Source organism: Balaenoptera acutorostrata, chromosome 2, assembly GCF_949987535.1.
Source record: "Balaenoptera acutorostrata chromosome 2, mBalAcu1.1, whole genome shotgun sequence".
Taxonomy (NCBI): domain Eukaryota; kingdom Metazoa; phylum Chordata; class Mammalia; order Artiodactyla; family Balaenopteridae; genus Balaenoptera; species Balaenoptera acutorostrata.
In genome coordinates this window covers 173295973-173367098 of record NC_080065.1, presented here as the reverse complement: position 1 = coordinate 173367098, position 71126 = coordinate 173295973, and the positions used below count along the sequence as shown (strand labels likewise).

The window sequence follows — 71126 nt, the reverse complement described above, 5'->3', positions numbered from 1 at the left end:
GATATCTCACATCCCACGGGCCTTCCCTAAGAGCCACCCGGGGAAGATCCAGGGGTGGCAGGAAGCCAGGCCCAAGCCCACTTCCTGCACTGGCTTCCTGGAAGGGCACGATAAGGAGGAAGGAGCCACGTGGAGAGGAGGTGGCTGCTCCAAGGAGGGTGGGCAGGCAGGCTGGGGTCCCAATGTGGCCAACCTGCAGCTCCTGCCCTCTCCTCTGGAATGCATCTGTGTGAGGCTGCCGGCTGCGGAGAGCTGGAGGCTCAGCCGCGCATGCGGGAGCCACACACCCAGGGGGTATTTTACAACGGAGAAGCCTCACGCTTTGCTGGGCAAGCCTGTTCTGTGTGTCCGCAGTGGGAATCTGGACCAGGGCGATGACACACCTAGGTCCTCCTCCCAGACCACCAGAGAGGGGACAGGGCCAGCTTCGCCCTGGAAGGCGAGAATGAAGATGGACTCAGTGCTGAGAGGTGGAGGGAGGGTCACAGCAGTACCCTCAAGGCCCCTCTAGATGAGGCACCAGCGGTAGAGCAGATGGGACCTGCCCAGGGACACGGAGCAAGATCCCGCTAAAGCCGGGGAAAGTAGGCTGATGCCTGTCAGCAGGGGACCCACAGACGTCCTTCAATGGCATACAGAGCCTCTATGCCGGTCCCTCTCAGGTTGCCACCCTGTCCCAGCTACTGGCGGCACAGCCCTGAAGGACCCACAGCCTCCTTAGCTGTTGCTGGCAGTGTGCCCTCAGAATACAGCCGCGACACAGATGGGTCCAGCACCTGCTCACAACCCTCGCCTGCGCAGCTGCTCCCTAGGCGGCCCACAGAGCCAGGCCTGACACAGCTCCAGCAAACTGGCCCACTCTGCTCCTCACACACCATGCCCGGTGCTGCTGGCCAAGCTTTGTTCCTCGGTTCCCTCTGCCTGGGGTGCCCTTCCCCAGGCTGGTGGCTGCTCCCTCAGCCAGGCCCTCACTATAACCCCATCGAGGGAACGAGGTTTCCACCTGGGCCACCCTCTGCGGTTTCTATTATAGGACGTAGCCAGTCTCTAATTAACTTGTTTATTTATTATGTCTCCCTGGCTAGACTGGAAGTGCCACAAGCCTCCTGCTAGACTGGAAAATTCAGAGGGTGTGGATTTTGTCCAGCACTGAACACCGGGCCAGGCACACGTGAAGGACTCAGTAAATATTTTCTGAACAAATAAGGCACACACCACCAAGGGAGGCACTTGGGGCAGGGGGGAATTCTTGCTCAAAGGAGAGGTGGCATTGGGGTAGCAATGCCAAGCAGAGGTCACATCTTGCCATCTTCTACGTCCTTGTCCCCAAACTGTGCTGGAGACAGAGGCGAAAGGAAGGGGAAGATCCCGGTGAACTTGAAAGCCAAGGGGAAGGGGTGGCGGTGGCAGGGGTGGGGGGATGGAAGACACTTGAAGGTGCCAGGGAGACAGGAAAGGGCCAAACACACAGTTCAGTGGGAGACAGGGTCATCTGGAGTCGGGAAAGTCATAAAAAAGCTTCAGGCATGAGAATTCCTTTTTCTGGCCTTTCTCAGAATGCCTGGGGTCTGACCCTCAGGCCTGGGCCAATCCAGGACTAGACCTAATGGTATCCTGAGGCTCCCAACTCAGGAAGCTGCTGCAGACCACCCACTCCCTCGCCCAGACCTCTGCTTCCGGCCCTGCCCTGACCACAGGGAACAGGCAGTGTGTCATGCCTTGTCCACTCCTGAACACTCCTCAGAAGGCGGGAACAGGCTGAATGAAGGAATCTGTACTTCGCACAGACACTGTTCTAGGCTCTGGGACTATATGAGGATAAAAAACAAAGATCCTGTCTCCATGGAACTTAAAAGATGCATTCTTCCAGTTCTGCCCAGTCCCTCAGATCAACTCCACCCTCCAGCTGAGAGGAACCTGCTTCCTTCTCTCCATCCCTACACTGACCAGGAGAATTTAGTGAATCCTCATGGTCGACTCTGAAAAATGTGCAGCCACCATCTCAGAGCAACGCAGGTGCTGATGGGCCAAGTACTCTCCCAAGAAGCTCCCAGCTCTCAATTCCTCTGTGTGGACCTCCGTTTCCCTGTCATACGCAGGGGGCACAGGCACTCTCTGGGTTAGATCTACAACTTCCACAACTTGTGAGCGCCATGGCCCTGGGGAGGCTTCCTGTCAGGGCCTCAATTTTTCTTTTTGTGAACTGGGAGGATGCAGTTAGTCCATCCTTAGCTCAAAATACCCCCTCTCTCCCTCTGAACAACATACTGTATGACACAGGAAGAAGCAAACCCTTCTCCGGGTCTGTTTGTCAGCCTGAAAAAGACAGGCACAGGAGGTTGTGCGGCTAGCATTCTAAGGGCCTTACAAGCCCTGAAATTCCTTAAATTGGTTTAATTTGAGAACGCACACCGGCCCCCTACTTCCTGACGCTCTAGCTTTACAATCTATGAGGTTAGACTGGGTCGGATGCACTCGGAGTCACTTCCCTGCCCGAAAAGTCACTCTGCTGCATTCACCGGGCCCTTCGGTGGGTCCCCTTCCTCTCCGGCCTGTTTCCCCACCTGAAAAATGGGAAGACTGCGGCCAGACCGCTATACTATGATTACACGTTCGTTCAGTCACAAGTTCCCCTGAGACCGACTTGCTGGGTGTCCTGAGAGAAGCCCCTGCCGTCCGCGGTCTCAGTTACCACCCCCTCGGGCCGGGGAGGGGGGGGAACTCGAGGCCCGGATGGTACGCTCGCTCCGCATCACCCCAGCCCCAGCACCCGCCCCGAGGGCCCTTGGCAGCCGGCTCCCCCGTCGCCTTGCCCTCACCATGGTGTCGGCGGGGACCGGGCTCCCCGGCCACTTCCGCCACCGCCGCCGCCGCTCACGTTCCCGCCGGTAGCAGCCCCGCTGCGCGCCACTAGGCTGAAATGGAGTGGCAGCGACGCGAGCCAGTCAGAGAGGGGCTCGTGGGAAGGACAACCAATCCACGCAGAGTAAGGCGAGGCCTACTAAGCACGAGGGCGGGGCGGGCCGTGTTCTCACAGGAGAAATAAGGGACAGACTCGTAAAGTGCCGCCGTGAGTGCTGCAAAAGGGGGGGGGCGGAGCAATATGCGCAGGCGCAGGAGGCCTTGTGGGTAAGGGCGCATGCGCAGGCGAAACCCTCGCGGATCTCGGCTCCACGCTGTGGGCGAAGGCGGTTATTACGTCCAGTTTCGAGACAGAGAAATGGAAGCTCTTTGGTTCTTATTGGGATGTGCTTAATGTCTCCTTTCGGGCCCCTCCTCTCCTGAGTCTCATTGTTGTAGTTGACCATTATCCAAGGCACGTCTTTTGGTAGGTTGGAATCCCGGCTGTGCCCTTTAAGCCTCAGTTTGCCTCCCTTTGAAATGGCCGTAATAATAGTGTCTGCGCTAGAAGATTGCAGTGAGGACGGAACGAGTTAAGCCACGGAAAAGCACGTAGAACAGAATGTGGCACATACTGAGCACTTGATACACGGGTGTGCAACATTGAGCACCTACTATGGACCCGCTCCTAGAAACACAGACGTGAATAAACCAGACAAAACTCCAGGCCCTCCTGAGGCTTAGGAGCCCACTGAGGAGACAGATGGTAAACAAATAGTTCGGAAAATGTATTAGTTTCCTTGGGCTACCGTAACAGAGTGATCAAACTGGGTGGCTTTAAACCATAAAACTTGACCCAGAAGTCTGAAATCAAGGTGTTGGCAGGGTTGGTTCCTTCTGAAGGATCTGAGGCACAATTCATCCCATGCCTCTCTCCCAGCAATCCTTGTAGTCTTTGGTTTATTTATTTCTTTTTATCTTTTATTTTTTATAAATTATATTTATTTTTGGCTGCGTTGGGTCTTCATTGCTGCGTGCAGGCTTTCTCTATTTGTGGTGAGCAGGGGCCACTCTTCACTGTGGTGTGTGGGCCTCTCACTGCGGTGGCTTCTCTTGTTCCGGAGCACACACGTAGGCTCAGTAGTTGTGGCACACGGGCTTAGTTGCTCCGTGGCATGTGGGATCTTCCCAGACCAGGGCTCGAACCCATGTCCCCTGCATTGGCAGACGGATTCTTAACCACTGTGCCACCAGGGAAGTCCCGTAGTCCATGGTTTATAAACACATTACTCCAGTCTCTGCCTCTGACATCACATGGCTTTTCTCTGTCTCAGATCTTCCTCTTCTTTTCTATGAGGACACTCCTTTCTCTTATTAGGCCCACCCTAAATCCAGGATAAATTTCATCTTGAAATCCTTAATTATATCTGCAAAGACTTTATTTCAAATAAGGTCATATTAACAGATATGGGGGTTAGAACTTATCTATGTTATCCAAGATATGCCAGGACATTTCTTTTTAGGGACAATACTCAACCCACTACATCAAGTATTAGCTATGATTCCTTTGAATATAGACATTTATTTGAATAGTTCATGTCTCCTAGGTGACCATGCATGTACTTTCACACACTCTGAGCATATCTGCAGCCTGAATTTCCAGGAAAGGTCCAGCTAGATGGCCATTGAGGGTTCCTTCCTCTGCCTTGACTTTCACAGATGCCTTGACCTTCAGGTCTGTAAACGAGACATAGATGTTCTCCTCCAGTGATTACCCTTCTCCAGCCCTCCTTAGTGTCAGCGCTGACCCGAGAGCTTTTTCTTTTCTTTTTAATTTTTTGACTGCACCACGTGGCTTGTGGAATCTTAGTTCCCTGACCAGGGATTGAACCCGCCCCGGCAGTGAAACTGACAAGTCCTAACCACTGGACGGCCAGGGAATTTCCGAGAGCTTTTTCGTACCAAGCCCAGAGCCAAGCCCAGAGCCAAGCTCTTCCAGCTGTAAAGTCCCTATTCCTCTCAGAGCCAGCTCAGGGACCCCCTGATGCTCAGCTTCTCAATAAAAGATTCCCCTGCATCAGGTCTCAGAGACCTGGGCAGAAGAGGATGGGACCTCACAGGCCCAGCCACCTCCCACTGGGCAGGTTTAGGGCACCAAAATCTCCCCTCCAGGACCTGGTGAGGGGAAAGGGGTCTGGGGACCGGCTTTGCTATGAAGGAACTGAGTGACTCAGGCATGTTTCTCCCTCTCCCTTCTCGTTAAAAACAGGAATACAGGGCTTCCTTGGTGGCGCAGTGGTTGAGAATCTGCCTGCCAATGCAGGGGACACGGGTTCGAGCCCTGGTCTGGGAAGATCCCACATGCTGCGGAGCAACTGGGCCCGTGAGCCACAACTATTGAGCCTGCGCATCTGGAGCCTGTGCTCCGCAACAAGAGAGGCCACGATAGTGAGAGGCCCGCGCACCGCGATGAAGAGTGGCCCCTGCTTGCCACAACTAGAGAAAGCCCTCGCACAGAAACGAAGACCCAACACAGCTAAAAATAAATAAATTTAAAAAAAAAACACCAAGAAAAACAGGAATACCGATCTTCCTGGACTTACGATGGGGTTACGTCCCAATAAACCCATCATACATTGAAAATATCATAAATTGAAAAGACATTTAATACACTTAGCCTACTAAACATCGTAGCTTAGCTTAGCTTAGCCTACGTTTAAACGTGCTCAGAACGCTCACATTAGCCTATAGTGGAGCAAAATCATCAAACACAAACCTATTTGATAAAATGTTGAATATCTTATGTAATGTGTTGAACACTGTACTGAAAGTAAAAAACAGAATAGTTTTAAGTGTATCAGTTGTTTACCATTGTAACCATATGACTGACTGGGAGCTGAGGCTCACTGCCAGCTGCCCAGCATCACGAGAGTGTATGTCTAGCCCGGGAAAAGATCAAAATTCAAAGTTCAGTTTCTACTGAATGATTGCTTTCGCACATAATGAAGTTGAAAAATCTGAAGTCAAACCATCATAAGTCGGGGACAGTCTGTGATCGTCTCTGCAAATCAGGGTTACTGTGTGGAGTGATCACATGTGAAACCCATATAGAGTACCAAGCACCTGGTAGCCCTGGACCCACAGTTGTCCTTCATGTCTTAGTTTGGGGTCTTCCCTCCCCCAGAAGCTGACCCTGAGATGAGGACTCAAGGACACATGGAGTATTCAGGGGGTGACCCCAGGAAGTCCCCACTAGGGATGGAGACCTGAGACAGGGAGGGAAGGATCCCTGCAGTGGATGCCAATGAGCAGGTGACAAAGTGGGCACCTGAGGGTTAGTCCAGCTGTGGACCTTAGGGAGACAGCATAAGAGCTTGTGTCTCAAAGTGGTCCCACCCAGGGTCAGGGAAGAGTTTATTTTCCCCTCTATCATTGGCTTGGGGATGCTCCCAGGGGTGCTGGTGAGGTCAGGGAAGTGTGCAGGATGCTAATAAGTGGCCAAAAGTGATATGCCGATTGGGCTAGAGGGATCAGTGTGACCAGCCGAGCCTTATTTGCCAAGGGTAAAGCCCGCTTTGATGTAAACAACAGAAAATGGGCTACATGAAGTGCTCCAGCGTCAACATGGTGGTGGAAGTAGGAAGAAAATTGCATGCTGGTTCACCTCGTTCTGACTTTTCTAGACTTTTCTATGTGCAGTCCTTCTCCTTTTGCACAACTGACAAACTCCTATTCATCCTTGAAAATTCTTCTTGGGTGACCCCGTGTGGCGGACTATGGTTACTGCAGATTTGGTCAGCTCTTTCAACACAGGGGAGGCCAATCGGAGTTCCCCGTCCACCTGGGCATAGTCGTTGGCTAAAGAGGAGCAAGTGACCAACCAAGGCCAATTAGACGCACCCTTGGGATGGATACTGAGGGCCAGAAGGGAGAAAAGTGCTTTCCATAGAGGTTTTTAAAAGTGCAGTAGTGAAAGCCCAGTGCCATCCCGATTGATCTTCTGGAAGAAGCTCTCTGCAGGTTGAATCTAACATAGAATTCCTCTGTGGAAAAGAGGCACAGTTTGAGCCCCTGGATCTAGCTATATCTGAAGTCATAAGGTGCGACTTTCCACTTATATGAGCCCAACAAGTTGTCTTTTATTGCTTAATCCACTTGGAGTTTGGACTCTGTCCCCAGGAATTGGCAGGCCCTCCACTGATGCATAGCTGCTCTGTGAATTCTTCAATGACTGCCCCCCCAAATCTAATCATTCCTTCTCTTATACTTTGAACTTCAGTACCTTGCATTGATTTTCATCATTACCTGGTTTGTAATTGTACCACGCTGTAATTGCTCGTTTGCACACTTAAGCCTTCTTGACCCTGACTTGTAGGAGCAACATGAGAGTTTGCATGGGCCGCTATTTTAGGCTGTCAGCACAGTTTTTCCTTCCCCCCATCATGGACACATGGCCCAGGCTCAACCAATCAGAGGTCTTCCCTGGAAGTCTCCTGGAATTGCAGAGCTGGAGTAATGTGAGTCCGGTACAGACATGGCCATCTTTTCACTTTAGAATCTTGGCCCTGTTTAATCCTGGATCCAGCTGTACCTGATGCTTCAGAAAATCATCATCCTTTCCTATCCCTTGAAAATACTCCTCTACTTTTTTCCAGTCCAGTTTAAATTGTATTTCTGACAGCGGAAACCTAAAGAGTGTGAACCAATGTGCCTATCAAATTTAAAAAGATACACTATCCTCCACTTAAAAAAAAAGGGGGGGGAGGGGGATCATAAAACTCAATGTTGGCAAGGTTGTCCTGAAACTGGTAGACATATATTTTCTTTTAAGTGGGGGAGAAATGGCATTATGTTTCAAAATCCATAAAAGTGTCACACCCTGCAACTCAGTAATTCATTTCTGAAATTTTATACTAAGGAGGTCTTGCAAATGAAGGGAACTGCTCCATACCAAGACCTTGCAACAATGTTGCCAATTCTAAAAGAGCAGAAAGAATATAAATGTCTAACAGCAGTGGACTGGTTGAGTAAGCTATGTTTCCTCCACTAGACAGAAAATTTTCCATTCATTAAAAAATTATATGTAAATCCTCCCCCACCCCCACCCCCGGGAGCGGGCAGTGGGCTGAGCTTAGTGGTTAGATTCTAAAAAAGAGAGAAAAGGGAAAATAGTAACTTGACAGTGGGGACATGGCACATACCACCCGTAGTGGGTTGAATGGTGGCCCCTCAAACACATGTCCAAGTCCTGACCCCAGTACCTGTGAATGTGACCTTATTTGAAAAGAGTCTTTTCAGATGTAATTAAGTTAAGGACCCTGGGATCACCTGGGATTCAGGATGGAGCCAGAACCCAATGACTGATGTCCTTCTAAGAGAAGGCAGAGGGAGATTTGAGACACAGACAGAGAAGACAGAGGCAGGGATTGGAGTGATGCAGCCAAAAGCCAAGGAACACCTGGAGCCCCCAGAAGCTGGGCAAGACAAAGAAGGATTCTTCCCTAGGGCCTCTAGAGGGAACGTGGCCCTGCTGACACCTTGATTTCAGACTTCTGGCTTCCTGAAGTGTGAGAGAATAAATTTGTGTTGTTTAAGCCACCGAGTTCGTGGTCAGTTGATACAGCAGCCACGAGAACCTCATACACCACTTTAACCAAGTGATCCAGATTACATCACTGTGATAAGTCATGTGGATAACAGCGATCCCTGATATGGTGAGATGAGAAGAGTGCCTCACCTCTGTGGTTTTCCCCAAATACCTATAACCCCATTCTAATCATGACAAGGACAACAGACAGACCCAGATCAGCGGCATCCAGCAGGACACCTGGCCAGTCCTCCCCAAGACTGCAAAGGTCATGAGCAACAAGGAAAGCTCAAGGAGCCATCCCACCCAGAGGAAACTGGGGAGATGTGATGACTTAACGTTAACAGGGTTCCCTGGCTGGGGTCCTGTATCAGAGAGAGGACATGAATGGAAGAGCTGTTGACATCTGAATAAGGTCAGATGGTTGGTTGATAGCAGTGCCCTGGTGTTGATTTCTTAGATGTACAAATACAGTAAGTCCCATACACACGAACCTTCAAGTTGCAAACTTTCAAAGATGCAAACGTGTGTTCCATCAGCGTCAGGTGTGAGTGAAACTGCAGCTTGCCCTCAGTCTCCTATTGCCGACGATCCCTCAGCTCTACCATCTCCCACCTCCTCTCCCTCCTCCAGTCAGTAACTCTTCTTGCCTGTTCCCTCGATGCCAGCCCCTGTATGCCAGCTGTTGTACTGTAGTACTGTACTTTTCAAGGTACTGTACTGTAAGATTTAAAGTGTTTTCTTTATTTTTTGTTTGTTTGTTTGTTTTTGTTTTTGTTTTAAGGAACAGGTTAAAAAGAAAATCCTAATGTGATTTATTTATAATGTGTGTGTTCTTTATCTTATCCTAGTGTCTAAAATCTTCTCCGTGGCTGGACCCCAAATAATATTCCTTTACGTGCTAAGTGGTATCTAGAGAGTGGGATAGGTTTAATAAATACCCTAACCCTAACGCGTACCCTAACCCTAACCCGTACCCTAATCCTAACCCGTACCCTAAACCTAGCCTTAACCCTAAAACTAACCCTAACCCTAACCCTAACCCACACCCTATGCCGTACCCTAAACCGTACCCTAAGCCATACCCTAACCCTAACCCTAACCCTAACCCTAACCCATACCCTAACCCTAACCCTAAACTACCCTTTACTGCTTCTGCCTCCAATAGATTTCCTAAGCACTAGTGTTTTTTTTTTAACATATTTAGATTTTATTTTATGTATTCTTAAATATTATTTTGAAGACTTCTTCATATATTCCTTAGATTTCTCACAACTTCTCATTTTGAAAAATGGAATAACATGAAGTAACACCCTCTACTCTTCACTAGATTCACCATTTTTACATTTATATACTTACACACATTTTATTTATTTGCTTACTTATTTATTTATTTAAGTATATATGAGTAGACTTGATATTTTAAAGTAGTTTTGGGTATACCAAAAAATTGAGCAGAGAGTTCCCATGTGCCCCTTACTTTCCCTATTATTAACATCTTGCATCAGTGTGGTACATTTGATGTGCATTGTACGTCCTACAGTTTTGATGAATATGTCATGGTATGTCTCAGCCATTACAGTACAGAACAGTTCTGCTCTCCTAAAGATCCCCTGTGTTCCACCTGTTCATCCCTCTTTCCCTCCAAACCCCTGGCATTTATTTTTTTCCCCTTTGGCTGTTGCTTCCCATACAGTGTTGAATAGAGCTGGTGAGTGGACATCTTGTTTTATTTCTGATCATAGAGTAGAAGCATTCACCATTAAGCATGAAGTTGTATGTGATTTTGATACATACCCTGAACAGGTTGAGGAATTTCTCTCTGGTTCTAGTTTTATGAGAATTTTTATTTTGAATGGATATTGCATCTTATTAAATGCTTTCAACATGTATTAAGATGATCATGTGGTTTATTAAGATGATCATATGTTTTTTCTCCCTTTTTCTGTTAATGTGGTGAATTACATCGATGCATTTTTTAATTGGTAAGCCACTATTTTAGTTCTGCTGAAACTCACGTGGTCCCAATGTATTATCCTTTTTTATAATGCTATATTTTATTTGGTAAATCTTTTGTTAAGCCTGTTTTTATGTAGATTAGTGATGAATATCAGTCTTTAGTTTTTTCTTCTTGAAATATCTTGATCTGGTTTTGGTATCATAATGCTTGCCCCATAAAATGAGTTTAGGTATGTTCCTTCTTTGTTGTTTTTCTAAAATATTTAGTGAAGGATTGATATTTTTTCTTCATTAAATGTCTGATGGATTTGACCAATGATGCCTTCTGGGCCCAGAATGTTCTTTGTGGAAAGGTTTTAAATTACAAATTCAAAGGCCTTAATGGATACAGGGCTATTAAGATTTAATAAGTCTTCTAGCATCATTTTAAATGTGTCTCCTTATGCTGATGATCCTTCAGCTCTACCATCTCCCACCTCCTCTCCCTCCTCCAGTCAGTAACTCTTCTTGCCTGTTCACTTGATGCCAGCCCTGTATGCCAGCTGTTGTACTGTACTACTGTACTTTTCAAGGTACTGTACTGTAAGATTTAAAGTGTTTTCTTTATTTTTTGTTTGTTTTTTATGTATCATTTGTGTGAAAAGTATTATAAACCTATTACAGTACAGTACTATATAGCCGATGGTGTTAGTTGGGTACCTAGGCTAACTTTGTTGGACTTACGAAGAAATTGGACTTACCAACACACTCTTGGAATGGAACTCGTTTGTATGTAGGGGACTTACTGTAATACAACTGATAATGTAAGATGTTCACATTTGGCGAATATGGGTGAAGGGATGGGGACTCTCTGTATTGTCTTTGCAACTTTTCTATAGATCTGAACTTACTCCAATATAAAAAGCTTATTTTAAAAAATCACATGACCAAGACATGGAAGCAACCTAAATGTCCATCAACAGATGAATGGATAAAGAAGATGTGAGATATATATATATATAAATATATATATATATATATGACAAATATATATAAATAAAATAGAATATTACTCAGCCATGAAAAAGAATGAAATAATGCCATTTGCAGCAACATGGATGGACCTAGAGATTATCATATTAAGTGAAGTAAGCCAGACAGAGAAAGACAAATATCGTATGATATCACTTATATGTGGGATCTAAAAGAAATTATAAAAGTGAACTTATTGGGCTTCCCTGGTGGCGCAGTGGTTAAGAACCCACCTGCCAACGCAGGGGACAGGGGTTCGAGCCCTGGTCCGGGAAGGTCCCACATGCCACAGAGCAACTAAGCCCATGAGCCACAACTACTGAGCCTGCGCTCTAGAGCCTGCGAGCCACAACTACTGAAGCCTGCATGCCTAGAGCCCATGCTCCGCAACAAGAGAAGCCACCACAATGAGAAGCCCACACACCACAAAGAAGAGTAGCCCCCGCTCACCGCAACTAGAGAAAGCCCGCGCACAGCAACCGACCCAATGCAACCAAAAATAAATAATAAATAAATTAATTAATTTTAAAAAAATGAACTTATTTACAAAACAGAAATAGACTCACAGACATAGAAAACAACTTATGGTTACCAAAGGGGATAGTGGGGGTGGGGAGAAGAGATAAATTAGGAGTTTGGGATTAACATATACACCCTACTATATATAAAACAGGAAAACAACAAGGACCTACTGTATAGCACAGGGAACTATACTCAATATCTTGTAATAACCTACAATGGAAAAGAATCTGAAAAAGAATATGTGTATATTATATATATAACTGAATCACTTCACTGTATACCTGAAACTAACACAACATTGTAAATTACTATACTTCAATAAAAATAAAATCACACGTGACACACATGCTATGTGTAGGACAGGTTATGATGTTATGTTGAGATGCATTGTACAAAGTTAATTGTGATCAAGAAGAGGAGGACGACAAGGACAAGGAGGATGAGGTGGAGGTTGGGGCTGCTTGTGCAGGCTAAGGACTCAGTTCCCCCTTGAATCCCAACATCCGACCCGTGAGGTATTTCCAGGGTTTTCCTCCACGTGACAGGTGGGGAAACTGAGGCACCACACGTGCATTCCCCATCAGTACCAGTCTCTGAGTTTCAAGTGCTCCTGGGGCACAAGCACCACCAGGGGAAACATCGAGGGCTGTGTTGGGTTATTAGAGCGTTAAGTTGTGTCTTCCTTGGGACTTCCGTGTTGGTCCAGTGGTTAAGAATCTGCCTTCCAATGCAGGGGACGTGGGTTCCATCCTTGGTTGGGGAACTAAGATCCCACATGCTGCGGGGCAACTAAGCCCGCACGCCCTAGAGCCTGCACCACAACTAGAGAGCCGGCGTGCCACAACGAAGATCCAATGCAGCCAAATAAATAAATAAACAAATATTTTTTAAAAATGTAAGTTCTTTAACAAAAAAAAGATTTATCTTCCTTAATTTTGTTTTCTTCTGTTTTAAGTTGCAGGTGGAAACTGCTTCCCCCACCTCCCCCTCCTGCCACGACGTTCACAGCTTCTGAGGATTACCAGAACCCACTTCGCAAAAGGAGTACAGGAAAAAAAGAAAATTGCTAGAAAACTATATGCATCTTCTCTTTTTTTCTTATTCTTTCTTTTTTTTTTTTTAAATTTTGGCCACGTGGTTTGAAGGATCTTAGTTCCCTGACCAGGGATCAGACCTGCGCCCTCAGCAGTGAAAGCACAGAGTCCTAACTACTGGACCGCCAGGGATCAGCACAAGCTGATCACATACCCTGCGACCCACCTCCCTCACTTGGCCTTTAAAAATGCTTCGCTGAAACCTTTCTGGGTGTTTGGGGTTTCTGAGCACAAGCCACCAGAGCCACCCTTCTCCTTGTATGGCATCTTACAATAAACCCTGCCCTTTCCTTCACCACAACCTGGTGTCAGTAGATTGGCTTTACTGCACGTGGGTGAGCAGACCCAAGTTTGGTTCAGTAACAAAAGCACCCCCTCCATCTTCTAGTCTGAGCCCCCGAAAGGACTCACACATCTCAAGACCACCTGGAGAAAAAGGGGCATTCACCCTTTTAAACGCGCACGTCTACCCAGATGTCACTCTGCCTAACTCGGCCAAAAGGCCCATCCAGTCCCTACACTGGCAGAGCCAAAAGGAAGGAGCCCCAAGAAGGCGCCATGGGGTCCCACGGGCTTCCACTCTCTCCCGCCTCCCCCAAGGCCACACCCAGCAGGAGCTGGCAATGTGAAGAGTCTTGGAGATCCCAGGGGTGGGATCTGAACCCAGCTCCAGTCCTAGCCTCCCCCACCTGGCTCTCTGTGGCTGTGAGCCCCTAATCTCCCAGTGCTGTCAGGGTGGGAGCCCACAGAGAAATGCAGCTTCTTTCCCAAGCCAACCTCCAGCATGGTGGGTTCTGCTCTACTTAGCATATTTATTGAGTACCGATGCGTGCTGGCCCCTGTGCGCAGCGGTGACCAAGTCAGATCAGGTCCCTGCCCTCCCAGGCTCACAGTCCAGAGGGAGACAGTCGGCAGCTGCACAACTGTATGAATAAAAGTGAAATTACAGCAGTGACACGTGTTAGGAGCGATTGGAGATGGCATGGAGAGAGAGCATGTGGAAGAAACTGGATAGACTGTGGGTTTGTTGATTGACTAAGCAATACATCACACTCATCTTTCTATATGCAAACAGTGCATTCTATTTAAAAAATACTGTATAGTGCAGGTAATATATTCAATATCCTGTGATAAACCATAATGGAAAAGAATATGAAAAAGAATGTATATATATGTATAACTGAATCACTTTGCTGTACAGTAGAAATTAACACATCATTGTCAATCAACTATACATCAATAAAAAAAAAAAGATGCTCCATGAAGACATTCTGTGTGACCACATTGTTATCCATGCTAATACTCCTATTATATACTTTACCTTCCTTCCCAGGACTCACTGGGGCCCCAGTACTCTTTGATTCCCATTTTACAGATGAGGAAACTGAGGTTTGGAATGGGAAAATAACTCATCTGAGAGCAGGCACCACGTGAGGAGCCAGGCAGAATTTGAACCCAGGCAAGCTGGCTCTAACCACCATACTTGCTGCCCTCCATTCTCTCCCTAAGAAAATTGCATAGAAATTTTAAGAGGAAAAATTCTTCACAAATGAAACGTTTTTGTTTGTTTTGTTCTGTTTCTTTGTTTGTTTGTTTTTACAACTCTGGGAAATAAGGTGTGGTACCTGAGTCCATTACATCGTACCGTCAATTTCCTGGTTTTTTTAAAATTAATTAATTAATTAATTAATTTTTTGGCTGCGTGGGGTCTTCGTTGCTGCACCCGGGCTTTCTCTAGTTGCAGCGAGCAGGGGCTACTCTTCGTTGCAGTGCACAGGCTTCTCATTGCGTTGGCTTCTCTTGTTGCAGAGCATGGACTCTAGGCGCGTGGGCTTCAGTAGTTGTGGCACGCGTGCTTAGTAGTTGTGGCTCGCGGGCTCTAGAGTGCAGGCTCAGTAGTTGTGGCACACGGGCTTAGTTGCTCTACCTCGTGTGGGATCTTCCCGGACCAGGGCTTGAACCTGTGTCACCTGCATTGGCAGGAAGATTCTTAACCACTGTGCCACCAGGGAAGCCCCAATTTCCTGGTTTTGACAATGGTTTAGTTAAGTGTCCATGGAGTGGGAACTATTTTTGCAACTTTGTCAGTCTTAAAATATTTCCAAATAGGAAGTTAGAAAAGTTGAATGGTCTGAAGAATTGAAAGCAGGATCTCAAAAAGATACTTGTGTATCCATGTTCACAGCAGCATTACTCACAATGGCCAAAAAGTGGAAGCAACCCAAGTGTCCATTGATGGATAGATGTATAAACAAAATGTGGCCCATTCATACAGTGGAATATTATTCAGCCTTAAAAAGGAAGGACATTCTGACACATGCTACTACGTGGATGAACCTTGAGGACATTATGCTAAGTGAAATAAGCCAGTCACAAAAGGACAAATACTGTATGATTCCACTCATATGAGATCCCTAGAAGTAGTGAAATTCACAGCGAAAGAAAGTAGAATGGTGGGTGCCGGGGGCTGCGGTGGGGGGGAATGGAGAGTTGTTTCATGGGTACAGTTTCAGTTTCGCAAGATGGAAAGAGTTCTGAAGGTTGGTTGCACAACAATGTGAAGAATGTACTTTTAACATTGCTGAACTGTACACTTGAAAATGGTCAATTTTATGGTTTTACCACAATTTTAAAAAATCGAGTGGTGTTTTTTAAAAAAGAGAGTGTATCATCTTTATTTCTTTTTTAAAAAAATTTATTATTTATTTTTGTCTGTGTTGGTTCTTCGTTGCTGTGTGCAGGCTTTCTCTATTTGCGGCGAGCAGGGGCTACTCTTTGCTTTGTTGCGCGGGCTTCTCATTGCGGTGGCTTCTCTTGTTGCGGAGCATGGACTCTAGGCATGCGGGCTTCAGTAGTTGTGGCTCGCGAGCTCTAGAGCGCAGGCTCAGTACTTGTGGCTCATGGGCTTAGTTGCTCCGCGGCATGTGGAATCTTCCTGGAACCCGTGTACCCTGCATTGGCAGGTGGATTCTTTTTTTTTTTTTTTTTTTTTTTATTATTATTATTTTTTTGACTGTGTTGGGTCTTCGTTTCTGTGCGAGGGCTTTCTCTAGTTGTGGCAAGCGGGGGCCACTTTTCATCGCGATGCGCGGGCCTCTCACTATCGCGGCCTCTCTTGTTGCGGAGCACAGGCTCCAGACGCGCAGGCTCAGTAATTGTGGCTTACGGGCCTAGTTGCTCCGCGGCATGTGGGATCTTCCCAGACCAGGGCTCGAACCCATGTCCCCTGCATCGGCAGGCAGACTCTCAACCTCTGCGCCGCCAGGGAAGCCCCGGCAGGTGGATTCTTAACCACTGCACCACCAGGGAAGCCCTCATCTTTTATTTCTGAGTAGTCCACGTACGTACACAGTGGAAGAAATACTGAGGGTGTCTCCCCTCCACCCCCACTTTCACCTCCCCCGTATCCCGGTTCCCTCCCCAAAGCCCCCACTGTTATCAATTTCTTACTCTTCCTTCCTCAGATATTTTCTGCATTTGCAAACACATTTTTCTTACTCTGATATTTGTTTTTCATTCCATCAATGCTTCCACGCTGTTTTTTTTTTTTAATCATTGTGATAAAATACACATAACACTTACCACTTCAACCATTTTAAAGTGTATGATCCAGGGACTTCCCTGGTGGCGCGGTGGTTAAGAGTCTGCCTGCCAATGCAGGGGACACGGGTTCGAGCCCTGGTCTGGGAAGATGCCACATGCTGCGGAGCAACTAAGCCCACGCGCCACAACTACTGAGCCTGCACTTTACAGCCAGCAAACCACAACTACTGAAGCCCGTACTCCTAGAGCCCGTGCTCCACAACAAGAGAAGCCACTGCAATGAGAAGCCCGCGCACCGCAATGAAGAGTAGCCCCCCGTTCGCCACAACTAGAGAAAGTCCGCATGCAGCAATGAAAACCCAACGCAGCCAATAAATAAATAAAAAATAATAAAAAAATAAAGTATATGATCCAGTGGCATTAACTACATTCACCATGCTGTGCAACCATTGCCTCTTATCTAGTTTCAGAACACTTCCATCACCCCCAAAAGAAACCCTGTCCCCATTAGCAGTCACTTCCCATCTCCCCTCCTGCAGCCCCTGGCAGCCACTAATCTGCTTTCTGTCTCTATGAATTTGCCTGTTCTGGACATTTCATATCAATGGAATCATACAGTATGTGGCCTTATGAGTCTGGCTTCTTTCACTCAGCCTGGTGTTTTAAGGTTCATCCACGCAGTAGCATATGTCAGGGCTTCATTCCTCTTCACTGTTGAGTAATATTCCATTGTATGAATGGACCACGGTTTGTTTCTTTATTTGTTGATGAACATTTGTTTTCTTTTGGTGATTGTGAATAGTGCTGTCATGAACTTTCACCTATAATATTTGAACACCTATTTAATTATTTTGACTTTATCCCTAGGAGTGGAATTTCTGGGGCCTATGGTAACCATGTTTAACTTCTTGAGGAACTGCCAAACTTTTCCACAGTAGCTGCACCACTTTACTGCACTTGGCTTTCCAATGTAATCATCTTGGTTTTTTAAATAAAGAGCTCTCCATCCCTTTCCCTCCCTTCACCTAACCCCTCACAGGCACTGAGCTGCTCGTTACACTGTTGCAAAGCCAGACTGTGAACACACAACTTGGCCCCTCTAGCCAGCTTTCTTTGGCCCTGCTTGTCCTTCCTTAAGGACTTTGGTCCTGCTTTCCTTCCCTAAGGACTCACCCACTTATTTCTGATCCAAATCCCAGCCCCTTCCATGTGTGACCTGGGACGAGTGGCTTAGCTGCTCTGGGTCCCTTTTCCTTACTTGCAAAATGGGATAAGAATAGTTCCTCCTTCCAAAGATTTGTGATATCAAAAAAGAGAACATCAGTGATGTGCTTAAACAGGGCCCGCATCCAGTGAATGCTAACTTTTACCCCCGTCACTCTCGGCAGTAGCATGTGACGCAGTTTTTCTGATCACCGCTAACTCGGTGTCATCAATTTCCTCTTTTTTTTTTTTTTCCCAGTGCGATGGGGGGGAAAATGAAACCCTCTGTGGTTTCCCTCTCTTCACATACCCAGCTTCTAGCAATACATGCACTTTGTACCAGACACTTATTACATGTTTGAGTTATAAAACCAGATTCTTGGTGAGATTTTTCTTCTGTTCTTTTCTTCCACTTGGCTGAGGTCTTGCTCCCACAGCTGGCCCAGGCTGGATTTCAGATTTTCTGAATTCTACCTGAAACTGCCAGAGACCAAAATAGCCACTGAGTGTGTGACCTCTGGTCTGAGCTTGCAAACAAGGCTCCTGGGCAGTTCAGAGAACACTGCCTTGGATATTCTGAGGCTTGGGCCAGAGGCAGACGGTCTTTGGTCAGCACCCTGACTAATCTGGGCCAAGGCTGCTTGAAATGAGATGTCAGTGACCCACGTCCAAGGTCCAGTCCTGTTTCTAAGGATGTGGCCAGAAACTCAGCTGTATTTTTTGGCTATTTTAGGAAGAATGCTGGCCTCTGCTGAATGTGGGTTGGGGACCTACTGTGTGCCAGGCACAAGGCTCTAATGGAGACATAACCCTGCTCTGGAAGTCAGGGCAGGAAATGGGAAATAAACCAGAAAAGCAGTGTCGGGCTTCCCTGGTGGCGCAGCGGTTAAGAATCTGCCTGCCAACGCAGGGGACGCGGGTTCGAGCCCTGGTCTGGGAAGAACCCACATGCTGGGGAGCAACTAAGCCCGCGAGCCACAACTACTGAGCCCGCGTGCCGCGACTACTGAAGCCCGCGTGCCTAGAGCCCGTGCTCCGCAACAAGAGAAGCCACCGCAATGAGAAGCCCGCACACCACAATGAAGAGTAGCCCCCACTCACCGCAACTAGAGAAAAGCCCACACGGAGCCAAAAATAAATAAATAAATAAAATTAAAAAAAAAAAAAGCAGTGCCTATAAAGAAATGATTTCTGAATGTGATTGCTGCTCGGAAGAGGATGAAACAAGGAAATGAGATGGACCTACTGGGGTGGTGGTGAGTTGGGGTGGGGAATTTCAGCCAGGGTGAGGAGGACCCCTAGGAGGAGGTGATGTTCCAGCTGAGCCCTGAAGAAGCAACTAGTTTTGCAGGAACCTGTAGGGCATGTTCCAGGCAGCAGAAACAGCAAGTGCAAAGGCCCTAAGGTGGGACTGTGTTGGGTGGGCCCTTGGAGGACTGCTGGGTCTAGAGCAGCTGTGTATTGGGGAGAAGGAGGGAGGGAAGGCCCAGGTCTCTGGGGCCACATCAGCCTCCTTAGCAACACAGGAGCCTGCTTTGGGCACCACCCAGCTGTGGGTGCCCGGTTTTCACTTTATTTCATCCCCGCCTCAAACTCCTGGCTTGAATGCCGCATCTGTAACCCCAGGAGGCTTTAGGTGAATGGCCTTCCGAACTATGCCTCAGTTTCCTCATCTGTAAAAGGGGCCGACTAATGGAGCCTTGCTCACAGGGAGGTGGGGGGCACCGATATAACTCACAGCAAGCGATCGGTGAACACTGTGGAATGAATAACCGTCTCCGTCCCCAGCGCGTGACTCGAGTTCAAGCGGCCACAGCCTGTAGGACGAACTGTCCCTATCCTACGGGTGGAGAAACTAAGGCTGGGGAGTGGGGGCAACCACGCACTACTGGGGGGAGAGTTCGGGATGAGGCGTGCACTCTGCGTCTTGGTCGCGGGGACGCGCACGCCCAGCGGCCCGGCCGGGGGCGGGGCCAGGGCGGGGCGGGGCTGGGCTTTGGGGCGGGGCGGCGCGGTGGCCGAGCGGCGGCAGCGGCGGCAGAGGTCTCGCCAGTCCGGACAGGAGTGGGTCAAAGGCGCAGCCTGAGCCCGCCATGGAGCAGCCCAGGAAGGCGGTGGTGGTGACGGGTACGCGGGTAGTGCGCTGATGGCGGCCGCGGCAGCGGCGGCCCGTGGCTGGGGCGGGTCGGGCGGCTCCGGAGGCAGCGGGGCCGGAAGAAGCGCGGTGGCCCGGGTGGGGCAGGTGCTAGAAGTCGTCCCAGGTTTGGAAGATGTCATCGCCCACGGGAGCCCAGCTCAGTCCGCGCGACAGAGAAAGTGGAGAAGGGGGCGCCCCTGTGGTCCCACTGTCAGGAGTCGGGGCAGGCAAGGACGTGGGGGTCCTGCCAAGTGCCCCACACGGAGCAAGCCCCTCTGGCCTCCTTCTTTCCCCAGTCGGGGACAGGGACCCTCCGGGCACCTGTTTGTTGTGTCTACCCGGCCGGCAGGCTGGACTGGACTCCTCCCTGCCCCTCCCGAGGTCGGGTTTGTCACCACCCTCGGTCCCAGGGGACAAAGGCCGATTTGCGGGCAGGAAGTGCCCCGTGACAAGTTAATCTCTTGCCAGCCACTGCTCCCCGAGTCTTGCGCTAATGGGGGGCTGCTCCCCCGAGGCAGGGGCAGGTGAAGTTCGGGGAACCTCGGGTGCCCGGCCGTTCTTCCGCTTGTCCCAAGGATTGTCTTGGTCAAAATCTTTCCTGCCCGGGCTGTTTCTGGGTGATCCCGGACCCCCGCCCCACTGTCACCGACTCCCCAAAACTAACTGCTTCTCCTCTAGGAGACTCCACCTCGGAGCCTCGTGTGCGGTCAATTTCTGCCAGGCCTCTGGTCGGGGTGGGGGGTGGGGGGGGTGCGGTATTTTGACCCTGTCAGGAGGGGTCAGAGTGAGAAATCCAGCTAAGGTTCGAGTAGGTATATTGTGGTCCAGGGAGGTTTGGGCTGGTCCTCGAATTTCCAGGAATATGGAAGAAGCCACTTATCTGACAAACAGGTGTGTCAAGTTGCCAGAGGGTCACTTTCCCCTGCAGCCCTCCTATATCTGCTTATTTATTACTTTAGTCCTGACTCAGCAGGCAGCCATGGGACTGGGCATTTTTCTTGCATTAGCTCATTAAATCTTTACAGTCTCCTTTTTGCAGAGGGGGAAACTGAGGCTCACAGAGGTCACCTTGTTTGTAAGTGGCTGAGCTGGGACTCATACTTGGTCCATGCAGGAGGAGGAAAGGGGTGGAGAGGTTCTGACCCTACTTGGGGGCCCCCTGCTGTTCCAGGGAACAGTATCCCTCCCAGGGCCGTGATACCACTTGGGACACTTGGCCCAGCTGGAGTGACCCATGGTTCAATGACAGGCTTTCTTAGAGAGGTTTATTTTTTAGGTGGTGTGTTGGGGCGATTAGAAGAGGGAGGCCACAGACTCTCCTGGGTCTGTGTTTGAATCCGTGCTCTTACATCTTCTTGCTGTGAGACCTTGGGCAGCTGGCTTCACCTCTCTGTACCTCAGTCCTGGCTCCTCTAAAATGGGCCCAGGAAACACCCTTGCCTGAAAGGGAGGCACAGGGAGGCTGAATGCCACAGGGCATGCAGAGCACTTAGCACATCCTCAGGTGAGAATCTGGTTTGTAAATGGGGCCTGGAGTTTGAGTGAGTAGGGAGGAGGGTGGTGGGATGACGTCTGGACAGCCTGACCTGGGAGATACCCACTTGCATCCCTTAAGGGCCGTTCCTTATCAGGCGATGATTCACAGACCGCCTATGGCCCTGAAGTTCCAGAGTCCAGGGAAGACGCACAAAGACAATGATAAAATTATATTTGGGGGTCAAGGATAGGGGAAGAAATTGGGAAGGGAACAAGGCCAGCCTTTTCTGGGGCAAAAGGAGGGCACTGGCTTGTTGCTGGGCGTGAAGGTCAGGTGAAAGTGAGGACGACAAAGGACTCACAGCTTCTGTTAAGAGCAGACAAGTTTGTGTGGTGGAGGGCTCTGAAGGGACACTGGGTGCAACCCAGAACTTGGGACCAGGCCCCCGACATTGTCCCAGGTGGCAGCTGCTCCCGAAGCTCCCTGCTCCATTCTCCTGGATGAAAGCAGCAGCCTGGCCCTGGGCAGGCCAGGAGGGGCTGCTGGGTGGTGACATGCTGCTTTTCTTATTTTTTTCAGGGTTCGGCCCTTTTGGGGAACACACTGTGAATGCCAGCTGGATTGCAGTCCAGGTAACTGGATCCAGAGGGGAGGAATCAGGCTTGGGGCTGGGCTTACCCTGGAAATACTTGACACCAAAGAAAGGAAGGAACCTACGAAGAGACCGTCTCCCGTGAAGCTTCCTGAGAGATATTTAAGTCTGATATACACTTCCTCTAAGATAGTTACCACTGTAGCTTGCGTTTGTTGAGTGCTTGCTGTGCGCCAAGCGTTTTTTGCTGCCCAGCTTGCTGAATTCTCCCAACAACCCTTAGGTGCAGTTATTCTTGTGCCCACTTTATGGATGAGGAAACTGAGACACAGAGAGAGTTATCTGAGGTCATCCAGCTCAGAAACCAGAGTGGCATTTCTTCGGAAGTATCCCATGCCACAGCCAGGTTTTGGGGGACCAGGCAGGGATATTGGGGGATGTATTAACCTTGTAGAGGGGGTGCAGTGACCCTCAGTGTTGCTTCCTGGCAGCTGGAGGAAGCAAAGGCTGCATACTGGGGGGGAGGAGGTCTTTCCCACTGTCCTGAGCCTTCCAGTTTCTTTGTCAGCTGGGACATTTGGAGGGACAGACTGGGGAACAATGGGCAGAGAGAAAGAGAGAAAAGTTTTCTCCTTATATAAATCAGATCTGCACGGACCAGAGCCAAACTGGTGTTAATCCTAGCCCATTAGCTGCTTGATTTAAAGCATCCCCTGCTTTCCACTCCAGAGCCCTGAAGTCGGAGAAAAATCCAAGCTGAAACCTCAGTGTGTCTATTCCCAGTTGAGGTGCCCCACCTTTTTTGTTACCCTTCTTCCAGACCTCAAAATCTTGGCCACATTCCTCTCCCTTTTTAAAAATTTTCACCCCACTTTACTAGCAGAACAGAGGGACAGGATCCCCGGGACTCCGCAGATGGGAGCATGTCTGAGGCCCTGCTCGTCGCACCCGCTCCCTGGAGCCCCAGACAAAAAAGAAACAGCGTGTTTCTGAAGACGTGTGTGTCTGGCTTTGTGCGAGTTTCAGACAGGAGTCTTCACGGGGCTGAGTGGACACAAAGCCGTGTGTCTGAATTCCTGGGCCCCAGACACTATGATCTGCATCTAAATAGGAGAAAAATCAATTAAACAATCTTTGGAAATCCCTCCTAGCTTTGGGACTCGGATGGTGGAAGATGGCAGCTTTTCATCCTGCTGCCGGTGGGGAAATACCCCTTATATTTCAGTCACCCATCTCTCCAGGCCTCACCTCTAGAAGACTTTCAGTTTTCTTCCCAACTTTATGAGACAAGAAGAGAGAATTCTCCACCATTCCCCAGCTAAAAAAATGCCAACCTTCCCAGATCCAATTGTTTCCCTTAAAAAAACAACAACAGGGCTTCCCTGGTGGCGCAGTGGTTGAGAATCTGCCTGCCAATGCAGGGGACATGGGTTCGAGCCCTGGTCTGGGAAGATCCCACATGCCACGGAGCAACTAGGCCCGTGAGCCACAATTACTGAGCCTGCGCATCTGGAGCCTGTGCTCCGCAACAAGAGAGGCCGCGATAGTGAGAGGCCCGCGCACCGCGATGAAGAGTGGCCCCCACTTGCCGCAGCTAGAGAAAGCCCTCGCACAGAAACGAAGACCCAACACAGCCATAAATAAATAAAAAAAAAAAAAAAAAAAAAAAAAAACAACAACAACAACAAAAAAAAAACTGGAGTTGCGCGTACGTACCCTGAGTGTGCACAGCGGTGTTCATCCATGAAATTTTACACGTCTGTACCTCCGCAGCACCTGAGTCCAGATCAAGACCTAGAACATTCTCAGCCCCTTCTCTGTTCGTCCCCATTGCAGAAGCCCCTTGTGTCCTTTCCCAGCTACTCCCCCTGCACCCGCCAACCCCACTTCCAGGTGTAAACCTCTCTGCTGACTTTGTGGCCTCTGTAGGTGCGTTTTACCTGTTCTAGAGCTTGGTGTCAATGGAATTGCACTTGGGTCCCATGCCTTCTGCACAGCAGAGCATCTGCCGGATCCACGCATGGGGTGGCTAGGAGCCTCTGGTGGTGCTTTTCAGTTTCTCTGGATAAAACAGATTTGCCTGTGGAAAGGGTGTAGTCATTGGATGGGTCAAATCCATCCCTCAAGAAGATATGCCTCAGAGTGTTCTTGGTGTGATCCAGACATGAGTTGCGGGCAACCATTGATGTCTGTCACCTCAAGCTGAAGATGGGTGTTTGGTGAGGCGGGGTGAGCAGCCGTTACTTACTGTCCCGACTGATTTTTCTGAAGCTCAAGTTGCCACCTGTGGAAGGAACTCCTTCTCCTCTGCCAGGGACCAACTAACTCACTTCTCTCTGTCTGTCTCTCCCCTTCTCTCTGTCTCTCTCTGTTTCTCTGTCACTCTCAGTCTCTCTCTGGGTGTCTCTCTCTGTCTCTCTCTCTCTCTGGGTCTCTGTCTCTCCCCTTCTCTCTTCATGTCTCTTTCCATGTATCTTTCTCCCCCACTGTCTCTCTCTCTTTGAGTTTCTCTTGGCCTCTCTGGGTCTCTGTCTCTTCCTGTCTCTGTCTCTCACTCTCCCAGTCTGTGTCTCTCTCCATGTCTGTCTTTTGCTCCCTCCTCTCTCTCTCCCTCCCCCCACCTCCTTCTCTCTCTCTCTCTTTCTTTCTGTCTCTCTCCTCTCTCTCTTATCTGACCTTCCTTCTTCATGCCCTGGGTGAACTGGCACCCCAGCAGAGAGTGAACTGTTTCCCACCAGCCACATTCGGGAGGTGGGAGTTCTGGGGACAGAGGGGCACCCCTCCTTTCGTCTTTCCCAGGAAAAAATGCCGCTGCCCCTAGCACCCCACACAGGAGGGACTGCATTTTTCGAGTGTCCTGTCTCTCCGCAGGTCTTGGGTGGTGGGAGTGGGATGCTGGCTGCGGGTCTTTCTTGCCCTAGGAGGCTCAGGTGGGTGTTGAAGGCTTGGACCCCCTTGGCTTGGGGCCATCTGTAGCCTTCTCTGCTCAAGTGGGGCAAGGAGGAGTCGGGTCACAGGTCCTGGTGACTTCACAGGACAATTACTGCCACAGTGAGTCTAGACAGACCTGCTAAGGATATTAACCAGGGAACAAAGGGGGTCTTTGTTATGGGGTCAAGGGAATCGGTCAGACGCAGCCGCACGGCGGGGTCTTGTCAGGTAGATGGGGTGTAGACAATGTGTTGTCTGGGGCGCACAAGCCCCGTTACTTTCACAGTCTGTGCTTGGCGGATGTGCTCCCTGCAGATTGTCGTGGGACTTGGGGTGCGCTGCTACCCTCCCCCCAGGAGAACTGTCCAGCCCTTTTGGAGCAGAAAGTGGTCAGAGGCCAAGAATTTAGCTTGATTACAGGCCACCCACTTCTCTTAACTTCAGATGAATGGGATAGCTGCTCCTCCCCCACCATGGCCCTTATTAAAATTGGGGAATCATTTGTATAAAAACATGTACAGATCTTCAGTGCCCCCATGACTTTGGTGAAAAGTATTTATGCCCATGTCACCAATACTTCGATCAAGGTGGTTGATTCCCATCAACCCAGAACATTCTTTCCTACTACCCCTCCCACACCCCCCACCCCCGCTCCCCATCACTCCTCAGCTGCCTCCTGAGCTCCGTCACCACAGATGAGTTTTGCCTGGTCTCAGGCTGCAAACAAATGAATGGGATGGCGCAGCCTCTGTGTCCCTCTGACGCCGGCTGCTTTTGCTTAGCCTGTATTGGTGTGTGTGTGTGTGTGTGGCGGGGGGACAACTGTCTCCTTTCCCGACCCACCCCTCCTCCCATTGGCACTGACACTGGGGGCTTCAGGGTTTGCTCCCCAAGAATAAAGCAACAAGGATGCTCCTCTCAGGGTCTCTGGCGAGCATGTGGACGCCTCTCTGTGGGGATGCTGGCTATGGGGTGTGTGTATTTCTTTGATGGTGGGTTTCTTAGTTTATTTTTTCCCCCAGATGGGGAGGGGGGAGGTGGGGACCCAGAGGACATGAGGAGGAAAGGTTAGGACAAGAAGGTGACTCACTCCATGGCTCCCCGGTGGCACCAGGTCATTTCCTACCATCAAAAGTCGATGTGGGCGATTCTTCCCACTGATGCTTGGTAAACATCACCCAGTGGGAGAGACCCTTGAGTTACTCTGGGCGGGCAGTGGTGCTCAGCACGTAGCGCCTGTTCTGCTGGGTGAAGGGAGAGGGGCAGAGACAGGATCCATGAGGCGGGGCTGCTGCCCTGAGCTGGGGGTCCGACCTTGGCGTATCACATGGCATGGTGGCCACCGGGAGGCTTACTGCGCCGTATAGAGGGTTCCTTGGCTTGGTCACTAACCGAGTTAGTAGCATCCTCAGTACCCCCCCCCCCATAGAGATTCTTCCACCTAATTGACTTGCCTGGGCATATGGGTGGCCTGTCCCGGGGACAGCTTTGGGGCCAACTCCCTGAGTGAAACTCTGAACAAATAAAGATGATCCTTTTAAGTCCTCACTTAACCTGGGAGATGGATTCTTTTCATTACTGGCCTTTCAACATGTTGCCAGAAAGCGCTGCCAGGGCCATGGGGAAAAGAAACGGGGGAGAGGGCAGGGAAATTTAAGCTGTGGGGGACAGGAGGGTAAGAAAAAGTGGCGTCGTGGTTGACAGGATGTAAAGATAGATGAGATTATTTACCTTATGCTGAGAGGTCTTTGCTGGAGATTTCTCCTCCCAGCCATGGCAGGAGAGAATGACAAAGAAGTCCTTTCACACCCAGATTCCCCAAGTGTTAACATTGTATTACATTTGCTCTTTCTCTATAGATAAATAGGTAGGTAGATAAATATAGTTTAAAAATTTTTTTGACTTCCAAGTCATTTTTTAAACTGTGGTAAAATATATATAACATAAACTTTACCACCTTAACCATTATTAAGTGTACAGTTGAGTGGCGTTAAGTACATTCACATTGTTTTGCAGCCATCACCATCATTGGTTTCCAGAACTTTTTCATCTTCCTAAACTGAAACCCTGTCCCCATTAAACACTAACTGTTCTTTCCTCACTCTCCCAGCCCCTGGCAACTACCACATTATCCTTTCTGTCTCTCTGGATCTGACTACGCTAGGGACCTCATATAAATGGAAGCATACGGTTTTGTGCTTTTGTGCCTGGCTTATTTCATTTAGCATAATGTTTTCAAGGTTCATTCGTGTTGTAGCACGTGTCAGAATTTCCTTCCTCTTGAAGGTTGATTTATATCCCATTGCCTGGTCTCAAGCTGTATATACCCCATTTTGCTTATCCATTAATTGGTCAGTAGACACTCGGGTTGCTTCTACATTTTAGCTCTTATGAATAATGCAGCCATGAACATGGGCCTACAAGTATTTCTTCAAGATCCTGCTTTCAGGCCTTGGGGGTATACACCCTGAAGTGGAATGACTGCATCCTATGGTAATTCTGTGTCTAATATTTTGAGGAACTGTCATGCTGTGTGTCATTTAGGGGTCAGTTGGCAGACATGATACTCCTCTATCCCTAAATAAGTCACCGTGTATTTCCTAAAACACAGCCTCAGCACAGTGATCAAAATCAAGCTTATTGGACATTGATACAATTCTATAATCTACAGCCCTTATTCAGATTTTGCCAACCACCCTGTTAATGTCCTTCACAGCAGAAGAAAGTTCCAGGTTATATGTAGGGTTCAGTTGTCCCATTTCTTTAATCCCCTGTGGTCTGGAAAGTTCCTCAGTCTTCCTTTGTGTCTCATGGCATGACATGTTTGCTAAGAACTGCTCAGTTCTTTGGAGAGTGTCCGTCAGGGTGGCTCCTCCAGTGTTTCCTCATGACTAGATGGAGGCTGTGTGTGTATTTGGGGCAGGAATCCCACAGAAGTAATGTTGTGTCCTTCTCCGTGCGTCATATCAGGAGGCACTGGATATATTGATGTGTCTCATTCTTGGTATCATTGACCTTGATCACTTGCTAAAGGTGAGGTCTGATGGATTTCTTCTTGGCAAAGTTACTATCTTGCCCTTTGTGATGAAAAAGTATCCCATAGAGAGATACTTTGAGACCCTGTAAAGAGATACTTTGAGACCATATTGGCATCCCCTGGTGAGTCTCACCTGAATCAGTTATTATTTTAGTATGATGCTTGCCAAATGATGGTTTTCTAATTCCATCTTTCCTTCGACACTTTTTATGACCTTCTGTGAGTTTATTTGTATCTGCGTGGACTCATGGGTACTGTCTTCAACAGATGATAATCTCTTACTCTTATTTTTTTTTTTAATTTTTATTTTATATTGGAGTATAGTTGGTTTACAGTGTTGTGTTAGTTTCAGGTGTACAGCAAAGTGATTCAGTTATACATATACATATATCTCTTCTTTTTCAGATTCTTTTCCTGTATGGGTTATTACGTCTTACTCTCTTAATTTTGATGTTCAAATTGTCCCAGATTTGGCCCATGGCAGCCCCTTCAGGCTGGCTCCTGTATCATTCTTGAGCACTTCCTTCCTTTTTGGTTTCAGGCTCACTTTTTGGAAATGCTTTTTTTTATTTAACTTTTTTTTTTTAATTCAAACAGAAAGTCACAAAAATTATAATCATCCTCATCAGTTCACTCAGTCCCATGTAATTAATTTTTTTTCATCTTGATCTTTTGTTAGCACTTTTATGAATTCATCAGTTTTCCATTAGAGTTCTGAAAATGCTTATTCATTCAGTTCAGCAGTATAGTCAGTTACCAGAAACCTGTACTTGTCAGAGTCTTTTCCATGAATTCCTTGAAGATGAAACCCTTTTATAGGAACATTTTTGCAAAAGCATCAGAGTACACCCAGAACTGTCTGTCAATGATAAAAGACTTAAAACTGACCACGGTTAAAGATTTGATGAAAGTTCATAATAATGCAATTGACAAGGAAATTTAGTTATTTCTGAGATATACATTTTAAAGTAATAACTAGAATTATGACTTATACCAGAACATATAAGATTTTTAGGAATTTCATGTAATGTCTGAAACATTTATATTAACATATTTCCATACAAATAACCCAAAGAAAGTTTAGTATTACTTTTTTTTTAATTTTTGAATTTTATTATTATTTTTTTATACAGCAGGTTCTTATTAGTCATCAATTTTATACACATCAGTGTATGCATGTCAATTTCACATGTATTTTCACAATAATTTTAGATTTACAGAGAAATTACAAAGATAATACAAAGAGTTCCCACATACCCCTTACTCGATTTCCCCTAGTGTTAACATACATAATGACTACATATCTCAAAATGAAGAAATCAACATTGGTCCATTACTGTTAACTAAACTCCAGTCTTTATTCGAGTTTCACGAGTTTTCCCACTAATGTCCTTTTTCTGCTCCAGGATCCCATCCAGGACACTACACTGCATTTAGTAGGGCATCCTTCCCCCCGCATTTTTCTGATTTCTACCTGAGTATTGGATGTCAGATGCTTTGTATGCTTTTTAAAAAAACTGAGATACAATTTTATGGGATATAATCATGTACCATAAAATTCACCCTCTTAAAGTGTATAATTTAGCAGTTTATAGTATAGTCACAGAGTTGTACAACCATCACTTCCATCTAATTCCAGAACATTTTCATCACCCCCAAAGAAGCCCATACCCATTAACTATCACTCCCATTCCTCCTTTTCCTCAGGTAACCACTAATTTACCTTCTGTCTCTATGGATTTGCCTTTTCTTAACATTTCATATAAATGGAATCACAAGACGTGGCCTTTTATGTCTCCTTTCACTCAGCATAACATTTTCGAGGTCCGTCCCTGTTGTAGCATGAATCAATGCTTCACTCCTTTTCATGGCTGAGTAATATTTCATTGTATGGATGGACCATGTTTTGTTTATTTGTTCACCTGTTGATGGGCATTGGGTTATTTCCACATTTTGGTTATATGAGTAATGCTACATGGACATTCACATACAACTTTTTGTGTGCATGTAGGTCTTCATTTCTCTTAGGGGTATGTGTGTGTATCAAGAGGGGAATTGCTGGGTCATATAGGAATTCTGGGTCCACCTTTGTACTTTCCCTGTCCCATCCCTGAAATGAGCAACTTCTCCAAGAAGACCTTCATTCTTTTAGCAGAGAATAATGTTTAAAGCTAGAAGCTGGGAGCTGGGTGTGCTCATTGCTACTAGGATATCATCGCTTCTGAGCTCTGTCAGTTGACAGAACTGGAAAGTAGAGGTGTGTACATTCACACACACACACACACTGGCACCCATTTCTATATCAAAACCCTGGAATTTGCACAGATGCCTTCAATTCTGATCCAACACCACAGACTTGTGACTCCTTCCTCCAACACTGTGAATCCCCTCCCCTCATGATCCCCAGTGTGTTCACTTCTTTGATCAATCCTAGAATAAACAGAAAGGAATTTCAGAATTACCTACTCATGCTTCCCCCAAAGAAAGCCTACTTATTAGAATTTAGTATTTGCTTATGGTTCTTTTTGTCTTTAGCCTGAGCGCAGAGTCCAAACAATGTATTCAAAAAAATTACTTGAGTTACTTTTTATTTATTCAATATTTATTTATTTATTTACTTATTTTAAATTGAGGTGTAGTTGATTTACAATGTTGTGTTTGTTTCTGGCGTACAGCAAAGTGATTCATGTGTGTGTGCATGTATATATGTATGTGTGTATATATGTATATGTATATATTCTTTTTCAGAGTCTTTTCCATTATATTTTATTACAAGATATTAAATATAGTTCCCTGTGCTATACAGTAGGACCTTGTTGTTTATCTACTTGGGTTAGTTTTTTTTTTTTTAACTTGAGTTAATTTTAAAAGGAATAACTTTAAAATATTTTTGGAGGAAGAGAGAAGTGCTTTAAATTATTTTTGAAATATTTCATACATGAAAAGTATACACACACACTCTATGTAGGGCAAACGTGAAATTATGGTGGCTATGTAGTTAATATAATGTGTTTTAGAAAAAGCATATATAACTAGCACATCACGTCCTGTAACTTCATGGATATTGTCACCTAGGGATGAGGCTACATTTATTTAAGGGAAAAAATGAAATGATTGAGTTTGAGAAGAATATTAAGTAATATTAGCTCCACTGGGGAAACGGAGCTGAGCATGGTGGGCCTATAGTCTGGGGCTTGGGGAAAGGTGTTCTGTGCCTCTAAGCTCATGACTTTCTGGAAAACTCACTTTTCTTTTTTTTTTTTAATTAATTTATTATTTTATTTTGGCTGCGTTGGGTGTTCGTTGCTGTGCGTGGGCTTTCTCTAGTTGCAGCGAGCGGGGGCTACTCTTTGTTGCAGTGTGCGGGCTTCTCATTGCGGTGGCTTCTCTTGTTGCAGAGCACGGGCTCTAGGTACGTGGGCTTCAGTAGTTGTGGTGCGCGGGCTTAGCTGCTCCGCGGCATGTGGGATCTTCCTGGACCAGGGCTCAAACCCGTGTCCCCTGCATTGGCAGGCAGATTCTTAACCACTGCGCCACCAGGGAAGTCCCCACTTTTCTTAAAAATGAAAAGTTTGTTATCCCCATTTCCCCTACATGTTCAAGATCCTGATAAAGGGACACAATTCATCATTTAAGGGAAACGAGGAAGACCCCAGATTGGGTGCCCTCACATATCTAGGTCCTTCCTCCTGGCCAGACCGTTGGGAATTTGAAATTCCTGCAAATTATGTGTGTGTGGAGGGCTTGGAAGTGGATATTTACTCTGTAGATTTTATTTTATTTCACTTCATTTCATTTCATTTTATTATTTTTTTTGGCCATGCTGCACGGCATGTGGGATCTTGGTTCCCCAACCAGGGATTGAACCTGAGCCCCCTGCAGTGGAAGCTCAGAGTCTTAACCACTGGACCTCCAGGGAAGTCCCATACTCTGTAGATTTTAGGTTTTCCATTGAGATTGAGAGAAAAGGCAGAAAGGAATTCCAGAAAGTTGTGGAGGATTTAAAATTGGAATCTGACAGTTCCCAGCTTTCAACAAATGAAGTACAGTTGGTAAAGAGCCAAATTCAGAATCTCCAATGGAGAGAGTCTGGTGCACAGGGAACGGCTTGGGCTGCAGGGAATAATGTACTCAGATCCTGGACTCAGGGGCAGAGGCCTGAGGGAAGCTGTTTGTCTTCCTGTTAACAGGCTCCTGACAGATTTCCCTGGCAGTCCAGTGGTTGAGACTTCGCCTTCCAATGCAGGGTGTGCGGGTTCAATCCCTGGTTAGGGAGCTAAGATCCCACATGCCTCACGGCCCAAAACACAAAAACATAAAACAGAAGCAATATTGTAACAAATTCAATAAAGACTTTTAAAAAAATGGTTCACATTAAAAAAAAAATCTTAGCAAGCTCCTGAGAGCCCCTGGTGTCAGCACACAGCAGATGCCTTTAGGGTCTGTGTTCAGGGAGCAATTCAAAGGTAAGGAGACTGATATAGACTGTAGCTTCGTGCTTTTTCTTTTTCAAATTGTGATAAAATATACATAACATAAAATTTACCATTTGAACAATTTGTAAGTGTACAGCTGAGTGGCATCAAGTACCTTCACACTGTTGTGCACCCATCACCATCATCCGTCTCCAGAACTTGTTCATCTTCCCAAAATGAAATCCTGTCCCCATTAAACACTAACTGCCCATTCTCCCCTCTCCCCAGTCCCTGGCGCCCGTCATTCTACTTTCTGTCTTTATGAATCTGACTGCTCTAGCGACCTCATATAAGTGAAATCATACAGCTTTTGTTCTTTCGTTTCTGGCTTCTTTCATTCAGCATAATGTTTTCAAGGTTCATCCATGTTGTAGCATCTGTCAGAATTTCCTTCTTCTTTAAGGCTGAAGAGTATTCTATTGTATGGATATACCAAATTTTATTTATCCATTCATTAGCTGATGGACATATGGGTTGTTTCCATCTTTTGGCTATTGTAAATAATGCTGCTGTGAACAAGGATATACAAATATCTGGTCAAGATCCTGCTTTCAGTTCTTTTGGATATATACCTGGACGTGGAGTTGCTGGATCATATGGTAATTCTTTGTTTAATTTTTTGTGGAACCACCAAGCTATTTTCCACAGGGGCTGCACCATTTTACATTCCCACCAGCAGTGAACAGGTGTTCCGATTTCTCCGTATCTTTGCCAACACTTGTTACTTTCCATTTTTTTTTAAGATATCCTGGTGGGTGTGAAATAATATCTCACTGTGGTTTTGATGTGCATTTCCCTAATGACTAATAACGTTGAACATCTTTTCTTGTGCTTATTGGCCACTTGTATAGCTTCTTTGAAGAAATGTCTATTCATGTCCTTTGCCCATTTTAAAATTAAGTTGTTAGGTTTTTATTATTATTATTATTGAGTTGTAAGCATTCTTTATATACAGTTGACCCTTGAACAACTTGGGCGTTAGGGGCACCAACCTTCTGCACAGTGGAAAACCCGTCTGTAACTTACAGTCAGTCTTCCATATGCTTTGTTCCTCCATATCCACAGTTCTGCATCTGCAGATTCAACCAAGCTCGAATTGTGTGGTGCTGAGGTATTTACTGTTGAAAATAAATCTGCATATAAGTGGACCCATGCCGTTCAAATCCATGTTGTTCAAGGGTCAGCTGTATTCTAGATATAGATCCCTTGTCAGATATACGGTTTGCAAATATTTTCTTTCACCCCAGATGCTTTTTCATTCTATTTATTGCATCCTTTGATTCACAATTTTTTTTTCATTTTTATGAAATCTTAATTTCTCTATTTTTTTCTTTTATTGTCTATACTTTTGGTGCCATTGAATTTGTTTTTAAGGTGGAAAAGAGCTCACTGGGTCTCCTTTTGGGGATTAAGGGAAGTTTCATTTATAAACCCTTAAGTTTTTCCCCTGCCTCTAGTATATACTGAGTCTGAGGTCAGAAGGGCAGGCTTCGGGAGTTCCCTAGTGGCCTGGTAGTTAGGATTCTGGGCTTTCACTGCTGTGGCCCGGGTTCAATCCCTGGTCGGGGAACTAAGATCCTGCAAGCCTTGTGGTGTGGCCAAAAGAAAAAAAGAAAGAAAGAAAGAAAAGAAAAGCAGGCTTCAATTTGATAGTATCACTCACTAGCATACATATTCTGATCTTGCAGTGCAACTAGGTCACTTTTTAGCATTTATGCTTCACACATGGGTGCGAGAAATGTGCACAAGGATGCTTGCTGCAGTATGGCTTAAAACTGAGGAAAATTGGAAGCCACTTAAATATTCCAGTGTAGGGGAATGTTTAAATCCAGCTAATTTCCGAGATGGAATATTATGCAGCAGGGAAAAGGGAAGGAACAAGATTTACATATAATAATGTAGCTAGATCTCCAAAACCAACTGCTGAGTGGAGAAAGCATAGTTGCTGAAGGATGCAATAGATGTAAAAATAAATACTATGTGTTTTCTCGGATAGGTGTGTAGAAGGGATAGAAATAGGTCTGCATGGATGTGTGTGCTGTTAACAGTATCTTCTGAAGTATGGGAATGGGACCCAGACTCAGGGTGAGGGGGCTTCAAACTTGATCTGTCTGGCTTTTTAAAAATATACCAACTGTTTTCATGTCCTTATCTACTAATTCTACCATCTGTGTTGTTTCTGGTCCTGTTTCTTTTCTTCTTCTTTCTTTTTTTTTTTTTGGCCGTGCCACGTGGCTTGAGGGATCTTAGTTTCCTGACCAGGGATTGAACCCGGGCCATCAGCAGTGAAAGTGTGCAATCCTAATCACTGGACCACCAGGGAATTCCCTGGTCCTGTTTCTTTTCTTTTCTTTTTTAAATTTATATTTACAATAGTTACATAGCAGGGTTTTTTCTTTCTTTTTAAAAAATATTTATTTTATTTTTGGCTGCGTTGGGTCTTCGTTGCTGCGTGCAGTCTTTCGTTAGTTGTGGCGAGCAGGGACTACTCTTTGATGCGGTGTGCGGGCTTCTCATTGCAGTGGCTTCTCTTGCTGCGGAGCTTGGGCTCTAGGCGCTCGGGCTTCAGTCGTTGTGGCTCACGGGCCTAGTTGCTCCGCTGCATGTGGGATCTTCCTGGACCAGGGCTTGAACCCGTGCCCCCTGCATTGGCAGACGGATTCTTAACCACTGCGCCACCAGGGAAGGGAAGCCCCCGGTCCTGTTTCTATTGATTGATTTTTCTCTTCATTATGGGTGGTAGTTTTTGGCTTCTTTGCATGCCTGGTAAGTTTCAACTGGTGCCGGATCTTGTGAATTTTACCTTGTGGCATGCTGTATACTTCTGTATTTCCTCAAAACATTCTTGAGCTTTGTTCTGGGATACAATTAAGCTACTGGAAATCGTTCCTTTCCAGGCTTGCTGTTCAGTTTTGTTAGGCAGGACCAGAGCAGTCTTCACTCTGGGGCTAATTTTTCTCCACTTCCTTGTGAAGTTTTTCCACTCTGGCTGGTGGGAACAAGTATTTCCAACCCGGTGTGAGCTCGGAGGCTTGTTCCCTCTGTTCCTTTCAAGTGGCTCTATCCCTGGCCTCTGCATGCGTGTAAACCCATCAGGCCTCGGACCCTCAAAAGATCTCTGGATCAATTTCTAGACTGATCTCTCTCTCTCTTCCTCCCTCTCTCTCCCTCTCTCTTCCTCTCTCCCTCTCTACCCACTCTCTCCTTTCTACCTACCTCCCTCCTCCCCTTCCCCTCCCCCCTCCTCTCCCTCCCCCTACCTCCTCTTCCCCCCAGGTACCTCCTGTCCAGGACTCCACTCTGCAAACTGTAGCCTTCTTACACTTTCTAGAACCTCAGCTTTGACTCCTCAACTCCACGTCTGAAAATTGTTATTTTACACATTTTGTCTTTTTTTTTTTTTTTTTCGCTTATTCCATATTAGGCAGAAAAAGTCACTTGGATTTTTTTTTTAAAGGAAACACATTAATGTTTTAAAATATAATTTAAGTTAACATTGTTTTATTTTTTCTAGTTTCTTCTATTGTTTTATTTTTTCTCCCTATGACATGGGTACTACTGTTCACCCATTTACAGATGAGGGAACTAAAGCACAGAGAGGTTGAGTGACTTACCCAGGGTCACCCAGCCAGGGAGTGAGGGTAGGGGAGGGAGAACAAACCTGGTCACCTGGCTTTAGAGGCTCCACTCCTGATTCCTACCCTCCACCATCCATGCAATTAAGAGCTGCTTTTTCCTTTTTTAAAAAATTGAGATGAACTTGCATAGTATAAAACTATTTTAAAGTGTACAAATCAGTGGCATTTATTACATTCACAGTGTTGTCCAACCACCACCTCTGTTTAATTCCAGAACATTTTTATCATCCAAAAAGGAAATCCTGTCCCCGTTAGCAGTCACTCCCCATCCCCAGTCCCCAAGCCCCTGGCAACCATTGATCTGCTTTCTGTCTCTGTGGATTTGCCTGTTCTGGACATTTCACAGAAACAGAGTCATATAATATGTGACCTTCTGTGTCTGGCTTTTTTCATGCAGCATGATGTTTTCAAGGTTCATCCACATTGTAGCACGTGTCAGTGCTTCATTCCTTTTCATGGCTGAGTAATATTCCACTGTATGGATGGACCACATTTTGTTTATATCCTTTCATCCAGTGATGGATACTTGGGCTGTCTCTGCCTTTCGGCTGTTGCAAATAGTGAGGAGCTACTTTTAAATGTAGGAAAGGATGAAAAGGAAAGGGGTCACAGCCAGCAGTGAGTCCAAACCCCCACTTACAGTTAAGAAAAACAAGGCACCTCAGGAGGGTCGGGTATTTGCCCAGGCTCACCTGGGTCTGTATTTGTTCTCAGTCCAAGCTTGAACTGCTCACTTGTTCAGCCGACATTCACCAGCACCTAATGTGTACACATCTTGGGCCGTGGCCAGGACATTGACCTGTGGGACCGAGAGAGCATGTAAAGCAGGCTGGGCATCCAGAATGTCTTCTTGGGAGGCTAAGACATGAAGGCTAAGGAGTCAACTGACCGGAAAGTGATGGGAAGAGCATTCTAAGCGGAGGGAATAGCCAGTGCAAAGGCCCTGAGGCAGGAGTGAGTCTGGTATGTGGGAGGCTGTGTTGGGGGAAGTGAGCAAAAGGGGGACAAAGGGAGAGGAGGGCAGCATCCCGACCCCTCAGGGCATCGTGGGCCATGGTGGGGAGTTGAGATTTTGTTTGTTTGTTTGTTTTGTTTTGTTTTTTAATTTATTTATGGCTGTGTTGGGTCTTCGTTTCTGTGCGAGGGCTTTCTCCAGTTGCGGCAAGTGGGGGCCACTCTTCATCGCGGTGCGCGGGCCTCTCACTATCGCGGCCTCTCTTGTTGCGGAGCACAGGCTCCAGACGCTCAGGCTCAGTAGGTGTGGCTCACGGGCTCAGTCGCTCCGCGGCATGTAGGATCTTCCCAGACCAGGGCTCGAACCCGTGTGCCCTGCATTGGCAGGCAGACTCTCAACCACTGCGCCACCAGGGAAGCCCTGGGAGTTGAGATTTTTATTATGAGCGTGGCAGGAGCCACAGCAGGGCGGCAGCAGGGAAAGGCTGCGTTGTGATTTTAGATGCTGCCTTGGGGGACAAGAGGCTGGGGCAGTGCTGGGGAGGAGATGGGGCTTGGTCTCCAAATCAATTAGCCGGACAAAACTTGTGTGTATCCAACAAACGTCAAGCAAACAGTGGTCTCTAACATCCTATTATTTTTAATGTGTGGCCATTCAAAATCATCACTCCGGGCGTGCAGCATGCACAAACAGGGTGACTATTGATAAAATCACGGGAATGGAAACAGGGAGCACAGATCTAAAACCTCCAGCGCTTCTCAGGGGTTCGATGGTGTAAAAAACAATACGGTCAGGTAGGAATCATGGTTGTGTGTCAGCGAGCACCAGGCCTGCCTCGTCTCTGAATCCACAAACCCCTTGAAGAAAGTCCCCTCTGATTCCCATCACCACAGTCCAGGGAGTTGAGAAGACAAAGGAGCATGAAGAATAAAAATATTAGTGACCAAGAAAAATGATTGTGGGAGAAATTAAATATTTTACAAAGTTTTCTCTTTAGTGTCTTTTAAAATAGATTTCACACAAAATATAACCACCCTCCCCCCCAGTCCTCTACCCATCAGTGTCTGCAGCTCACCGTGCACCACGTTTGGGGAGCAGGTTTGCGCTCTGCCCTCTTCTGTCTGGCGGGGAGGGCTTCCTGATCTCACACGTAACTGGGCTTAGCAAGAGCGCTGGGGTCCCAGATCCTGGTGTTGGCATTTGAGACTCCCCCTGCACACACACCTGCCTCACCCCACCTACCCTCCAGATGTCCTTGTCTCCAGGTGACCTCTTTGGGGAGCAATTTGGAATTATCTATCAGTGAGGAAAGACCTGCTGTTCCAGGCATCGGATACTCTCCAGAGCAACTGCAGTCAGTGGGGTGCAGAGTTGGGATAGCGTGGGTAGCAAGGTCAAGGCAACCAGAGAAAGAAATCCTGCAGCCGCTGCAGGAGATGCAAGAACTCACCTCTAGGGACTTCCCTGGTGGTCCAGTGGTTAGGACTCCACACTTTCACTGCCGTGGGCCTGGGTTCAGTTCCTGGTCGGGGAACTAAGATCCCACAAGCTGCGCAGCGTGGCCAAAAAAAAAAAAAAGATAAGAGCTCACCTCTAGTGAATTCGGCAAGGACAGATGCAAAAAATGCTTCTCCTGGGACCTGCCCATAGAACTCTGTAACATCCGCCAGTGGTAGCATGTCCAAATTACTGCATGAGATCTGAGAATAATCTGAAACAGCCTGACCGATAATCATTATTTGGGGTATTAATTTTACCATGAACAATGCTCAGTTTTTGATATTGAGCTGAAACCTTCATCCCTGAACGTCTCTGCCCACCCCTGGACGCCAGAGCTGCCAGGATCATCATTCCTCCGGGAAAGTTGGTTCTGGGTCTGCTGTGCTCTGGGCTGTGGGCCATCTGGGGGAAGGAGGGCCAGTCATGGGCTCTGCCACATTGAGAATCTGAGGAAAGCGTCCATGTTTCCCCAGAAAAGTGCACATGTGGTGCTCCATCATAGCCCTTTTTTCCCAGATATATATTTATATATACATATATGTGTATATACCTATGTATACATATTCTTTTTCAGATTTTTTCCATTATAGGTTATTACAAGATAGTGAATATAGTTCCCTGCGCTGTACAGTAGGTCCTTGTTGGTTATCTATTTTATATATAGTAGTGTGTATCTGTTAATCCCAAACTTCTAATTTATCCCTCCCCGCCCTTTCCCCTTTGTTAACTGTCAGTTTGTTTTCTCTGTCTGTGAGTCTGTCTCTGTTTTGTAAATAAGTTCATTTGTATCATTTTTTTTTTTAGATTCCACATATAAGTGATATCATATGGTATTTGTCTTTCTCTGCTTGACTGACTTCACTTAGTATGATAATCTCTAAGTCTATCCGTGTTTCTGCAAATGGCATTATTTCACTCTTTTTTTTAAAAAAATTATTTATTTATTTTTGGCTGTGTTGGGTCTTTGTTGCTGCGTGCAGGCTTTCTCTAGTTGCAGCGAGCGGGGGCTACTCTTCGTTGCAGTGTGCGGGCTTCTCATTGCAGTGTCTTCTCTTGTTGCGGAGCACAGGCTATAGGCACACGGGCTTCAGTAGTTGTGGCACGTGGGCTCAGTAGTTGTGGCTTGCAGGCTCTAGAGCGCAGGCTCAGTAGTTTTGGTGCACGGGCTTAGATGCTCCGCGGCATGTGGGATCTTCCTGGACCAGGGCTCGAACCCGTGTCCCCTCCATTGGCAGGCGGATTCTTAACCACTGTGCCACCAGGGAAGTCCCTATTTCACTCTCTTTTGGGGCTGAGTAATATTCCATTTATATATATACCACATCTTCTTTATCCATTCATCTGTTGATGGACATTTAGGTTGCTTCCACGTCTTGGCTATTGTAAATAGTGCTGCTGTGAACATTGGGGTCATCATAGCGCATTTTCGTTTATAATTCATGATATTCTTAAACCCCTTCATTCCTGAGGTGGTTAGAGGCTCCCTAAGGAGTTGGGTCCATCTGTAAATGTATGTTGAGACCCTGCTATCTACCATGCACCAAGTCTATAAACAATTCTTAACAGGTGTAACAAAGGGAGAGCATAATAACAAACAACAAAAATAATAGTAGTAATAGTAGTCAACATTATTCGAGTCCCTACAGTATGCCAAACATTGCTTGGAACTCCTTAGCGTGAATTAGTTCCTTCATTTGTTATAACTACCTTGTGAAGTAAGTACTTTATTATCCCCATTTTACAGATGAGGAAACTGAGGCACAGAGAGGTTAAGTGACTTGCCCAAGTCACTGCCCTTCCCCCCACAGGCAGGGTTCAAATCCAGGAGACTAGCCTCAAAGGCCATGGTATCATGCTGCTGCCCACGGAGATGCTGAGAGAGTGGGTGGGGAAGGGGCTGAGGAAGGAGCTTTGGGATCGACCAGCATATGTGCCTTCCTGCTCTGCACAGTGAGTCAGGAACCCTGCCTGTCTTCTGAAGACAGGTCACTCTGTCCCCAGGGATCTCTTTATCCCTGCAGCCCTGACCTAATGCCACGTTTCCTCTGCTCTTGCTCCCAGGAGCTGGAGAAGCTGGGGCTCGGTGACAGCGTGGACCTGCATGTGTATGAGATTCCAGTGGAGTACAAGACAGTCCAGAGGCTCATCCCCGCCCTGTGGGAGAAGCACAGTCCACAGGTAAATGGGGCAAAGATGAGTGGGGTGAAGGTAGGTGCTTCCCCTTCAGGACCTGCAGGTGGGTGCCCCACACATGGATGGTTTGTGTGACTTTGTTCCTGCTCTGATCACATGGCTGATGCCACAGTCTTATTTCCTAAAGCGCCACACTTTCCTGGGTTACCCTTAGAGGTGAGGGAGGAAAGCAAACATCTGGAACTTCACGGAGCCTGGTTCTGTCCCACTTGAGTTCTGTATCAGTCATGACCTGTTTGGTTATAAGTGACAGTCAAATCACACCTCAACCCAGCTTGAGCACAAATGTTGGTATGCTTCAGCTATAGCTTGATTCAGGTGCTCACCCAATGTCATCAGCCTCCTCTCTTGACCACGTAGCTTTGCTTTGCTTTCCACCTTGCTTTTGCTTTGGCAGAGATAGGTGGTTGCTGGCTGATATCCTCCCAACTCAGCCGCTCAGCAGAAAGAGAACACCTCTCCTCCAAATAATTCCCCAAAGTCTATGGCTGATTCTCATTGGCCGGCTTGGGTCACAGGCCAGTCCCTGAGCCAATCACTATGGTTGGGGAAGAAGGAATGCTGTGATTTGTGAAGCCTGAGTCCCACATGCCCACTCTGGTGGCCAGAGGGTGGTGTCACCTCTCTCCAAACCTCCTAGAATGAGAAGAAGTGGAGGGTGGTCCACAGAGGGAAAACAGCTGTGGGAGGGAGCTGTGGTTTTAACCTGATGTGATGGAATGGAGGCCAGGCAGGCAGGAACCACACCCTCCCACCAGAGGTAGTTTTGGCCCAGCCAAGACCTTGGGCAGGAGCCATCTGGGAACTTACCTGGGCTGGTATCTCTGACAGGTGCAATCCCAGTCCCCTTTGCGGGGGCCTCACGCAGCTTCCTACCCTAGCCTGCTGTTTCAGATTCTCCAGGGCTGGCTGGAGGCATCTTCCTTTTTAAGAAGCCCTCTCATTGCACCTCAAGTAGAATTTGTCCCGTAAGGGGTGGGTGGGGGGGATAAATTGGGAGGTTGGGATTAACATACACACACTACTATATATAAAATAGATAACTAGTAAGGACCTACTGTATAGCATAGGGAACTCTACTCAATACTCTGTAACGACCTATATGGGAAAGTAATCTAAAAATGAGTGGATATATGTATAACTGATTCACTTTGTTGTACACCTGAAACACAACATTGTAAATCAACTATACTCCAATAAAAAAAATTTTTTTTGAATGTGGCTACTTTCTTTTTATTAATGTAATTAATGAAGTTCTGTGTTCTAAGGTACACATTACACTTTGTATCCATGGACCCTTCTTGATACATAAAAGTATCATCAGGTATGTAAAAAACAAAAAGGTCAGGCAATAAAGCGAAAATAGGACAGTAAAAACAATATGATACTCACTTTTGTTTCCTTTAAAACAGAAGTGTTCTTAACAATTGCTTGCTGTTGGCTCACAGAACTAGAGAATGTATATTAGAACATCAGTACTCAGAACAATGATCTTCCTTGGCTGTTATTTTGATAAGGAGCAATAAGCCATATAATTTACAAGAAGAAAGCTAATGAATCCTTCAGAAAACACAACCTGGCAGTTTATCTTCAATGCAAAATAATAAGGTGGCAGGAGTGTATGGAGAAACAAGTCTTCGAGAGCATCATGTAAGGGAATCCAGCTGTGCTTGTATGATCACAAGCTTGTTATAGAAATCAAACAATTCCTTGTGACTGAATTCCACAAGAACTTTCTTCAGGCTCTTCGACCCTTCATTGCTCACTCCTAGCTGTAACACAGCTTGAGGAGATTTTAGTTTTGCTTGGGCAGAGTGAGCCATCTGAAGGTTAAGCTGCCACCCATCCGACCGTCTCCAGCTTGTGGGGTGTGAGAATCCTCTGCCTGAATTTTTCAACTGTTTCTTGACCCATAGACGACCAAGCATTGACAAATGCTTCTGCTTTGTCTTGTCTAAGATGAATGTTCTCTAACTGCTGCTGCAAAGCAGTTGGCTTCACGTTGTGATATACTGCCTGTTCTAAAATGAATGATATTGTTGCAAGAACTAGGTGAAGATCTTGTCTCTCTAGAGAAAATGCAGCTTGAAGTCTTTCTTCCTCTTCTTCACTGAAACTATTCTCAGCCTTCAGGTGAAGTTTTTGAAGAATTCGGGTGAGCAATCGTGGAAATCTTCCTATATCTATTTCATTTATCAGCGACACTGCTTTTTTCATGCTGGGGCTCTCCTGCAGGATCAGTGCCGTGGATGCCGCCATCCTCGAAGCTCCCTCAAAATTTTTTTTTAAAAATTAGAATTTGTCCCTTTTTACAGAGGGGGACCTGGAGGCTCAGTGAGATGTGACTGAAGGTTCTGTGAATGAGCTTTTTCCTCTATTGTCTATATAGTCCTGCCTTATTCTAGTTAAAAAGAAAACCTAAGGCATGAACATGTCTTAAAAATGTCTCACTATATAGAAAGGAATAAAGAAGAAAGATTTTGGGTCCAGGTTGCTACTGATGAGCTGTGAGGTCTCAGGGAAGCTCCTTGGGCTCCCCGTGCCTCAGTTTCCTCCTGTGACAGGTGGAAATAATAATAGTCAGGAATCAACCAAGCACAGATCAAAAATATTTGAAAAAAAATTCCAGAGAATTCCCTGGTGGTCCAGTGGTTAGAACCCCATGCTTCCACTGCTGGGGGCCCGGGTTTAATCCCTGGTTGGGGAACTAACATCCAGCAAGCCATGCAGTGCAGAACAAATAAATAAATAAGGAAATCCAGAAAGTTCCAAAAAGCAAAACTTGAATTTGCCTTGAGCTGGCAGCTATTTATTTATATAACATTTGCATTCTATTAGGTATCATAAGTAATCTAGAGATGATTTGAGGTATACAGGAAGATGTGCAGTAGGTTATATGCAAATACTACGCCATTTTAGATAAGAGACTTGAGCGTCCCCAGATGTTGGTATCCGAGGGAGGACGGGGGGGAACCTGGAACCAATCTCCTGTGGATACCGAAGCGAGGGGTGACTGAAGTACTAAAATCCTACCACCCAATTCCAGTGCGTGGGTGGGGTTATCCCCACACCAAGCAAATCTCGGAAAGCGGCTGTGGGTCCTAAAATTCAACTCAATTCTGACACTACCTACCCAGAGATAGAATCGCGTTCCACAGGGTAAGGACTCCATCCCACAGGACTGCCCTCCACTTCAGATGCCAATCTTTTTTTTTTTTTTTTTGAAGTATAGTTGATTTACATGTTGTGTTAATTTCTGCTGTAAAGCAAAGTGATTCAGTTATACATATATATATTCTTTTTTTAAATATTCTTTTCCATTATGGTTATCACAGGATATTGAATATAGTTCCCTGTGCTCTACAGTAGGACCTTATTGTTTATCCATTCTATATAAAATAGTTTGCAGATGCCAATCTTAAGTCTGGGTTGTTACCTGTGCTTCTGTCCAACTGGCTATAAATCAGGGGTTCCCACGACCCCTTCCTTGGGTTCCCTTAATTTGCTAGAGCAGCTCACAGAACTCAGGAACCCCATTTACTCACTGGATTACCGGTTTATTATAAAAGCATATAACTCAGGAACAGCCAGCCAGATGAAAGAGATGCATGGGACAATGTATGTGGGAACATGTGCAGAGCTGCTTCGCCCTCCCGAGTGCCCTACTCTCCCCAGCTGAACTCCATCTCCAGGCCCTCTCCCTTCCTCTGAGGTAGGGGGATGGGGCTGAAAGTTCCAACCCTCTAATCATGTGGTTGGTTCCCCTGGCAACCAGCCCCCATTCTAAGGTGCTTTCCAAAAGTTACCTCCTTAACAAAACAGGGGAATTCCTTGGAAGTCCAGTGGTTAGGACTCCATGCTTCCATTGCAGGGGGCACGGGTTTGATTCCTGGTCAGGGAACTAAGATCCCACATGCCATGCAGCAGAAAAAAAAAAAAAAATTAACAAAACAGGACACCTTTATTGCTCTCATCACTTAGGGAACTCTAAGGGTTTTAGGAGCTCTGTGCCAGGAATAGTGAACTAAGGACAGATATATATTTCTTTTTTTCTTTTTTAATATTTATTTATTTATTTTGGCTGCACCGGGTCTTAGTTGCGGCATGCATGTGGGATCTAGTTCCCCGACCAGGGATTGAACCCCAGGCCCCTGCATTGGGAGCATGGGGTCTCACCCCCTGGACCACCAGGGAAGTTCCAACAAATATATATCTCTTACTATAGATCTCGCTATCACAAGGACTAACATCATGAGTTTGTGGTGGGGATGAGGGAGATGAGGCCAGTAGGGCAATAAACAGTTCTCAGCCCATCCCAGGGTTTCTCAGCCACACTGGGGCCAGAACCTTCTCTGTGATGGGCTGTGCTGTGCACTGTAGGATGCTGAGCGGCCTCCCTGACCACCACCCATGAGATGCCAGGAGCGCTCTGTCTCCAGTCTGATACCCCATAATATCTCCAGATGTTGCCAAACACCCTCTGGGGGCAGGCTCACCCCTGGTCTATAATAAGCTCTTTTTTTAAAAAAAAAAAAAATTTATTTATTTATTTATTTAGGCTGCACCAGGTCTTAGTTCGGCACACGGGATCTTCGTTGCGGCATGTGGACTCTTAGGTGTGGCACGCGGACTTCTTAGTTGTGGCACACAGACTTCTTAGTTGCGGCATGCATGCAGGATATAGTTCCCCAACCAGGGATAGAACCCCGAGCCCCTTGCATAGGGAGCGTAGAGTCTTACCCACTGGACCACCAGGAAAGTCCCTATAATAAGCTCTTAATAGTGGTTAACTGGTACCGTGGCTATTGCCATCACTCACAACTTCTTCGCACACGTGCATCTTCATATACATTTGTGCTCACCCGCAAGTACTTTTTTTTTTTAATAAATTTATTTATTTATTTATTTTTGGCTGTGTTGGGTCTTCGTTTCTGTGCGAGGGCTTTCTCTAGTTGCGGCGAGCGGGGGCCACTCTTCATCGCGGTGCGCGGGCCTCTCACTATCGCGGCCTCTCTTGTTGCGGAGCACAGGCTCCAGATGCGCAGGCTCAGCAGTTGTGGCTCACGGGCCCAGCTGCTCCGCGGCATGTGGGATCTTCCCAGACCAGGGCTCGAACCTGTGTTCCCTGCATTGGCAGGCAGATTCTCAACCACTGCGCCACCAGGGAAGCCCCTGCAAGTACTTTTTAAGCATCATACTGCATGGATTAGTATCCTGTGGCTGACGTAACAATTGACTGCCAACTAGGTGTCTTGAAACTACAGAAATTTATAAGCACACAGTTCTGGAGGCCAGAAGTCCAAAATCAAGGCATAGCAGGGCTGTAGCTCCCTCCAAAGGCTCTAGGGGAGGATCCTTCCTCGTCTCTTCCAGCTTCTGGTGGCCGCAGGCATTCCTTGGCTTGTGGCCTCATCACTGTATCCTCTGCCACTGTCTCCACATGACCTTCTCCTTTCCTCTCTCTCTGTCCCTGCTCTGTGTGTCTCTTTTAAGGGCATTTGTCAATGGATTTTGAGCCCATCCAGATAATCCAGGAGGACCTCATCTCAAGATCCTTTACTTAATTACATCTGCAAAGACCCTTTCCCAAATAAGGTCCCAGTCACAGTTTCCATGTATTAGGACAGGGACATACCTTTCCTTTTCTTTTTTTTTTTTTTTTTTTTGGTGGTGGTGGTGGAGTCACCATTCAACCCTCTATACTACAGCTAGCTGCTATTTTGTTTTTGCATTCACAGGAATTACAGTGTTACCTGGTGCTCCACTGGTTTATGGAACACCAGATAACACAGTGTGGGTGCTAGGCCTCCAGTAGCATAGCCCCCGCTCCTGGCTAGTTATGTTCTTGAGAACCATGGCCCGCTAGACGTTACCATGCCAGCTACACAGGACAGTTTAAACTTTCCAGAAGCCACAATTGAGAAGCATACAAAGAAGGAATTCCCTGGTCCAGTGGTTAGGACTCGGCACTTTCACTGCTGTAGCTCGGGTTCAATCCCTGGTCTGGGAACTAAGATCCCACAAGCCGCATGGCCAGAAAAAAAAAAAAGCATACAAAGAAATAGTGAAATTAATTTTAATAATATCTTAAATGTCACCCCTTATTTCTAAAATATTATATCAATGTGTAATCAACATTTAAAAAGTTATTAATGAGACATTTTACTTTCCTTTTTTTTAAATTTTTTTACTTTTTAGCCGCACCACGCGGCATGTGAGATCTCCGTGCTCTGCAGTCGAGTCTTAACACGCGGAGTCTTAACCGCTGGACCACCAGGGAAATCCCTACATTCTTTTTTCATGCCCAGTCTCCGAAACTGGTGTGTGTGCTGCACTGGCATCTCAATTTGTATCAGCCATGTGTTGGCAATCTGTATATCTTCTTTGGAGAAATGTCTATTTAGGTCTTCCGCCTATTTTTGGATTGGGTTGTTTGTTTTTTGATATTGAGCTGCCTGTATATTTTGGAGATTAATCCTTTGTCAGTTGCTTCATTTGCAAATATTCTCTCCTATTCTGAGGGTTGTCTTTCGTCTTGTTTATGGTTTCCTTTGCTGTGCAAAAGCTTTTAATTTTCATTAGGTCCCATTTGTTTATTTTTGTTTTTATTTCCATTTCTCTAGGAGGTGGGTCAAAAAGGATCTTGCTGTGATTTATGTCATAGAGTGTTCTGCCTATGTTTTCCTCTAAGAGTTTTATAGTGTCTGGCCTTACATTTAGGTCTTTAATCCATTTTGTATTTATTTTTGGACATGGAATCAACCTAAGTGTCCATTGACAGATGAATGGATAAAGAAGATGTGGCGCATATATACAATGGAATATTACTCAACCATAAAAAGAAATGAAATTGAGTTATTTGTAGTGAGGTGGATGAACCTAGAGTCTGTCATACAGAGTGAAGTATGTCAGAAAGAGAAAAACAAATACTGTATGCTAACACATATATATGGAATCTAAAAAACAAAAAATGGTTCTGATGAACCTAGGGGCAGGACAGGAGTAAAGATGCAGACATAGAGAATGGACTTGAGGACATGGGAAGGGGGAAGGGTAAGCTGGGACGAAGTGAGAGAGTAGCATTGACATACATATACCAGTGGGAAACAGCTGCATAGCACAGGGAGATCGCTCGATGCTTTGTGATGACCTAGAGGGGTGCGATAGGGAGGGTGGGAGGGAGGCGCAAGAAGGAGGGGTTATGGGGATATATGTATACATATAGCTGATTCACTTTGTTATACAGCAGAAACTAATACAACATTGTAAAGCAATTATACTCCAATAAAGATGTTAAAAAAAAAAAGTCACTGTGAGATATATCACCGTAGGGAAATAACCAATAATCAAATAAAGAAAATGCATAGAAAAAAAGTTTGTATCAGCCACATTTCAAATGCTCAATAGCCACATGTGTCCTGTGACTGCCATATGGTACAGTGTGCTCACCAGTTTGTATTTTAAATGTTCACATATTTTCTTACAGCGTCCTTTCTGTATATAAACATACACACAAATAATTAATATTTGAAGTTAAACTGTATTCAGTTTGGTATCCTGCCTCTTATAAATATGTTATTATGAGCATTTAATCACACAGGTCATTAAAAATTCTCCCTAACATTATTTTTACAGCTGGGTAATATTTAGTAATTAATACAACCATTCTCCTATTATTGGGCATGCTAGTCATTTCTATGTTTTGGGGTTTTTTTCCTCACTTTTATAAATAACACTGAAGTGACCATTGGCAAATTATTATCTCTTTGATTGTTTTTAGGTTAGATTCCTGGAAATTATACCTTGCCTTTTGTATTTGGCAATATGTCTTGAAGATTATTTCATACAGAATTGCCTTGGGCATGTTAACAGCTACAAAGTAGCTCATACTTTATTTATCCAACCCCCCCACCTCACCATGAATGGCTAATTAAGTTGTTTCCAATATTTGATTGTAATGACAAAGCTGCAATGAGCATCTTTGCATATTTCACATTCTTGCATGTTTCACTTGGCACACCTTTCTGTAAGAGTGACTGTAGGGTCTATTCCAGCAGCAAGATGTCAGAAAGCACGTAACCCCCAGCAGAGCTCTGTGAGGATGCTGCCCTCTCCTTGGCCTGGGGGGACTCCCAGTCCCATGACCAGACCCTATTAAGCCTTGCCCATCTGTCTGCAGCTGGTGGTGCATGTGGGGGTGTCAGGCATGGCGACCACAGTCACGCTGGAGAAGTGCGGGCACAACAAGGGCTACAAGGGGCTGGACAACTGCCGATTCTGCCCCGGCTCCCAGTGCTGTGTGGAGGATGGGCCTGAAAGCATTGACTCCATCATTGACATGGACGCTGTATGTAAGAGGGTTACTACACTGGGCCTGGATGTGTCAGTGACCATCTCACAAGATGCCGGCAGGTAAGGCACCATGGGGCCCTATGGTGTAGGTGTGAGTAGGGGTTTCCCTCCTACATCAGCCCAGACTGGGTGTTGAACAAGCCAAGAGTGTTTGACTTTAGCTTCTTTGGGCCAAGCGCTCACTTTTTCTTTTTCACTTTTGAAAACATAATTGATTTACCACCTGATTAAAGCATGGGATAATTTTTTTTAAGCATGGGATATTTTCACAGTATTATACATAATATTTTTACATAGAATTTCACAGTATATAAACCTCACCGTGCATGAGGCACAGAGTTAAGTATATATGTGTATGTGTGTGTATATATATATAAAACAGGTTCCACGGATTCTGCTTCTGGAACTCATTGTGTGTGGACTGTGGATCCTGGCATCTCCCACCTGCACGTTGCTCCGGCCGTCTCCCTGCTGTTCCTCCTGCCACCTCTACCCCAACCCTGACAGTCCTTCTCTCCTAAGCAGTCAGTGTCTATATTAGTTTCCTGTGGCTGCTATATATAACAAATTACCATGTTGGTGGCTTAGGACAACAAACATTTATTCTCTCCCAGTTCTGGAGACTAAAAGTCCAAAATCAAGGTGTCAGCAGGGTTGGTTCCTTCTGGAGGTTCTGAGGGAGAACCTGTTCCATGCCTCTCTGGCTTATGGGGGCTGCTGGCAACGCTGAGTGTTCCGTGGCTTGAGATGCTTTACCCCAGTCTCTGCCTTCATCTCCACGTGGCCTTCTTCCCTGTGTGTGTCTTCACATGGACTTCTTTTATTTTTTTTTTTAAGATTTTTTTTGATATGGACCATTTTTAAAGCCTTTATTGAATTTGTTACAATATTGCTTCTGTTTTTTTTTTTAAATATAGATGTATTTATTTATTTTTGGCTGCATTGGGTCTTCGTTGCTGCGCACGGGCTTTCTCTAGTTGCAGCGAGTGGGGGCTACTCTTCGTTGCGGTGTGCAGGCTTCTCACTGTAGTGGCTTCTCTTGCTGCGGAGCTCGGGCTCTAGGGGCATGGGCTTCAGTAGTTGTGGCGTGTGGGCTCAGTAGCTGTGGCTCACAGGCTATAGAACGCAGGCTTAGTAGTTGTTGCGCATGGGCTTAGTTGCTCTGCGGCATGTGGGATCTTCCTGGGCCAGGGATCAAACCCGTTTTTCCCTGCATTGGCAAGCGGATTCTTAACCACTGCGCCACCAGGGAAGTCCCTGCTTCTGTTTTATGTTTCGGTTTTTTGGCCGCAAGGCACATGGGATCTTAGCTCCTCGACCTGGGATCGAACCCACACCCCCGGCATTGGAAGGCGAAGTCTTAACCACTGTACAGCCAGGGAAGTCCCCATGTGGCCTTCTTACAAGGACACCAATCATTGGATTTAGGACCTACCCTAAACCACTATGACCTCATCTTAACTAATTACATCTGCAAAAACCCTGTCTCCAAATCAGGTCACTTTTTGAGGTTCTAGATGAGCATAGATTTGGGGCAGAAACTAACTATTCAGCCTATTAGAGGGTCTTCTATTAATTTAAGTCCGATGATGTCCCTAACTTGCTTAATTCTTCCTACAGCTTCCACTGCACCTCGAATAAAATCCCAACTCTGCACCATCCACAGGTTCTGTGTGGTCTGGCCCCTGCCCACCTCTCCACCCTCCTCTGCCTTCACTCTCGCCTCACCACTGCCTTCCAGACCCACAAACCAGCCTCCTCCTGTTCCTCAAGCACACCAAGCTCACTCTAGCATCAGGGCCTTTGCACATGCTAAGACCTCTGCCCAGAGCTCACCTCCCTCTGATAATACCTCTTTCAGGTCTTAACTCCAAAATGTTGCCCCCTTGGGAAGGACTTCCCAGCCTCCCAGACCTCTCTGTTCTATGCCCTCTCAACACCAGGTACCTTGATTTCTCAACAGTTTGTACACCTCTCCAGTCCAAAGGCGGCAGGTAGCAAATTCAGTTGACAGAATGAAGAAGTGGCTGAATTTACCATCAGTCTTTTTTTTTTAAATTATTATTATTTTTTTTAAAGATTTATTTATTATTTCTTTATTTAATTTAATTTTGGCTGCGTCAGGTCTTAATTGCGGCATGCGAGATCTTCCCTGTGGCACGTGGGATCTTTTGTTGCCGCGTGCGGGCTCTTCTCATTGTGATGCGTGGGCTTCTGTCTAGCTGTGGCGTGCGGGGTTTTTTCTCTTCTCTAGTTGTGGCGCGCGGGCTCCAGGGCATGTGGGCTCTGTAGTTTGTGGCACTTGGGCTCTTTAGTTGAGGCTCCTGAGCTCAGTAGTTGTGGCGTGCAGGCCCAGTTGCCCCGTGGCATGTGGGATCCCAGTTCCCTGACCAGGGATTGAACCTGCGTCCCCCTCATTATAAGGCAGACTCGTTACCACTGGACCACCAGTGAAGTCCCTTAATTACTTTTTTATTAAATTATAGTTGATGTACAATAGTATACGTTACCGATGTACAATACAGTGATTCACAGTTTTTAAAAGTTACACTCCTGGGCTTCCCTGGTGGCGCAGTGGTTAAGAATCTGCCTGCCAATGCAGGGGACACGGGTTCGAGCCCTGGTCCGGGAAGATCCCACATGCCATGGAGCAACTAAGCCCGTGCACCACAACTACTGAGCCTGCGCTCTAGAGCCTGCGAGCCACAACTACTGAGCCTGTGTGCCACAACTACTGAAGCCCGCATGCCTAGAGCCCATGCTCTGCAACAAGAGAAGCCACCACAATGAGAAGCCCGCTCAAGGAAGAGTAGCCCCCGCTTGCCGCAGCTAGAGAAAGCCTGCACACAGCAATGAAGACCCAATGCAGCCAAAATGAAAGAAATAAATTTATTTTTAAAAAGTTATACTCCATTTATAGTTATTATAAAATATTGGCTATATTCCCTGTGTTGTACAATATATCCTTGTAGCTTATTTTATACCTAATAGTTTGTACCTCTTAATCCCCCTCTCTTATATTGCCCCTTCCCCCTCCCACCAGTCTATTTTTTTTTTAAATTTATTTATTTTTGGCTGCACTGGGTCTTCCTTTCTGCACGTGGGCTTTCTCCAGTTGCAGCGATCGGGGGCTACTCTTCGCTGCGGTGCGCAGGCTTCTCATTGTGGTGTCTTCTCTTGTTGCAGAGCACGGGCTCCAGACGCACGGGCTTCAGTAGTTGTGGCACGTGGGCTCAGTCTTTTTTTTAGATAAATTATTTATTTATTTATTTATTTATGGCTGTGTTGGGTCTTCGTTTCTGTGCGAGGGCTTTCTCCAGTTGTGGCATGAGGGTGCCACTCTTCATTGTGGTGCGCGGGCCTCTCACTATCGTGGCCTCTCTTGTTGCGGAGCACAGGCTCCAGATGCACAGGCTCAGTAGTTGTGGCTCACGGGCCTAGTTGCTCCGTGGCATGTGGGATCTTCCCAGACCAGGGCTCAAACCCGTGTCCCCTGCATTAGCAGGCAGATTCTCAACCACTGCGCCACCAGGGAAGCCCTCAGTCTTTTTTTTTTTTTTTTTTTTTTCTCAGTCTTTTTTTTAAACTGATTTTTTTTGTTGTTTTTGGCTGCGCCACACAACTTGCAGGATCTCAGTTCCCTGACCAGGGATTGAACCCGGGCCCTGTCGGTGAAAGCCCGGAACCCTAACCACTAGGCCACTAGGGAACTCCCCTGAAATTAACTTTAAGTTACTCAGATAATTCTAGAATATATTCTCATACGTTCCTGTTGTGAAAGATTCTCTTGCCCTCTCTCCTCCCCCCACCCCTCCCCGCCCCAGGGATCCCTCGGTTAAATCAGAGATTTAAATTGTGACCCTTCCTACTCACCCACACATATGTTTCCATACATATGAGGACATTTGGCATACTACTTTCGAATTTTGTCCTGTTTCACTTTGCTTTCATGTGGATGGGGTTACGTGGTGTGCATTTTCATGAGAGTTCCCTTCCTTGGTTTCACTTGTGGGCATGTGACATGGGTCTTAGTGAGTTCTGTCTTCCTGTGGCTCCGCTGCCTGCCTTGTAAACGGCTGCATAGTATTCCACTGTGCAGATGAACCAGAGTTTATTAAGCCACTCCTCTGTCAGTGGACATTTAGGTGGTGTCTTAGTCTGTTCGAGCTGCTATAACCAAAAAAAACCCCAGACTGGGCAGCTTATAAACAACAGAAAGTTACTGCTCACGGTTGTGGAGGCAAGGAAGTTCAAGATCCAGGCACCAGCAAGGCAGTGTTCTGATAAAGGCCTTCCTATAGGTTGCAGGCTGCCGACTTCTGGCCATGTCCTCACAGGGTGGGAGGGGATTTGGAGGGACATTCAGATCCTAGCAGGTTGCTTCCTGTTTTTCCGCTTTTACACATCATGCTGCAGCAGATACCTTGTTCATCTTTCTCGTGCTCTTGTGCAGATGGCTCCCGAGATAGAGTCTAAAAACTCAAAACATCAGGTCATAAAGTCTATGCATTTGTAATTTTTAAGAAAATTATTTTAAAAAAATTTTATTGAAGTGTAGTTCATTCACAATGTTGTGTTAATTTCTGCTGTACAGCAAAGTGATTGAGATATATATATATTCTGTTTCATATTCTTTTCCATTAAGGTTTATCACAAAGTATTGAATATTGCACATTTGTAATTTTTGTAGCCTGCCAGATTGCCCTCCCCTGGGGCAATTTGCATCCCAACCAGCAACATCTCACACTGCTTCCTTCCCCACATACACCCCAGCACTTGGAGTTATTTATTTATTTATTTATTTGCTGGTCTGGGGAGGGAGAAGCAGTATTCCATCTTGTGGATGACTGGTGAGGTTGGGGCGGGGGGGTGTCTTATGATGGATTTCGATGGAACATTCACTCTCTGACCCCATTTGGTCTCCCTCCCATCCCCCACGCCCTGTGTCTTAGGTACCTCTGCGACTTCGCCTACTATACCTCTCTGTACCAGAGTCACGGCCGCTCAGCCTTTGTTCACGTGCCCCCTCTGGGCAAGCCCTACAATGCAGACCAGCTGGGCCGGGCACTTCGGGCCATCATCGAGGAGATGCTGGACGTCCTAGAGCAGTCAGAAGGCAAACTCAACTGTTGCCACAAACACTGATTGCTGCTCAGGCCTCCCAAGACCTCATTCTGCCAGGGACCCTGAGAGAGACGTCCGCCCTCCGGGGCCTGACTGGAAAGGACGAGCCCATCAGCTGGGGATCTGTTTTGGATCAAATATGCCAACTTACACACCTCCTCTCCCTTTTTCTCTGCAAAAGCACTGGTTGATTTGAAGGCCGCAGTGAAGATTTTTTTCTCTATTTCTCTTTGCATCTGGGGATACAGCTGTGGCAGCCAGGAAGCCGGGAGGTCCTGATTTCTGCAGAGAACCCCTATCAGGTGTCTCTCTTCCACGATCCTATGGCTGGGGCTACCTGCCATTCTAAGTCTGTGGTGGAGGGATTCCAGAGTTCCCTCCGTCCGTGACTGTTTTTTCCCAAATGTAAAAGCCTCATGGAGACTCTTTACCCTGATCCATGTCCCAGCAGCCTGGACAGCCCCGGCAAGGGCCGCCTTGGGATCTGGCATGGCTTTTTTTCTTTCTTTCTTATTCTCTTTTTAAAAACAATAGTGCTAGTTTGGGCACAGAGTAATTTATATTCCCTTTGGTTAAAACGCGGGCTTTAGCCAAACACAAAAGTGTCTTTTCTTTTTCCTGGGGTGCAGCCCCTTCTGCCTCCTGCCCTGAACACTGGACCTACATCTTTGTTTTGGGAGTGACATTGAGGTCCCCTTGCTCGCGGCGGGGTGGCACTGGGCCCATGGCCAGACCACGGGGAGTGGGGGGTGGCTGGTGCCCCAAGAGACTGAAAGGGTTGGCTGATCCTTTCAACGACCGAGCTGTGAGCTGTACCCACGGGGCCACTGGGGCCAGGCTGCCGCTGGGAAAGCAGACTCTCATTTCAACATGCACATGACTTTTTTTTTTTTTTTTAATATGTAAAAATGCGTAGCAGCTGCAAACCTACCCCACATCTGACCTGGATTTTCAGTCTTGGTGCTTGTTGTCCTTAAGGGGAGAGGGCCAAAATGGAGTCTGGGGGCTGAGCTCCATGTGTGCTGGTGTATTTGAGCAGGAGAGCGGTGGGGCAGCCAGCAGACTTCGTGTAGTTGGTTTTTGGATGCGCCTAGGGCTCGGTAAATTTTTATCTCACTCCCTGGTGACTTTGAACTTACCAGCAGGGGTGAGAGTGACATCTCCCAGGAGGCAACTAAATTCAGCTGGACCCTGACACCCATCAGACAGAGGGGGTGGCAGAAGCAACCGTGAGGAAAACACACATTTTGGAAGTATTCTTCTATTGTTTTGGAGAACACGCAGTTTTATCGCTTCACTAAGTGTGAAGCGTGCTGGAGTCTGATGCTGTGTTGGATCATGTTGGTGTTTCCCAGCATGCAGTTCTTTTGAAAACAGCTGAGATTTTTGTTTTGTTTTGTTTTCTTAAACATTCGCCCTCTTTCCCTCCTGTTCCGATGCCCAGGGTGGTTGCTGCCTCCGTTGAGCTGCTGTGTCTCTTGGAGACCAGGTTGATAGGTTTCTGAGTGAAATGCATTTTCTGAGTCCTGGGCTTTCTCTGGAGGGGAAAAGTGGGCACAGGTGGGTGACGTGGGGTCAGCATATGGCAGTGGGTGTGTACCATGGCCCGCAGGGTAAAATGATCAGGACCTAGCTCCCCTCTCCATGCCAGCCCTCCCTCTGCCAGAAATGCCCCCTCCACATCCCTGGTCCGAGTTTTCAGTCTCCTGAGAAATCTGGAGCATAAGATGTCATGGCATCTACTCACTCAGCTGGCTTCTGTGAGCAGAGGCTGTGGCTCTTTTGAATGCGGGGGTGCTCAAGGCCAGGGGGTCCCCCAGAGGTCTTATTAAGAATGGCATCTAGCTCTAACTAGCTCTGTTCTCTACAGGTCTGATCTGTGGGGCCCTGAGGAGGAAATGGATCTAGGCAAGCTGGAGTAGGGAGGGAAGACTGGAAGTGAGCCAGGTTTGAGCTTAGCTGGGTGCCCACGGAACCCAGACACACCATCCCCAAACTCTGCATTTTCATCTTTCTTTTGTGCTCCCTTCTCTTCTCTGTTTAAAGCACCATGTGGTTTAGCAACTTAGAGATATAATTTATTGTCTGATCATTGTCGAGTGTGTGTGTGTCATTTTTGTGTTCCTGCAATGGTTTTAGATTTCCTCATCAAGTCAAACCAGAACCCTGTCCTTGTTCATGATGCAGAGCACATAGCTCATTTTTATTTAATCAGATAGCCATTAAACATTTCACTCGCTCCCTGCCAGCTTTGAAATTTTCCTGTTTTAATTACTTTTATCTTTTTCTTTGGGGCAAACTCAGCCATTCAATCCATGGTATATCTGTCTGCATTTGTTGGGTCCCGGACAAAAATGTCCTTGTGTGAGAAGAGGGGGACCAAGTCTCATTCCTTCTGCCTTGTCATTTCAGGGTCTGGGTTGTTGGGGGCACAGAATAGGGAAAGGCATGAGCCTGTGAAGTGGGTGCAGCTTGGCATGTACGGAGGTGAGCAATGCCAGAAGGGCTGGGTGCAGTGAGTGTTAGTGGTGGAGGGATGGGCTGAGGGATGTGGTGGGAAGGCTGGTGGGGGAAAGGTGAGACGTGGTGCTGGGGGTGGACTCATAGGAAAGTGGAGGGGGCCTCTCTCTGGTGAGCCCTGTGGAGGGTACTGAGGTGGGGGATGGGGGCAGAGACAGTGATGTGTGCGTCGGGTGATGGCATCTCCTTTAAGGTGCCAGAGCCTCTGCACCTTATAACTTTATTCTTCTCTAAGCCCCTTTGGCTCCCCCCTTCCCACCAAAAAGAAGGTCGGTGGTCTGCGTATGAGTACGCAGCTCGAAAAAGAAATAAGACAGAGTGGATAGAAAGAAAGGTGGGAAGAAGCAGCAATTCCAGTTGGTGGACTGGGCTTGGTGCCACCTGGCTCACCTGGTCCAATCGAGGAACAGCCAAGGTCTCCTGGCCACTGAGAGAGACAGGGCCGTGGGGCAGCAGGGGGTGGCGGGCAGAGGTCATGGCTTCCCAGTCGGTGCCAGGTCTTTGGGGAAAGGTCAGATTGTGATAGTTTCAGCAAGAAAAATAGTTTTCAGCTACCCTGCTCTTTGCTGGCGTGGAAACTTCTAGAACAGAAAGGACCTGCTTAAGGGGACGACTGGAAAAGTATACTCTTGATGCCTTTTTGTTATCTTAGAAGTTTCTGCCAGGAAGCCAGGCCAGTGGGTGTGCATGTACACCCACAGGCCTGTTCCCCCGAGGGGTGACCGGGAGGGGGAGGGGAGCTGCTCGTGGAAATCCACCCACCACACTGGCCTCTTTTTTGCTGCCACTGTCTAGACTGTTGACCTTTGACCTCTTCACCTCTTGGAGTGTCTGAACCCAGAAGTCCCCTTCGGGGATGGTGGGACAAAGCCCCATTCTTCTCTGAGGGCCCAGCCTCTGCCCTGAGACCACTGGAAGCCTTCTCAAGCCTGCAGCCAGCGTGAGGCGCTGATGGTGGTCATACAGGCAGAAGAAGCTGCCTTATCGTCAGGTCATCCCTTGTGGCCAAGAGTCTCATGGCCTCCACAGACTTGTGGGGAGCTAAAAAGGGCTTTGTTTTTATATCTCTAATTAAATTTCCCTTCTCATGGAACAAGTGCCTCGTAAAGGGACCAGGGCTGCCCCTGGGAGGAAAAACATCTCCATTTTTGCAGTGAGGAAGTGTGTTAAAGGCCAGGGTCCCCCTCAGACCCAGAGCAGAATGGCTGTTGAGGGGAAAGGACATTTGCCAAAAATCCACATCTTGAAAGTTAGTTCTTGGATGGACACTGGGCATACCTGCTACGAGATCCTGTCCTCCAGTTTAGGGGCAGTTGTCACAGCTTGAGTTTCAGGGGCTCCTAGACCTCCAAGGGCTCCAGTCCAGCCCGAGCTGCTCCCCCCACTTAAAATCTGTTTCTCCTCCTCCCTCTCCTCACCCAAGGCTTCCCTTCAGCTGCCCAGAGACCCACAGAAGTGCCTGCCTCTGCAGTACACATGGGGCACAGAGAAAGGGGACAAGATGGGAAAGAGAGAAGCACCCCCAGGCCCTGGTTCCCCGCTGCCCAGACCGGCCTCACCCAAGCCGTTTGCAGGGGTGGGACCTGGGGCCAGTGGCTTTTGTGTCCTGCACACTTTGAGGAAATCCCAGAGAAAGCCGGTTTGGAATTGGGCTCTCTGCTCCCAAGGCCTGGCTGGATGCCACGGGAGACCCATCTGGATCGTGGGAAACAGAGTTGGCCTTCCTCCTGCCCAGGCATGTTTCCAGGGCTCCCTTAACATCTCAGGTTTCTATCTTGGCCTAAATCTCTCTCTAGGAAAAACCCTTCCTGCTGAAGGTGACCCTGTGTTCTGTCCCCAAAGGAGGGTCCAGCCCCTGCAGCTTCGGGGTGGCTTCTCCCTGAATCCAGGGAGACTCCTATGAGTGCCTTGTCTGAAAGCCCTGTGTCTAGGACCCCAGGCCGGGCAAGGGTCTACCAGACTTTGCTGGGGGCTGGGCCCTGGGAGACCCCAAACTTGACACCCCAGAAAGCAAATAAAACAGTTGAAATATGCAATTTCTTGTGTGTCTTTGTGAGAAGCTGGCGTCCGCCAGGGTCATCCTCAACCTGGGGTCATCAACTGGCAGAGGGGGCCTCAAATCACCAGTATTTCTGTCCTTGGTGCTTGGTGTGTGACCTGGTACTTGGTGTGTGGCCACTGCAATGAGTGTGCTGAATGGATAATGATGAGAGGATTTCTGTACTGAGTGTTCTACCTCCTACAACCCACTGCCTTGGTTCTGATGCACAGAGAGGTTGAGTAACTTGCCTATGGGCACACAGCAAGGGGGTGTGGGGGGTGGGATTTGAATCGTGATCATGTTGACCCCCCCAGCGTGTGCAGAATTCCCCTGTGGGGAAGGTGTATTACCACCTTTTACAGCTGGGGAAACTGAGGCTCTGTCATTTGAGGCCCCTTGTCCCAAGGAGACAAGGGGCGGGAATGTGAACCCAAGCCAGCTTCTCTGGACTGAGCAGCTTGAACACTGGAAACAGGATTCGGTCATCCCCCCGTGTCTGTCCTCAGCAGGAATGGGGACACTCCAGAGTCAGTGGCCTTCAAAGAAGAAGGGGCTTCAGCAGTAAGGAAATGGCTTGTCTTTGGGAACATGGGTCCCAGGGGAGGGGGTACCCCCTCCAAGTCCCTGAGCCCCCAAGGTCTTTGCACCCCAAGATGAGGTGTCTATAGCACAGTGATTTTGCTTCTAAGGCTGGCTCTTTCCACGGCCCCAGGGTGTGAGCAGGGTCCCCGGTGTACCATATAGATGCTCCTGTGGTCACTGGAAGGGGCTGTGTCCTTTTTACATGGGGGATCCTTTTCCCAAATCCTGGAGACCTCCCCTCACCTCCCTGGTTCAACGGGAACCCCCGCCTCCCCTTGTCCATGCTGCCCAGAGAGAAACCCCCTGACCTCAACTGTACCCTACAAGTTGCAGGCCAAGAGGGGAGGCTGTGTGTGGAGGGGAGTGGGTGATTCAGGTGGAGGGGATGTGGGAGGGGTAACAGGGCTGATGGCGCAGCGTCTCAAGGCCTGGCGAGTGGTCTGGGTGTTATTCCAAAGGCTATGAGAAGCTGAGAGGTTGGGGACGATCTGCGGCCCACTTCCCTGAGCCTCAGTTCCCCATATTCATGGGCCTTGTGTGAGAGTTCAGTGAGATTCTGCTTTTACAGCTCTGGCACATAGTACTTACTTAATAAGTACAACTACTATTACTTCCTCCTCCAGGAAGCCCTCCTGGCTGTCCAGGTACCTCCTCTGCCTCCCATAGCTGCCTGGTTCCCCCCCCACCCCCATGCCAACATACTCTGGGTAGTAACTGACTAGTTCTATGGGAGTCCCGGAGGACAGGCAGGTCTGTCTGGGGTCCCCTGTGTCTGTTGCACCCAGAACAGCACTGGGCACGTAATAGGTGTGCAATAAGCTACAGGAGACAGGAGAGGGGTCAGTGCTGGGTGTTGCATTCTGAGGCCAACAGGGGGCGCAGGGAGGCGCAGGAGCCTCCGGGGAGGGGAAGGGGGATGACACTCCCCTGAAGGCCAGGCGCCTCCTCCAGCTGAGGCCCCCACCCTGCCTGTTCGCTGCCTCTAGAGCCCCATCTCCTCTTGGCTGCTCCAGGAACTTATAAATTACCTACCGTGCTCTGGGCGTTGGACTGGGGACACACCAGGAAACCAGCAGCTCCCAGGCTGGGAGTACAGTGCAGGGGTCCCAGCTGTGATGGGGGACAGACAGGCAGCTGAAGGGTGTAAGGCATATTCAGGGAGGCTCATTCAAGGGTAAGGCTTGGCCCCATTCAACAGAGTTCCCCTCAGCTCTCGCTTGGATGTTCTCGGTCTTAAAGGTGAGGGTCTCAGACAAGAGTCCATCCCGTTCCAGGGATCTGCCTGGGCCCCTCTTCACCTCTCACACCCTCGGTGGCTCCCCTTGGCCCACAGGAGAAAGCCAGACTCCTCTGCTGGACATCTGAACCCCTTTTCCCTTGTCTCTGCTGACCCCAGGTTGTCTTTTCTGCCTGGAAGTCCCCCCTCCTCCATTTACACCTAGAGAACTCCTATGCATCCCTCAAAACCCAAAGTTTTGGGGGAAGATGCTGAGGTCATCTTGGGACACTTTGATTGTGACAGGCCTGGGTGGGGGTAAGTAAGAAGGGCAAAGTACCACACCAGAAATCCCAAACTAGGCCTTCCCGCACACCCTCTTCAACCTTCCTACTGGCTACTTCCTGCCCTGGCATCTTGCCACTAGGCATTCAGCAGTTTCTACAAGGAGTGCCCAGACCTGCCCAGACATGTCCTGGTCCCCTGGAAGAGAGGAGGGGTGCGTTCAGGCTGCTCCCACCCCCAACACACACAGACACATACACACACACACACACACACACACACACACTGATGGGGGTTGTGGTGAGAAACTGAAAAACAGAAATGCAGAGAGAACAAGGGAGAGAGAGAGAGGGACTGAGGGAGGCAAAGAGAGAAAATGTGGAAACTTCCTAGCTGTTTTTTCTTCTAAGTTGCCATGTTTAGGGTGAGGACACCTAGAGGTGGAGAGGGCCCCAGCCAGCCAAGGAGGATTTGGGATGCTGGGTGACTGGGACACCACGCTGTGTGAGTCATGCACAGGGCTGCCCTGTTCTGGGCCTCAGTTTCCCCCAGTGTCAGGGAACTGATTTTCCCAGCCACCTGCCAGGGCTGGGGGTCCACACTCAACCAGGGCCTAGCGCACAGCAGGCGCTCCATAAATGCACACCGTGGTCAGTGAAACCATTACCGGAGCAGGCATGCAAACCAGGGCGCTGGAGGGGGGTGTGCAGGGGCAGGAGGTGGGGGTGGTTAGGGGTTCTGGGCAGTGAGCATGTGGGGCCCCAAGCCTGATGCCTCAGCTGACCCACTTCCTGCCTGGCCTGGGCTGTGCTGGTGACCACCCGCAGCCAGGAATCCGCACAGCCGGTCCCAGGGCCTGAGCCGACCACTTCCGTCCCCCGCTCCCCCTGCAGCCCGGGCCCTGCTGACTCACACTCAGCTGTCCCCATTCTTCCGTCACTGAGATCTGATTTTGAGAGGAAGGGGCGCTGGCAGAGGCCCAAACCCCGAAGGCAGGAAAGTCACGGCCGGCTGGGAGCATCACGGAAGAGAGAGAATTATACCCCAGGCTTAACTGCCTGAACAATGAAAACCTGCTCTTGACAAGGAAAAAAATGAATACTTTTGGGACAGTCCTTTGGAATCAGTCACAATTTCAAACTTTCGGCCACCAAAAAAATCCATAAAGAAATTGAAAAGATAAGCCAGGGACAGAGAGGAGATACCTGCGATGCATTTAACTGACCAAGGAATAGCTTCCAGGACATATGAAGTGCCCCCACTCCACCAGACACACTAGACGGAAAGAAAAAACACCACACAGAAAAATGGGCAGATGGCATTGTTTTTGCCATAACAATGACCACGAACTGGGTCTTACATTTCCGGCTTTCAACAGCAGAAATTTATTCTGTCACAGTTCTGGTGGCCAGAAGTCCCAAATCAAAGTGTCAGCAGGGCTGGAGGCTGTGAGGGAGAATTGGTCCCAGGCCGATCTCCTGGCTTCTGGTGGCTTCTGGCACTGGTCGGCATCCCTTGGCTTGTGGCTGCATCCCTCCAATCTCTGCTTCCATCTTCATGTGGCCTCTTACAAAGTAATCAGTCATTGGATTTAGGGCCCACCCTACTCCCGTATGACCTCATCTTAATGTAAGTAATTTCATCTACAAAGACCCTCAAGGTCACAATCTGAGGTTCTGGTGGACATGAATTTGGGGACATACTATTCAATGCAGTACAGGCATGAAAAGGCAATTCTGGGAAGATGAACCCAGGACAACCAATAAATAGAAGCTCAATCTAGTCATCAGGGAAAAAAATTCACTGAGATCCCATTTCACTCTTAGGCAGGGGACAGAGTCACTGGTGACGGGCGTGGGAATTGGTTTGACCACTCAGAAGAACCATTTGGCCATGCTAACATAGCTGAGGATGGCCGGACCCTCCCTCCTGGTCCTAGTGTGAACCCCAGAGAAACCTACATGTGCATGCCTTCCCAGCAGCATGGTTCATAATAAGAAGGAGCTGGAAACTAGGGAAATGTTAGGGTGTGTTCTTACGGTGGAGTACTACACAGCAGTGAAAAAAGATGAGCCAGACTTGCAGGCAAAAATCTCCAATCTAGACCCTTGAGTGAAAATAATTGTAACAGTGTGATACCATTTTTATAAAGTTTTTTTTTAATTTTCATTTTTGTATTGTGGTAAAATATATGTAACATACATAGAATTTTCCATTTTAACCATTTTTAAGTGGACTGTTAGTGACATTAAGTACATCTGAAATGTTGAGCATACACATAGTACGTCATCACTATCTACTTCCAAAACTTTTCCATCACCCCCAAACAGAAACTCTGTAACTGTTAAGCAATAATTCCTCATTTCTCCCCCCTCTTCCTCCAGCCCCTGGTAACCTAAAATCGACTTCCTGTCTCTATGAATTTGCATATTCTAGACATTTCATATCAGTGGAATCATATAATGTTTGTCCTTTTGTGACTGGCTTATTTCACTCAGCATAATGTTTCAAGGTTCATCCACGTTGTAGCATGGATCAGAACATCATTCTATTTTTATGGCTGAGTAATAGTCCATTGTGTGGATATACCAAATTTTGTTTATCCATTCAGTTATTGGTGGACATTTGCATTGTTTCCACCTTTTGGCTATTGTGAACAGTGCTGCTGTGTACATTGGTGTACAAGCTCAGTTTGAGTCCCTGCTTTCAATTCTTTTGAATACGTATCCAGAAGTGAGTTGCTGGATCATATGGTCATTCTGTGTTTAGCTTTTTGAGGAAATGCCAGACTTTTCCACAGCAGCTGCACCATTTCACATTTCCCCCAGAGGTCCAAGAGGGTTCCAATTTCTCCACACCAACACTTGTTATTTTGCTAATAGCCATGCTAATGGGTATAAAATGGTATCTCGGGACTTCCTTGATGGCGCAATGGTGAAGAATCCCCCTGCCAATGCAGGGACAGGGGTTCGAGCCCTGGTCCAGGAAGATCCCACATGCTGTGGAGCAACTAAGCACGTGCGCCGCAACTACTGAAGCCCGGGCGCCTAGAGCCCGTGCTCCGCAACGAGGGCCACAGCAATGAGAAGCCTGCGCACCGCTACGAAGAGTAGCCCCCATTCACCGCAACTAGAGAAAGCCCACGCGCAGCAACGAAGACCCAACGCAGCCAAAAATAAATTAATTAATTAAATTAAATTAAATTTAAAAAGAAATTGGAGTGATGCATCTACCAGCCGAGGAACACCAAGGATTGCCGGCAAACACCTGAGGTTAGAAGAGGCAAGGAAGGATTCTTCCCTATAGATCTCAGAAAGAGCATGGCCCTATCAATACCTTGATTTCAGGCTTGTATCCTCCAGAACTATGAGAAAATAAATTGCTACTGTTTTAAGCCAAAAAAAAAAAAAAGAAGAAGAAGAAGAAGAAGATGATGAGAAGGATACAGAGATACGGAAGGCAAGGCATCCGGGAAGGGGCACAAGGCTTCCATGCCCTCTTGCAGCACCTCCACGTGTTCACCATCCCAGAAGCTCTCTGAACCCGGTACTTTTGGGATTTTTATGGAGGCATCATCACGTAGGCATGATCAATCATTAACTCCATTTTCAGGCCATCCCCCCTCTCTGGAGAATGGTGGGGGAGGGAGTGTGGCTGAAAATTCCAAACTCCTAATCATGACTTGGCCCTTCTGGTGACCAGCCCCAATCCAGGAGCCATCCACGAGCCCACCCAGAGTCCCGTCATTACAACGAAAGACACTCCTATCACCCAGGAAATTCCAGAGGATCTAGGAACTCTGTGTCAGGAACTAGGGTCAAAGACCAAATATTAGAACAAAAGATGCTCTTAGTGTTCTTATCACGTAGGAAGTTACAAGGGTTTCAGGAGCTCTGTGCCAGGAACCGGGGGCAGAGACCAATATATATATATATTTTTTTTTTTTTTCCCTATTATCTCACAGTGTGTAATTTTCTTTTCTTGCGACATGTTTACCTGTCATTACTGTCAGAGTAATTCTGGCCTCGTTAGAACTGTCACTTCCCCTTCTATTTTTTGGAGGAATTAGATAAAAATTGGTATTATTCCATAAATGATTCAGAATTCACCAGTGAAGCCATCTGGTCTTGGACTTCTCTGTTGGAAGGTTTATTATTATTATTATTATTGGTCACACAGCGTGGCATATGGGATCCTAGCTCCCTGACCAAGGATCAAACTCGCGTCCCCTGCATTAGAAGCGCAGAGTCTTAACCACTAGACCACCAGGGAAATCCCGAAGTTTTTTGGTTCTTTTTGTTTTTTAATTAATTAATTAATTTTTATTTTTGGCTGAGTTGGGTCTTCATGACTGCTTGCGGGCTTTTCTCTAGTTGCGGCGAGCGGGAGGGCTACTCTTCGCTGCAGCGCGCGGGCTTCTCATGGCGGTGGCTTCTCTTGCTGCAGAGCACGGGCTCTAGGCGCATGGGCTTCAGTAGCTGTGGCACACAGGCTCAGTAGTTGTGGCTCGCGGGCTTTAGAGCACAGGCTCAGTAGTTGTGGCGCACGGGCTTAGTTGCTTCACGGCCTGTGGGATCTTCCTGGACCAGGGCTCGAACCTGTGTCCACTGCATTGGCAGGCAGAGTCTTAAGCACTGCACCACCAGGGAAGTCCCTCTATTATTTCTTTATGCTCTAATTTATGTCTGCTCTAATCTTTATGATTTCCTAACTTCTACTACCTTTGATTTATAGTTTACTCCTCTTTTCCTACTTCTTCAAAGTATAAAGTTAGGTTCTTGATAACTTTTAGGATGTTTATAATTGACCAGGACCCTATGGGGCCTTCCTGCGACAGACCCCCCACCATGACCCCACCACGTCTTCCGCCTGCCTCTTGTCTGTAGAAGAACATTAGGCTCCTAGGCCTTCCTCAAGTTCCAAAGCATAAATTTAATCAGAGAAGTGAGAAAATGCAGAAAGGAGGGAAAACAGTCAAGCAAGGCAAAATAATACTAGTTTAGCCATTAAGCAAAGTCAAGAACATTTAGTTCCATCTCAAGGGCTATAGATAATATTCTGAGCCACGTCCTTTGAGCTGTTTTTCAGATACTTGAAACCTCCACCAGGTGGAAGAGGGTAACCGTATGCTGCCCACAAGCACGTAGACCTCAGGCCAGTTGGAACCAGAAGGTTGATGATGTTGACTCCCGATTACCTCACCACCAGCCAATCAGAAGAATGTCCATGAGCTGATCACACACCCACAACACCCCTCCCTCACCTTGTCCTTAAAAACCTTTCCCTGAAAGCCACCAGGGAGTTCAGGTGTTTTGAACACTAGCTACCTGGACACCTTGCTTGGTACATGCAACAAATACTGCACTTTCCTTCACTACAACCTGGTGTCAATAGATTGGCTTTACCGCACGTGGGCGAGCGGACCCAAGTTTGGTTCGTTAACGTGTTGTATTTTTGTTTTCATTCAGCCCCAAGTATTTTCCAATTTCTTTCGTGATTTCTTCTTTGATCCATCGTTTCTTTAAGAGTGTAAGTGTCTTCCCTGGTGGCGCAGTGGTTGAGAATCTGCCTGCCAATGCAGGGAACACGGGTTCGAGCCCTGGTCTGGGAAGATCCCACATGCCGCGGGGCAACTAGGCCCATGCGCCACAACTACTGAGCCTGCACATCTGGAGCCTGTGCTCCACAACAAGAGAGGCCACGATAGTGAGAGGCCCGCACACTGCGATGAAGAGCGGGCCCGGCTTGCCGCAACTAGAGAAAGCCCTCGCACAGAAACGAAGGCCCAACACAGCCAAATAAATAAATAAATAAATAAATAATTTTTTAAAAAAAATTAAAAAAAAAAGAGTGTGTTAGCAGTGTGCTCAGCAGTCCCGTGCATCTGTCTCTTGCTTCAACAGTGTTTGGATGGAACAGACCCAGGGACACCCTTTGCTCCAGCCTCTGACCACCCTCCAACATTTTTTCCAGTCGCAATCTTCAGAATCAGCCACTCAGTTATCCTCGGTCACCGGGACCAGCCAACACCGTTTTTCGAGATTAACTCCTTATTACCGATCAACCATGAGCTCCCAGATTCATCAGAATTATTCCACTGAGGTGGAGGCCGCCATCAACTGCCTGGTCAACACGCATCTGTGGGTCTCCTACACCTACCTCTCTCTGGGCTTCTATTTTGATCCCGACGATGTGGCTCTGGAGGGCGTGGGCCACTTTTTCCTCGAATTGGCCGAAGAGAAGTGCGAGGGCTCCGAGTGTCTCTTGAAAATGCAAAACCAGCGCGGCGGCCGCGCCCTCTTCCAGGATGTGCAGAAGCCATCTCAGGATGAGTGGGGTAAAACCCAGGACGCTATGGAAGACGCCATTCTCATTGAGAAGAACCTGAACCAGGCCCTTTTGGATCTGCATTCCCTGGGTTCTGCCCATGCAGACCCCCACCTCTGTGACTTCCTGGAGAGCCACTTCCTAGATGAGGAGGTGAAACTCATCAAGAAGATGGGTGACCACCTGACCAACCTCCACAGGCTGGCTGGTCCCCAGGCTGGGCTGGGCGAGTATCTCTAGGAAATACTCACGCTCAAGCATGACTAGGAACCTCTGGAGCCCAGTGGCCTTTGAGGAGCCCCTCTGGTGTTAGGGCTTCTGCTTGAAGCCCGTCTCTGCAGCCACTAGGCAGCTTTTTAACCACCCTGGAGCCCTCTCCCAAGCCTTGGACCAAATGGATACAATAAAACTTTTTGCAGCGGAAAAAAAAAGAGTGTGTTGTTTAATATCCACATATTTGTGAACATTCCAGCTTTCCTTCTGTTATTGATTTCTAGCTTTATTCCATTGTAGCTGGAGATGATTTCAGCCTTTTAAAATTTATTGAGAGTACACCTGTAACTTATATAATATTGTACATCAACTATACTTCAATAAAAAATAAAACTAAATGATGCCAAAAAATGTACTGAGAGTTGCTTTTTTGCCTAATAGCTGATCTATACTGGAGCATGTTCCATGTGCATTTGATAGAGATGTGTATTGTGCTGTTGGAGTGTTCTATAGATGTCTGTTTGGTCTAGTTGGTTTAGAGAGTTGCTCAATCCTCCATATCTTTAATCTTCTGTCTAGATGTTCTCTCCATTATTAAAAGTGGGGTTTGAAGTCTCCAACTGTTACTGTAGAACTATTTACTTCTCCCTTCAAGTCTTAGATACAGCTTTGAGTTACTGTTTAGGGTCCTTTCATTTTAACCGGCAGGACTCCCTTTAGAATTTCTTGCATGGCAAGTATAATGGTAACAAACTCCCTCAACTTTGGCTTACCTGAGAATGTCTTGATTTCTCCCTTTTTCTTTCCTTCTCTTTTTTTTTTTGGCCATGCAGCATGGCTTGTGGGATCTTAGTTCCCCAGCCAGGAACTGAACCCGGGCCCTGGCAGTGAAAGCGCCAAGTCCTAACCACCGGACCACCAGGGAATTCCCTCTCCCTTATTTTTGAAGAACGGTTTTGCTGGATATAGAATTCTTGGTCAACAGTTTTTCTTTCAGCAGTTTAAATATGTCATTTCATTGCCTTCTGGAGTCTAGGGTTTCTGATGAGAAACTGGCTGTTGATCTTATAGAGGATTCCTTGTACTTGATAAGTAGCTTTCTCCTGCTACTTTCAAAATTACCACGTGACCCAGCAATTCCACTCCTTGATATATACCCAAGAGAACTGAAAACAGGTGTTCAAACAAAAACTTGTACACACATGTTGATACCAGTGTTACCGAACTGGGTCCATTTGCCTGACACACAGCAAGCCAAACACTGAGACTCTGAGGTTTGCAGCAGAGAAAGAATTTATTCATAAGGCAGCCAAGCGAGGAGACGGGAGAACAAGTCTCAGATCTGCCTCCCCGAAGGCGAGGGGGTTGGGATATTTATGGGAGAAGCAGGGTGGTCTTGGGCATAGGAAAAGGTGATTGGAGGTAGGGGAAAAGGTGAGGTAATCGGTGTTCTGCACAGGCGTATCTGGCTTACATTTTTATGCATCTTCAAAAATGGAGGTACTTAGCATGATCTGAGGGTGGAGTTTTCTGATGTCAAAAGGCCATTCATCCAACACTTGCACGGGCCCAGCTTTGGGGTCAGTGGTCCCCATCAGCCTTAGTTGAACAAGAGCTGACTCCAAGTTCCTGTAAAACAACTGGGCTACGTGACTCTGGGAAGGTATGCAATTAAAGAGAGGAAGAAAAGAATGAAACAAAAAATAACTAAAGCAAGCTTAATCAGTGAAGGCAGTTTACAAGCAGAGAGGTTTCAACAAGCTGTTCCCCTATCTGTGGCTCTGCAAGACAAACTCAAGAATTCCTGTTAGTCATCTGCTTCTGTTAACTCTCTGGGGCCAGTTTCCGTGGTTGCCAAGGGCTGGAGGAGGGGGCATGGGGAGTGACTGCCGATGGGGACATGGTTTCCTTTTGGGGTGATGGGAAAGTTCTGGAAATAGATAATGGTGATGGTTACACCACGCTGAGAATGTGCTAAATGCCACTAAGTTGCACATGTTTAAATGGTTAAAATGATACATTTCATGTAATATGTATTTTACCACAATGAAAAAATTTATTTAAAAACAAGGTCCTATTGCATAGCACAGGGGAACTACATTCAGTATCCTGTAGTAAACCGTAATGGAAAAGAATTTTTTAATTGTTTTAATAATAAAATAAAATAAAGTAAACTAGGGCTTCCCTGGTGGCGCAGTGGTTGAGAATCTGCCTGCTAATGCAGGGGACACGGGTTCGAGCCCTGGTCTGGGAAGATCCCACATGCCGCAGAGCAGCTGGGCCCGTGAGCCACAATTACTGAGCCTGCGCGTCTGGAGCCTGTGCTCTGCAACAAGAGAGGCCGCGATAGTGAGAGGCCCGCGCACCGCGATGAAGAGTGGCCCCCGCTTGCCACAACTAGAGAAAGCCCTCGCACAGAAACGAAGACCCAACACAGCCATAAATAAATAATAGATAAATAAATAAATAGATACTCCAGCATCTACCTTTAAAAAAAAAAAAAAAGTAAACTAAAAGTGACTTTGCTCAAGTAACCCCGGCCATCAGTTGGGCACCTTTGGGGGTGCATTCAAATGCTCACAGTTTTTTTTTTAAACTTACCTTGACTGTGAAGAGCTGCAAAAACACCTCTCCAGGTGAGGAAAACTACCTTTGACAAGGAAAAGATTCTAGGATGTGAAGTGCTTGCTTGCCCCGGTCACAGAGCCAAGGAGAAGCCAAACTGGGATTTGAACCAGGCTTGTCTGCTGTGAATGGCCTCATGGGCCTGCGTCAGCTTTCAAGTTCCTTTGCCAGCCTGGTGCCTGGAGTTGACTGTCTGACCTCAGGGTCTTTGAACATGTTGTGTTCCGCTGCCAGAATCACCCTTTCCTCTACTCCTCCCATGCCTAGAGACTTTTCTTTTGCTACTTGAAAGGAGGTCTGGCACATAATAGATGTTAAAGAAATATCTGTGGAGCGAATGGATGAAGGAGTGAATGGACAAATGAGTAGATGAGTTCCTTTAAAGCACCTCTTATGTGAGCACAAGGAGAAAGACCTGTGGATCCTCACAGCTGTGGCCTGTCCAGGGCTCAGGACATTGAAGGAAGAGTGGCACAGAGAGGCCAAGCCACCTGCCCAAGGTCACACAGCCAGGAACTGGCATGGTCAGGATTCAAACCTGGATCTCCCTTCCCTGAGCCTGGGTTCTTCCCACACGCCCAGGTATTGCAAGCCCATCATATGCCCAACATTGCAATTTCATCAGTCCCATCTGAAGGGTAGCAGAAGGTGACACTCCAGAGCCTGCCTCTTTGGCATAAAGATTCTTTAGAGAAACTGCAGGTACAGGAGAAACTCTGAAAACAGAGTAGAAGTTACGCTTTTGTAAGGGGCATTTACATTTATAAAAGAAGTCTCCATTTGTTAAGTGTGTCTCCCTCTCTGTACAAGGAAGAAGAGCATGGCTCTAAATCCCTGGAGAATCTTATCAGTGGAGAGAGCACAAATTAAAACCTGCAGAACGAACCTTACCCTTGTTTACTGTGCTTTTCCTGGTCACCTCCCAGAATTGGCCTCAACACCCACCCCAGGCCCAGCACCTTTCTTTTGTCTTTAGCGGAAGATGGTATTTAAGGGAGTGGCTGGGGCCCTCTTGGGGATTTTTACTCAGTTTCCCTCTGTATCTCCCATATATACACGAGATATACATGTTAGACTTCTGTGTGTTTTTCTCTTGCTAATCTGTCTTTTATTCCAGGGGGTCTCAGCCAAGAACACAGAAGGGTA

The 71126-nt window shown here is 47.2% G+C and overlaps 2 protein-coding genes and 1 pseudogene across 4 annotated transcripts in view; 1 reads left to right on the top strand and 2 right to left on the bottom strand.

Moving 5' to 3' along the window:
• The window catches only part of LSM4 (LSM4 homolog, U6 small nuclear RNA and mRNA degradation associated), a 12494-nt gene extending 9499 nt beyond the window's left edge, over positions 1-2995 (bottom strand). The window contains exon 1 of the mRNA XM_007195465.2: positions 2820-2995. Coding sequence (XP_007195527.1) covers positions 2820-2822 — 3 coding nt within the window. The 5' untranslated portion in view covers positions 2823-2995. The remainder of the gene's footprint in view (positions 1-2819) is intronic.
• Positions 2996-19767: 16772 nt separating this feature from the next.
• PGPEP1 (pyroglutamyl-peptidase I) lies at positions 19768-67685 on the top strand. 3 transcript variants are annotated; one of them, XM_057540914.1, is made up of 5 exons: positions 19768-19887; positions 21954-22006; positions 40564-40680; positions 48875-49107; positions 66719-67685. In XM_057540914.1, exons 1-5 carry the CDS (start codon positions 19854-19856, stop codon positions 67380-67382), a joined length of 1101 nt encoding a protein of 366 aa, XP_057396897.1. In that variant the 5' UTR covers positions 19768-19853; the 3' UTR covers positions 67383-67685. The 3 variants fall into 3 exon arrangements, with proteins under 3 accessions (XP_057396897.1, XP_057396898.1, XP_057396899.1); XM_057540915.1 differs by lacking the exon at positions 66719-67685 and adding an exon at positions 54000-54324; XM_057540916.1 differs by lacking the exons at positions 48875-49107; positions 66719-67685 and adding an exon at positions 54000-56265.
• On the bottom strand, positions 42341-42962 carry LOC103008141 (COMM domain-containing protein 10-like; annotated as a pseudogene).
• Positions 67686-71126: the final 3441 nt, after the last annotated feature.

Coding starts and splice junctions, on each gene's coding strand:
- PGPEP1 (XM_057540914.1), top strand. CDS start 19,854: ATGGAGCAGCCCAGGAAGGCGGTGGTGGTGACGG. Junction 19,888..21,953: donor GAAGGCGGTGGTGGTGACGG/GTACGCGGGTAG, acceptor TATTTTTTTCAG/GGTTCGGCCCTTTTGGGGAA. Junction 22,007..40,563: donor CCAGCTGGATTGCAGTCCAG/GTAACTGGATCC, acceptor TCTTGCTCCCAG/GAGCTGGAGAAGCTGGGGCT.